Raw genomic sequence first — 72,089 nt, 5'->3', positions numbered from 1 at the left:
TTTACCTACTGTCATTTGTGAGAGGAACACCTATCTCCATTTTCCTCTATTATCTGAGGGAGCGCTACACTCGGGAATGGGTTGTTCAGGAGCAGAAAGGAACATTCAGTGTTTCTGGAGAAAACTGCTTGATTTTGCACGGAATAATTCAATATTCATTGAATTGGGCAATAGAGGGAGAGGCTTATTTGACTGGGAGAGAAATCTATGAAGCTTCTGCGCCACAGAGTGCCTCATGGGGAAAGCATAAATGTGTCTGGGGCAGACACTGGAAGCCTGGTCTTTGTTTTCCTGGAATGCTGTGCTTTTGCCACTTCCCTGCAACAGCAGGCAGGGCACATACTCCGTGGTGAGCCCCCTCACCTGAGGGTGGGCAGTGCAAGTTCAGACCTGCACAAGGGCTTTGCAAAAGCTGTGATAAAACTTCTCTGGGTGCCCCTGAGTGAGGGGGTGTGAGGTGCTGCAGTGCCAGGGGCTGCTAGTCCTGACCTGCTTGCCTGGGGTACCTGAGCTGGGCCACATCAAGTGATCCTTGGCCACCACACACCATGTCCCTGACACCTGCCTGCCTCTGGCATGACTGTGAAGGGGGTGTGCACCTAATTCCCCTCAAGGGGCTGGGCAAATGCTTGTTTATCCTTCTCAGTGCATCTGTTCACTCTGGTAGTAAGCTGTTTGTAACATTTCAAACGCTTTTCGGGGATTAATTTCCTTCAAGGGGCTGTTCTTCTCCCCTGATGCTTTGATAGGTGGAGGTAAACATGTTTTTGTCTGCTAGTAGCTTGAGGGAGAGAATTGTTCTTACAATGTAAGAGCAGAGGCTGGTTTTAAAACACTGTCCCATCAGATGTGAACTGGTGTCTGCAGGAAAAATCCTGCTACACTGGGGATTATCACTCAAACCTTACACCTGTGATGTGCTAAACACAGTTCAAGCATTCGGTGTGTGTGGAATCAAATACAGTTTGTTTTCATTTGCAGGATGCTTTGCATCAGCTGTACCCTTGCATTTGGAGAAAAGAAAATTGAGTTTGCAAAGCATCCTCTTTTCTGCTGTTGTACAGAACAGGGTTTTGTCTTTCTAGGGTTTACTCAGTGAGTGCTTTCTGCATTGTCTCAGTCCTTGTAAAGCCAGTGTCTAAAACTGAAACACAGGATATGGTCAAAGCACAGTGTGATCCCATCAACCCAAGATGATCAATCCGTGTTTTCCCATTATGAAGGAAGAAGTGGGAGAAGGATTGAGCTCCACTTTGTAGGTGGAGAGTAGCATCAATGTCTCTCTGAGAAGGGAGGTGATTGGTGCAAGGTATTTAGGAGATGCTAGAATCTGAAACCTCATTTTCAGTTTTTAACTTAGATAACAGTGCCTTAGTGCAAGCACATTGTCAAAATTGCTGAGGTTCCTGATAGTTCCTTTCCCTAATTAAAACACTGATCTACTGCTACTGTATATGCTTGGGAAAGGGATGAATTTCACCAGCCTTCCTCTGACACTTCAATGTCAGGCAGCTGGGTAGGGTAGCATAGCCTTCAATTTAGATGCAAAAGTTTCCATTAAAATTCCAGCACATAGCCTAAAGATTTCTGGCTCCTGTTGAGTGGTTGACTGGCTGGGCAGGGGTGTGCTGAATTCTCCATTAGTCTCAAACTCACTCCCCAGCTGGAGGCAGCAGGAGCAGCTCAGGGCTTCTCCCAAGACCCACAACCCCAGAGAGCTGAACCTCGAGGTGTGGGAGGAGTGCAAGAAGCTCCCAGCAGATGTCTCTGCCATGCAGCATTCCTTCTCCAGATTGCTTTTTGTGTCTGACAGATACCTGCAGATTCATATAAAGCATATTAACCTTTAGCAGTAGTTATCCAAAGTCTTGTAAAGGCATAAGTCATGAAAACAGTGCCACATTTTCATTACAGTTTCTTTAATTGCTTTAACATACCCCTTTCACCAAACCCTCATGAAATAATTTTGAGGTTAACAATGAAATTACTATTTCCCCTTTCATGAATACAGTTGCAGTGATACCACTATAATGGAACCCAGTAGGTGTCTAGGAAAAACAATTTGTAAGAGAAAAGAGATTTTCACAGATTTTTTTATCGGTCCCATTTTCTTCTTGAATTTCACTTGGTCTGAATGCTGATGCAGCTTTCTGTGGTGTGAAAAATAAAAACCAGAGTCATTATATTGATGAGGGAAAGAAGTTTGGCACTTTCTAGTCTGGTAACTGAGAGTTTCTCTTCCTGCTTGACCATGGTGGAGTGGGCCGGTGTTGTAAGGCCAAAAGGCAGCTGTGAACTTGGCTGAATACTCCCCAGCCACAGCAGCCCGGGGTAGTGTGCCTGAATCGTGGCTTGGCTTGGATTTGTGCTGGTGCCTGGAATGCATCATGCACCTTCTGCTCAGCTTGGGTGTCCTGTGTGGGAGCAGGGAGAGAGGGGCTGCACGGGGTGACAGGATTTGCAGCACCTCACTGTATGAAGGGCTGCAGAGCTCAAGGATGGGATGGCTGGGAGGCTCATCATCTGCACCAATCATCATGGTGATAATGATAATGAATAAGAGTTCCAATAGTCTCCCAAGAGGCCACTTTACCACATTCATGTTATTGCTGTGTATATGAAATCCATACAGATGTCAGTCAGGCTTGTCAATTCAGTCTATTGTAAATGACAACAAAAGGATAAACACAACAATGCACTCAAATATAACTGCCTGAACAGTGAGGTCTCCAGGCAGAGGAGAAGTTTTGCATTATGTGTGGATAGAGAAAAGTTCTAATATGTTTTTGTTTGTTTGTTTGTTTGTTTTTTGTTTTGGGGTTTTTTTGGGGTTTTTTTGAGTACTAACACAGAAGTATCAGAGTATCTGTTTTACATTTGTTCTCTTCCTGCAGGTATCACCTACAGTACCTCAGTGGGTTTGTATACTGGATAGGAACTTTTGGGCCTTTACTGTGAATCTTTTGACTGGCACAGAAGATCTGTTTAAGTCATCTCTTAGGAGTGGTGTTATGGTACTCCAGGGGCAACCATGCTCTGCCTGTTTTCCTAGAAGACCTATCTCCCTGGCCCATATTGTTTCCAATCCAGGAAGAAATAATAGGTAAGAGAATATATTCCTTTTTACACTGTGTGAAGCAAAGGAACGCTGAAGGTCAGTGACTCAAGAATAAATAACAAGCCTGGAAGGCAAATACAATTTGAGAAAAGGTGTCTCAAACACTCCAGAGATCTTACAACAGCGTCAACCTTCTTCCATTATTTTTAGGAATCTCTGTTAAGCAGTATCATCAAAGATTTGATGGGATTGCTCATTGGGCAAGGTGGTAGTGGCATTTCCTAATGATCTTTATAGTACATAGCTGTCCTGCAGGTACCAGAGTTGCCATTATTGTGTAAATGCCCAGCATACTTCAGTTTAGTGGATACATGGTTCAGATACAACTGAGATGTGAGCAAGCCCATCCAGTATTACGTAAACTCTGTTTGGTGTCATTCCTGAGTACCATATGTAAAACCAATAGCACTTGACAGCACAGCCCACCATGCTTCTTTCATACTCCAGACCCTCTGAAATAGGGAAAGAAATGTTGAGAACACAGAAGATGAAAACCGTGTCATCAGCCTAAGTCAAGGTCCTTAGTGTTGCTTTGTACCTTCCCAGAACCTCTGGTCAATTGGCAACCACTTTGCATTAGTTGTTCCCTGTGCCAAGGCTTGCAACCTACCTGGAGGGCTCTTAAACCTGTTTCTGACAGTATTGATGGAATCGTTCCGACGTTACTCAGATTACTCTTACAAGACAAGCAAAGATGTCAGCCACACCATGTCTTCTTTTTTCAGCATCACCCCCCCCCATTCACTGTCGTGTGAGGAGCAAGTGTCTGTTTAGCCTGGAGAGAAGTTTGTTGGAAGCAGATCCTGTAAGTTAGAGCCATTCCAGAATAAGTGTGTACAGCTAGGGAAAACGATCCCTCCACAGAAGCAGAGATTAGCCTTTCTGTTCAATCACAATAAAATAAAAGTCCTATGCCAGTTTCCTCTCTCTTTCTTGAATGATTGCACTGTGTGTAGGTCTGCTGGACTGTGTCAACACCTTCGTGCAGCCCATAATTCATTTCCATGCTTTTGGCTTGGTCCTGCAGCTAAGATATGAAATGTTTGAGAAATCAGCTGCTGCTTATGCACACTCAAGCACAGGCAGAGACTTTACAAGATATGCAAAATCTGTGTGCCAGCATATTTGTGGGCGCTGAGCCCTTAAGCTTCAGAATATTTTTACCAAATACAAAATACTGATAAAAATGCAACAGCATGTTTATGTCATGGTTCTAAGGAAAATTTCTGACTATGTGCAAACAGTTTCATTGGGCTAGACTGCCTTTTTTTTTCTTTCTGTTTGCAGTACGTAGCTGAGAGGGCTCTGTGTCTGTGATCACACTGAGGTGTTCCCACAGCACTCACAGCTGCAATTAAACAGTGTGAGGGAGGGATATCACAAGCTTAGGAAGAGGTAGTAAAAGTATATCAATTTCTGCTGAATTGTTGGGACAGAGAATGCCTCTCTTCTTATGGTCTGGAGAAGTCCCAAATGTTTCCCATCTCAGGATAATGCTCTTCGCCTGCTGTCAGTCAGTCCCAAAGTGAGCAGAGCTGACACATGTCGATTCTTCCAGATTTTCCCTTTCCTAAGGACCTTGACAGCTTCAGCTGCTGAACAACAAACTTACTCTTTTTTTTTCTCCTTACCTGTTTACTCCCACTCTAGCTGTCCTCTCTCTCATGAGGAGATGTAGATTCAGTTCACATCATGCAACATCAATACTTTGCACTCACTTTGCTGAAAAGGATCCAAGGAACAATCCAACAAACTACCTGTCCTTTTCTGTCTGCTGTTTATTGCAGTCACCATTGTCTGTGCTTTCATTTCAGAAGCAGTTAGGTATGACAGAAGCACTTTAGGATAGGCACAGATATACAATGCTGTGCCAATCAAAAAAAAAAAAAAAAAAAAAAAAAAGACAGTTAAAAAAACCTGCAGTATACTTATCAGCAAAATAGAACAAATGGAAAAAAAGGTGTTGCAATTTCAGTGGTAATGAATAATGCAAATTGCAAGACCTGTCTGTATCCTTGTCACTACTACATTAATTGAAAGCAAAACAATAGTTATATATCATGCTCTGTATGGTCACAGCTACTAATGCACAGCTTTTTGAAGTTGGATTACACATTCTGGGTCAATATATGGAAAATATGGCATGTCTGGATAGTTCAAAGTGTATGGGATTGGCAGCCAAATAGTTAAAACTCTTTGGTAATTTTATTTTGTACAGGGGATCTCCCATAAAATAATATTGAGTTGTCTGTTATCTGCAGTCACCGAGAGTTGGTAATTCACTGCCATTTTGTTTCTTCTTTCTGGTTATAGTGTGGGTAAGAATTCTTCTGGTAAGCCTCTTTCTGTGTGAGTTTTACATACTTTAGTTTTGAATTCTGTGGCCCTAAAATCTAAGCAGAGCAAGAGAAGATTTTTTTTTAATTAGGCAAAAAGCTCTACTAGCTAAAAACTTTTCCCAATTCTCAGAACTCCTTTTTTTTTTTTTTTTTTACTACAAATTGATAGATTTTATTTCAAGTTTGTGATAAATCTTCCTGTAAAAGACAGTCCTGAGAAAATGCAACTTTGTCTGCAGCCTGTGAAAATGAGGTAACTCACGGAAGACCTGTCAGGAAAAGCAGCTTGCCATCTCTATGCCATTTTTAAACAGTGTGTATTATCAACTTTTTTTTCCCTCTATGTTTTACAGAAATACTAAGCTTTCTCTATATTACAATGAAGGATGTCAACAGAAATGGGGAAAAAAAAAAGAACTTTTCTTTTTAAATACAAACATTTTAATCAACCTGGGGACGTGATTTCTCTTGGGTAATGGATCCACCTCTCTGCTCCTCCTGCTGCTGATCCCCATCCAGCTGGGTGCTTTGCAGCCTCCCTTGTACTGACATCGTGTGGCACCACTGGCTTTTCCAGCTGGTGGAGCATCAGCAGTGCCCCAGACGTGAACACAGGGACTCACACTCCTGCCCCTCTGGGGGGAGTGCAAAGCCCAGTAATGCTGTCTGCTAGCAGTCTTCAGGTCTCCTTTTCAGCAGTTAACTCTAAAGTCCATTGCAAACCCATCTATGCAACAATATTTGGTGCTAAAAAAAACTGAGAAAGTCAGGACTGGGGAGAAAAGTGTTCATGATAGAAGAAAAAGCCTGCATTTGATGGGTAGTGCTTTAAAGCAGTGGAACTGTCTGGTTCAAGCTGCTCTCTCTGCTGTTAGGCCTTTTCCACATCTATTTTCCAGCTCTTATTTTTTTAATATAGAATAAACGTTTTGTCTGTAATTACATTTGAGTTATTCTATGAGATTATGACATTCTGCTTTCCTGTCTGAGCAGGGTCTGTTCTATCTGAATTGCAAAATGGATATAAGATTGCAGTAGTTAGTGGAGGAAAAGCTGTATTAGACCCGAGTCCATCATACTGTATGGGTGTGATATAACACTGTGACAGAGGCCATATCAGATATTAAATTGCTATAATACAGAAGTGTTTTACACTTTCTTAAATTATAATGAGAAAGAGCAGCGCAGGAGTGGATTTCTTATCAGTGCAAGAGCTGGGTTACCATAAGAGCAAGAGGTAATGCACAGATTATTAAAAGAAGCAGTCTGCCACGTTGGTTCACAAGCCTAAACCTTCTCCAGCCTGAGCCTGAACATTTGGGACCATAAGGTCCTGGGTGACCTGCTCTCATACTTCCAAGCAGAAGAGCCTGGTTCTATTCTTGGGCCTTGAAATAAAATCTGTGAAAACCCAGTGGGTCTTTGCCTGTTGGTTTGGAGCAAAGCAATTCCCTGCTCTGCACTTCCCAGAGGCAGGAGGGACTCTGTGCCATGGTACATCACTCTGTTTCCAGGCAGCCTCATGCCCTCACAGGAGGCACTGGGCAGCTGGAGGTGCTGGGTTTGTGCTTAGCACCTGAAGGCAACTTTGTCTTGCTGGCAGGATAAAAATCTCATGCCATGTTTGCACAGAAAGAGTTATAAACCTTTTGGCATCCTTACTGGTCCCAAAATTCAGTGGCTCAATTCTGTTTAATTTTTCCTGCATTTTAATTGATGCAGCTGTAAGTGGTGCCTTGTTTCTCCCAGAGTGAAGCAGAATTTGAAACAGCACTTTAAATGTATATACACTCCTCTCCATCCCCCCAAATGCTAACTAATACAGCCTTTTAACATTTCTTGTTAACTGGTACTGCAAATTAATGCAGTTGTGGAAACTGACACTTTACAAATATCCTCTTTCATAACTGTTGTCTGTATATTTGTTTTCAGGAGAATATAAAACCATGGGATATAAATGCATTTATAGTTTTCTGCTTCTGGATGTATTATTGAGAGACAAGGAATATTTTTAGTGCAGAGCTTTAAACTCTCACAACAGTTGTTTTTTTTTCTCTCTCAAAACACTTGTAACAAAAATACATTGCACCAGGTGCCCTGGTTTCATTTCTGCATGCTCCCTTCTCAGAGGTTTCACATAACTCAGAAATGGAAAGTCAGACTACACAGTGTGTGTGTATTTGCTGCTGATGGGCATATACACAGGGGCAGACTAATAAAAATACTGTATTTTTTCTCAATACAGTGTATGTTTCCACTGCTGAGTAAATACTAAATGCAATGGCTGAAAGATCCTGTTACTAAGGCAACCAACTCCCATGTTATCCTTAAATATATATACATAGTCTGTCTGCTACTTGCAAAGAAAAATTCTTGTCAAGATTTGCTGAACTGAATTCTTGATGAGGTCTGTCTTACAAAAGGCTACATGTTGTGGGTGTTTCAGGCTGGACTTTCAGGTTGATAATAAGAGCAGGAACAGAAGCTGATGGAAAGGATAATGATTTTCAAGTTGCAGAGTTATGACCAACTTGTACAAAATGGTGGTAGGACAAAACTTTTCTAAGGCCTATGCATGCCATAGTGACTCCAGAGAATTAATGTATGTAAATATTTCATAGCACCTTCTTCTAAGAGGGCTTTTGCAACTTGCTGTGTTAGGCAGACCAGTGTATTTCTATGGCAATTCCTGTAAGGAATAAGCCTAAGCAAAGCAATGCCCAGTGGCATGGAGGTGGTACGCAGCCTATACATTTTACTGTTACTATTTATTTACAAATACATATTTTTGATATTAGAGCACATCATATTCCACAGCTGGAAAGAGGTCATAATTAAGTGCTGCTCCAAAAGATTGAAGACTATAGTTGAGGCACCACATGCACAGTAGATCTTTCCCAGCTTTCTCAGCTATGACTGACTTCTTTTTTTTTTTTTTTTCCTTTGGCATAAATGTTGATTTTGTGTGCCACTCAGCTGTAGTTTTCCCCCGTTGTAAAGAGTCCCCTCACTGAAAGTTTAGTTCTTATGCAGGAGCAGTGTCAATTTACTTCAGGACTGAAAATTAACTCACCAGCAACACCTCAGCAGAGATGGAGGCTGACAGCCCAAAAACTTCATGGCCATCCTTGGAGGCAATCTTTGCTTTCAGGGCAGGTGGCCTGTGGAGTACAAATGTTTTGGTGGACCTTAGACTGGACAAGTTTGCAGCTTCTTGACCTCATCATGCTTTCACTGAAGCACTACAGGTGTAAATAAGTCTGTATTCAGGCTTTAGGAGTTACCTTAAAATATATATATTTAAATAGCTCCAGCTTAGTGCCTTATCCCAGTAGCTTGGGACACTAAATGAAGCTATCTGTGATGGTGTTAATCACCCCCTGTGTCTCTGAAGAGCAGGGATAAAAGCAGATATAAAAAGGGTCACAGAATAACCTTGAGAAACAGTGAAATGGTATTAGGTGAGACTTTCCCCTCCAATAATGAGGTCTTAACCCCAGTCTGTCTCTCAGAGACATAAGTACTGAGGCAATCCACAAATACTTTTTCCATATTCTGTGTTAAGTCTAAGAATTTTTTGTCCAGAACCAGGGAAATTCACCTGTGGAGCACAAAGATCTCTCACTGCTTTGCTTTCCTTTTTTCATCACTGAGAGAAGTGTCTGTGCCTTCTCTCAAATCATGTAATAAGGCTAGGAGGTCCTTATCCCTGTCCCTCAGTTGGGTTGCTCTCTCTCCGTGGCTTGAGTCCAAGTACTTTCAGCTCTTTTCAACATCTCAGAAGTGACACCATTCTGTTCCCATTTTTAGAAAAACCAGGGATATGCTGAGGCTGAGAAAAATCCTTGCTCCTAAATAAGCTGTTCTGGATAAAACTTTCCTAGTCTCATTTCTGAGTCTTTTCAGAGGCTTCCCTAGTGTGGTCTTAAAGGCGGTGCTTGTAATTAGGGAAACTCATCGTTCCAAGCACAATTGATACAGTGCTTTTGTCAGTTATCCCCCAGTAGGGATAATAGTATTTTATCCTTAAATCCAGAGGTTAAATGCGTTTTAACCAAAGTCCCTAAACCCGATGCTTAACTGCAATGTGTATGAGGTCTGTCCCATACAGTCTTCCTGGATCACCAGCTGATGCTTGAGGAATGCACCCCTCCCCTTGGAGACCTCCATCCATCTGGAGTTCCCTTAGGCTGCACTTCTCCCTTTTCATCAACAATAAGCTCCTTGCTCTCAAAACCTTCAGGGAATATGGATTACACAGGCATGGAAATGGGATTTTTAGTAACAAGTAGCCAAATGTTCAGACATCTCGTCTAAAGACATTTGTGTTTCTAGTGAAAAAAGGAGCCTGATACCAATAAGGAGTCTATTTCTAAATTAATAATATTTTTAGACCCCCTAAAGTCTGAGATACATTAAAATACAAGGTGACATTTGAATATGTGCTGTGGGTCAGATTCTGATGCTCTAAGGCACACAGAGTACTGTTTTACTTGCAAGTAGTTCCATTAATTTCAGTGACCCAGTTATGGAGTAAGACACCACTCAGCAAGAGATGTTAAAAATCTGTCCACAATATTTGATGATAATTTGATTTCTCTACTGCCTTCCAGACCCAGTTGCCCCATTCTGCTTTCACCATAGTGCAGCATCTCTTTCATAGATGCTGACATCTCTAGACGGCTGTCAGCCTTTGTGATGAAGAGTATCAGAATAACATTGCAGCTGTGTCAATAAAGCAGATATGCATCCATTCATGAAGAGGGTATTTTTGAGCAATTCTTGTAAAATTCCATGGTTTTTTCTCATCTAAGTTGATATTCAGGTTTCTGTGACTATGGTAACTTCTGTACATTTGCATATTGTAGGCTGTGCAGCCGCAAAAGGAGATAATTGATTTTCTCCCCAAAGTAATTTGGTGCTCTTCACTTCAGAGATCATCCTTTGGATTATCGACTCCTTATTATTAGTCATTTGGAAAATTATTGCTATAGCTATGAGGTTCATAGCCCTGTCAGACTTTTGGCTTCTTTTCCTCTGGGTTTTCTTCCTGACCAGGAAGGTTTTAATCCTCTTGTACTTGAGAAAAAGAAAAAAAAAAAAAAAGCCAGCCAGCTGTACTGGCACCCTCCTCCCATAAGGCTGACATTTCAAATCAGTTCTTTATCAGCACATGCTTCTTGCTTGCCTTTACGATAGCCTCAAAAAAATGTTGCAAAGAGCTTGGTCAGTGGTGATAACCTCTCCAAAGCAGTGACCTACAGCAAGGAGAGGAGTGTTTCTGAGCAGCTATAGTATAACAGCAAATAACTAGTTTGTATTTGGCTACACTGTCACTCTTCTCTGTGTTCACATTTGGACTAACACTGCGCCTATGCCCACTTTTTTTTTTTTCCGTTTCAAATATATTTAGAAAACTTCAGCATAAACCCTCACTCCAGGTTAAATGGTATGTCAAAATTAATCATATTATTTAGTCCAAGATTTTCAAAATTCTCAGATTAGCTTTTGAAGACTCAGAGTGGACCTAGTGTGGAAGCCTTTTTAGTTTGGTCTGGACATTCTTTTAATGACAAAATGTGAAGTTAATGTTTTAGGAAAAAAGAAAAAACAAAACAAATGTATTGCTAGCACAGTGCTTACTTGCAAGTGTAATTTTCAAATCTTTTAGGACTTTACAGAAGTGATAGGGATAATATGAATTCAAGGTAATATTTGAGCTTCAGACACAGCTATTTCTCTGCACTCTGTATTCATAGTGGCATTTCTCAGGCTTAGCACTGTTCTAAAACTGCAGGTAGCAGTGGAAGTGACTCAGTGCTTCCATTTCCATCTGTGGTTCCCCTCCTGTGCCTTTGTTGATTTCTGGCTTGTAGTTAAGGTAACCATTGAGTACAAAGGGGCTGGTGGTGTGCAGTTGTATCTGAACAAGGCACAGTGGTGGAATGATGGAGCTGTCACAGTAAGCCTTCATGGAAGTAGCATGGTTGGCCATTCATGGCACTTGCACATTTTGTGTTATTTTGGTTGTAAATCAAGCTCTATGAGCTTCCTGCCAAACTCAACATCCTGTGGGACAAATAATGTAGAACTGGAACCCAAATATGTATGTACAGTTTTACTGATGTCCTAGTCATGACTTCCCTAGTGTTGGCGAAAGACTGATGTGGAGAGATGGTGTTTTGGACAAAACATGGAATAACAATAAGGGTTGTGGCTACTGATAGCATTTCTTTTGTTGTATAGTGTTAGTTACAGCAGTATTCATAAACATGCATTCATGTGCATATACACAAACCCCTCATTTTCTTTTCTGTTTATTAGGAGCTATCCTTGTCTGCCTGTGAAGGCTCTGCAGAGGAGAAGAGCTCTGTATGTCCTTAGTCTTAGCCTAGCCCTGACAGACAGGTGTCTTATCTCAGCCACATATTTCTCTAGTAAAGGTGATTCCGCAAACTTTACTGTAAACTTGTTCTGTAACCTAACTTTTCCAATAGTTATAACGTTTGCCTATTATTTAAACTAAATTCCCCCTTGCTGAATCTTAAACCCATTGCTTCTTGTTCTGTTCTTGTTCTCTAATGAGAATAATTGGTCTATGTCATCTCTGTAACAGCCCTTTGCATATCTGTAGACAGTAATGCTTCCCCTCAGTCCTCTTTCCTCCAGACTGAGCAGCCCCTGCTCTCATAACCTTTTCTCAGAGGTCTTATTTACTAACTCTTAAATCATTTTTGTTGCTCTCATCTGAACTCTCTGCAGTGTCTCTGTCTGTTTTAAAATGCAGTGCCCCAAAATGAGCGTTGTTCTCCGAATGAGGCCTAGCTGGTGCTAAATAGAGCAGAATAATTATCCTGCTTGTTTAACATGAGGTATTCCTCAGCATGGCTCTTGCCTCAGCTGACAGGGCTCTGTCCCCTGGCCTCCCCACCCATTTGTTATCCTCTGCAACCCTGCAGAAAGCAGGAGCTTTCTAACACAATGGCTTTAAGACAATAATACAGATATTAAATCCTGATGTCTTAATTATTCCCCATTCCAAAGGAGATGTGCTCCCCTCTTCATCTGCTCACAGCATGGAGGGGCTGGCAGCATCTCTGCTGTCTCCCTGCAGTTCCATGTTGGCTCTCAGATAAACCCAAGTGCTGAGCCTGGCCCATGGCACAGAGCTGTGTGTGAGCAGTGCTGACCCAGGGATCACCTTTGGCTGAGATGCACCCCATCATTTTTAGTGTGGGTGCACTATTAATCTCTTGGCCAAGCCTTGTGACTCAGCCATTGCATTTTCCCAGCCCACTATAGCTCTGGAGGCCTGCACAGGAGCCTTGTGTAGGTGGCAAGGAGAGGTCTGGGGAGTGGGGGTGGCCACCACCAGAAATAGCAGAGTCAGAGGAGGAAGAACACGTTAATTTTTTCAGTCTCATTCTGTGAGTGGAGGATAACTTAAAAAAAGTTATTGAAGCAAGAGGTTTTGTTTCATTTTCGTGCTCATAGCAGGAACAATTTGCTGGAGCATCATTTCTGATATTTGTTAGGCACTTGGTGTTTAAAGCTTGAGAGGGTGAAGCTGTCCAGCAGCATGGGAACTGCAGGGGCAGCATGGCCTCACAGGGATGGCTCAGTGCTGGTGACAGGCAGAAACTGATTCAAAGCTCCCTTGCAGATGGAAACTAAGGTTATTTCCAATTCTGTGCTGGCTCACACCTGTGAGAGCTGAGGTGCTGATACCCTCAGAGGTACATCATCCAGGGAGAACATGGACAAACATGGGATATCACTCTTATTATCGGCCACCACCACTTTGTAGGAGCCTGTAGCAAAACATGTGTCACTTTATGTTACAATTTACACCCAAAACACAGGGACAGCGATAACTTCCAATGAGTGCCATGTGACACTTAAAATGTTTGACAGGCTTTAGAGCTAAATCCAGAGCCTTCTCTTTCAAACATCTCCTTTGACTTTGCAGAGCTTGGAGTTGACCCTGGAGACCCTCTGACTGGAAGTGCTGCTGAAGATGATTACTTCTTTCAGAGACCAAGACGGTACCTGCTGACAAATTGTTTTGCCTGCAAAGAATTAAAAACTCAGCAAATGAATTCTGCATAAATGTTCCAGTCAGACTTCAAGAGAGAATGTGAGTGGTAAAAATACACCCACATCTCAGGCTCCGTGTTCAGCAAAGGCGCTGGGCCAGAGCTTCAGCTTTGCTGAGTCCATGTTTGTTGAAGCAGAGTGAGGAACTGGTTATGATTTCCTAACTCTGTGTCTGTCAGAATCTGAGGTATTGATGATCCCGAGATTGTAGAAAGTCTCTGTCTTTCAGCCCCGCTGCCAAAGCAGAAGCCATAATTGGTCTGTGCTGGTTCCAAGGTTGTTTATTCTGTTTATCTCTCACATGTTCTGCTGCCCTGCCACAGCTCTGTCCTGCAGGGCAGCGTGTGGGGCTCTGCCCTCAGTGGGATGTTACAAACATTAAATACCAGAAACTCCCTGGGCTGGATTTACAATAACGTGCCAATATCTGTCACCTACTTTGAACAGTGTGTCCCCAGCCTAAACCAACAGAAAAATGCCAACACCACAGTGAAACATGGAGGGCATGAAGAAGGAGAAAAAGGACAAGACACACTCAATTTCCTCCATCTTGTTCCCTTTGGACCCCTTATCTAAAATCCTAACATTTTACTTTTGCACCCATGCCACACTTAATTATTACTCATATCAAACACTCAGAGCTGGTAATTCATCTTGTAAGACTGAAAACTCTTTTCCATGGACAGAGATCACAGACAGTGTCTCTGGGGGCTCTGTCCAGGGGGTTCCTGACCCCTGCCAGGGTCCCAGACCTTCCAGGGCAGCCAGAGGGAAGCCCTGGATTCCCACGTGTCTGGCTGCCAGCCCACACCAGGCTGGGGAAGCCATGGAGTTTCTCCTGTGGAGCATCTAACAGCATGTCCCAGGCCTTAGTCCCAGTGTGTTACAGGTGATATAACCTGGGCACATCCCCTTGCCCTTCCTTCCCTTTCTTGTCTCTGCCTCCCCTGCTGACATAGGCCTTGGAATAAAGGTGGCAAAAGAGCAGCAGTGCAGCGTGAGGGAACATTTCAGTGCTGGCAATCAATCATGTATGCAGGTAGCACAACTTTTTTCTTTTACCTCAGCACCTCTTAGGCGATGCAGAGAATGTGCCCAGGATTTACGAGGCTCGTGCTGAATGCAGCCAGCATCACTGCCTGCTACATTTTTCCACCTCGGTGCACCAGTATGCTGCTTAATAGACCTCTGGCATAATGTGCAACAGTACCCAGCTCTGTACCTTCGAGCTAAAAATGAGGAGACAGGAAGAGATAAACAGCATAGCTGTTTTTCGTGCCGCATGAAGGGAAATTACACAGGAAGTAAGTCACCTCCTGAAGAGACTAGACACAAGAGAAGTTATCTTTCTCTGTTAAATTAAAAAGAATGATTAAATGCCAGATAGTTCAAGCACCTTGGGCAGATACTGCACAAGCACATTTCTTGCTAAGACTGTAACCACGTAAGTTACTGACTGACTTTAAAACTACTGAGAAACTGTAGTTGTGAAAAATCACTATTGCTAATTTATCTTCTGGCAGGTGGAGGAACCAGTTTTGGCTCCGAGTAGCACTTCATGCAGTACTGCAATACTGCAGCTTGCAAAGAGTACCTGAACATGTGAGGACAGGGTGTCTGGGCTGCTCCATGCTTGATTGCTGAACTTGAATGGCCCTCACAAAAGCTTCACATATTGAGTAAAGAACTGTGAAACCCAGCCCCAGCTGAATGCACAGTCTGCTGTCTCTTTGGGCTTTGCTAAGGTATGCAACACTGCATTCACATAAACTGACTGAAGCTGGGGACACTGGAGCAAGGTATCCTTGAATGTCTTATCACATCCAGCATCTCTTTGGCATTCCTTGTTAGCTAGGTCAATCCACCTGCCAGAGGAAATCCTTTTCTCTTGCTGCCTCAACACTGACCCTCTTCTGTCTGATTCACAGCAGGTAAACTGGGGTCCCTCCATAGTTTACCTCCAGAATGGTCCCTCCAGAGTGTTAGAGTGTTTTCAGCACAGACTACATAGCAAAAATCTCCCAATCAAATCTTGTACCCAAGGAAAGATTGTTTTTTTTCATCTTTCTATTTTTGTCCCTTTTACTTCTCACCAGCTAGCAAATTAGTCATACTTAAAGGAAAAGTACAGTTCATTCTAAAGACTGTGCCATCCCAGTCTCTATGAAAACCTTTCAATTTCTCTCAGCAGATGTTAGCATGTCGTAAACCTGATTGCTAAAGGACAAATCCATAGGGAAAAAGATTCATCCCATCTCTAAGCTCTCTGATTCTGGGGTTTAGCAATGTTCTTTTAGTGAAGATTTGCCTCCACCAAGAAATATGTGCAAGGGGTTTGTAACTGGGGTTTAATTGGAACTGATCTGTACAAAAACTTCTCCTAAAACCCTAGTTTCCTCATAAAGAGGGAAAAATTGCTACAGCTGTATAAAATTGTCTTCACAGAGACCTGGCACAGTATTGCTACCCCACATTTGCCATTTCATACAATCAAGATTTAGGTAACACCTACAGGCCTTTCAGCTTCCCCCGCAGCAGGAAAATTAGAGGAATGTCCACGCAATTTCCTGCTCTTTCAAACTCCCAGCATTACCAAAAAAAGTCTCTGAGTCAGTGGAACTGTAGTAAAAGTAAAGTAGTGGTGTGTGAACTTATCTCTCTGGTGTCCCAGGCTGGGGAGAGAAGCTGAAAAACTTTGTTATTCAGAGCAACTTCTTGTTTTTGGTTACTGCTCTGACTACAGTCCGAGGGCAGTAGGGGAAGGAGAACAGCACAACCTATCATTTGCAGCTCATCTCAAAAGCTGACCAAGCCAAAGCAACCTCTTTCTCCCCAGTCTTATAAATGATAGTGATAACTTTTATGGGATAGGATAGGAAGGGATCAAACTGTTGTTATTATACCTTGCTCCTTTGAAATATATACTCCTAGTTGCTCATATATGCTTTGCTACTCAGGTCCTAACAACATGATGGGCTATCTATAACCCTTTATAAAAATAATCTTTGAAGGATGAGTGGGACAGAAACCCCCCATATCTTTTAGAGAGCGGCCCTAAAAGAAGATTCTTTCTAAATCCATCTATTCCAGTTAATAGGGCTTGGCACAGCCACTATGTCTACTATTCCAGACCTTAAAAGATAATTTATAACAGAACTTTGAATGTTTCCTGGCTCAATGCATTTTTTAATATACTGGATCATTTGCATTAGTGTCTCTGTTCACCTTATATTTCATGAGTAAGTAAATTGTGAAAGGTTAACCTCTTCTATAAAAAAATAGGACTTTATGTGGAAGTCAATATTGGCACAGTATGGAGAAGAACTCTGTCTCAGCTGTCAGGGTGAATGTTTTGTCTGGCCTTCATTGCAATTCTTTTAGTTTTACTCAGTCTTCCTTTCCTTTTACTTTTTTTTTTTTTTTCCAAAAGCTAAAAAAAAAATAAATTTAATAAACTAACATTAGCATCAAATTCTCTAAATTGCCAAGTCATACTCTGGCTAGCTTTTCCCCCATGCTGTGCACCACAGTGAACATTTATGCTTACACCACGTCCCTTCTTGAGTAATTTATAGCATTTAAAAGCTTAGTTGATCTTGTGGGCTGCTCGGTTCCTTGGTGCTTAAGTGGACTCCTGGCTCTGAGGCAGTGGCTCCAGGTCTAGCAGGCAGCAGTGCCCCCTCAGGGTTTGATTGCTCCCCTACTCATCCTAGGACATAAGCAGCAGTATGAAAGATTTCTCCCCAGGCTGATGCACACAATTAACTGAATTACTCCAACAGGGTGTAGATAGGATAGATTTAAAGTGGAACCTGTTACTGTGCTAGTGACTGAATGAGGATCCCGCTGTGCCATCACAGAGGAAGAAAATCCTTCTCTGCCAGTTCTCAGTGAAGAAGTTCTTGCTGTGACAGCAGATCCAGCTCACATGCTTGATATAATGCCCTCAATTACCATATCTTTGTAATTATCATCCCTGTCTGATAAGTCTTGTGGAAACTATCAGATATTGAGTAGAGGATCTAGGAGACTTGTAAGAATATAATGTCTTGAATTGATCTGTCTGTTTAATGTTTCATCACTCTGCCACCAGTTGATGATTATTTGAATAAAATGATAGCATAGCTGTATGCCAACACTTGTGATTCATTTTCACTTAGCTAATCAAAATGTTGTTTCACAAGACCCTGATGATGTTTAGGATGCCTTTTAGGAGGTATTACCTTACACCAAGCTGGCTGACTCAGATGGTCTTTTTCTTATAATGTTACTAGACCAAGCCCCATGATTTATGAGGCATGCTTTCCTCTAGCAAGTTCCTACGAAGGTGCAGAACAGTTTGATTTAAAAGTTTATCAGCTAGAGAGAAATCATAGTAAATATGATTTTTTTTTTTAGTTGAAGGAACTGCAACATCCCCACATATCAATAACAGAACATTTTCTCTTTGTACATGAAACTTAAGGATTATCTGAAGATTTCTGCCAGGTCTGTACAGATCACCCATTCATCTTTAGCTAGACAAGCCAAGCATCTGTTTTCACTCTATCTCATGCTGAAACCATAATGCTAAGATTCAGAAACTGACTTGTTTTTAGGAGGGTTTATTTTATCAATGTGAAAAAATGCAAAGAAAACTTCTTGCTGCTTCTTTAGTCATGAACTGTGTTCATGTTTGTAGCTGAGCTTTGAAAGCATGCACCCTTCAGCCAGGGAATTGACTCTTACTTTTTTATGAATGCTAGTTGTTCTTTTTACTGCTGTAATCCTGATGAGCTAACCAGTGTAGTGCAGTTTGATGTTTGCTGTAGCAATGAAAGGGGTAAGTAAAAATCACCTCTAGGAAGAATTAAGCACTGAAGTAGAATGAAGCAGTGAGTCAGGACACTCTAAAGTAGTTAAGAGACTGTCGTTTTCAGACTACAATTGTAGGCAAGTATTGCATAGGCCTTAGGGACACAGGTGAATTTTACCCAGAAAACAAAGCTTTTTCCCACAGGTTTATGTCTGGTATAATTATGTTCTAAAGTTACAGGGTGTTTTTTTGTTGTTTTTTTTTTTGTTGGGGTTTTTTTTTTTTGTTTTTTAGTATTCTCTGAGCCTCAGTAGCAGTCGCACTGGAAAAATTACTCTATGACACTGAACAATGTCTGCCTACAGCAAAGACAAAGTTCATAAAGGACACAGAAAGCACAGAGCCCCTGTTAACCTTCTGAGAAGGAAGGTGTGTTTGTATGCACCGAGAAAGCAATCTTTTTTTGCCTTAGGTCTTTGTACAGTCTCCTATGATTTCTTCTAAAGAGAGAAGACACCACTGTAGTCATTTTGTAAGTATCATCAGCTTTAAAAAGACTGTAGAAGCATCTGGCGGGGCTAGAATTGTGATTCATCATTCAGCCACCACCTTGCCCATTATTTTTTAAGAATTGAGTTAAACAGCCTCTCAAACACTGACAGGTTGGATAGAAGCCTAACTCAATGGCTGGTGGCTGGAACAGCCACTGAAGAATGGCCTGCAAAGTGATCAATAATCCATATCAGTTTTTTTGGGTTTGGTTTGGGGTTTATTTTTCTGTGTGCTGTTTTTCAGGTTTGTTTGCTTTGTTTTGTCTATTTTTTGTTTGTTTGTTTGTTTTAACAGTGTAATTATTAACTTTGAGAAAACCAGCATTTCTCTAAATCCAGGGATTAATATGTAATTTCAAGTGTGATTTCAAATATTTAATGCCTCTTTTACAGACCAATATGTCAGACTTCTAACCACTTGCCTTTGCCTTCTACAACATTGATGGTCCTTTGAGTTAGTGATGCTTGTGCAATTCCAAATGAGAGCTCCCAGTGCTCACATGGTACCTCTTCTTCCTGATTAAGCAGAACAAGTGAGCACCTGATTGACTTTTGCCATAAATGCTGACATTCTGCAGCCAAAGGGGAGAGTGGGGGGGGGGGGGGGGGGGGGAAGAACTCCTTTTGATAGTCTTTAAAGCACACAGGCCATTTTCAGCAAGGATTTCCATTTCAAGAGATTTGTTAGTGTAGTCTTGGATTAGTGTATGCATCGAAAGCTTTACTTAGGAAGATTTTCATCCTTTGAGGCACACACATACCAAAGCTCTTTGTTGTTTTGAATCCATGATTATGTGCTGAATAATGAATATTTTTAAAAGCCTTATGCAGCCACACTGTGATACCTTGACAATTTCAGCCAATCTCACTCTTTTTTTTTTTTTTTTGACATTTGCTAACATAAAACTTTTTGCAAAGACTTTTAGCAATTTAGAAGTTCTTCAGTGCCAGGCAACCGAATTGCTGAGATGCTGATTAAAAAAAAATAAAAGGTATCTTATGTTGATTTTGTTTTAGAACAAGCTGACTAGCTGCAATTGAGGTTAATTGACCTTTATAATGGATACACAGGACAGTGCTAAAGCTGTATACATAAACTGCAAGTTTATTTGATAGCAAATTGTGTTAATTGACATTCATTGTGCATCTTTCTGTTGTTTATTGCTAGTTGCTCATGTGAATAGTTTGTTGATATTATAGATAGGACAAACATTTGTTTCAGATAAATAGGATTTTCAGTTGAATAGGTTTTAATTAAATGATCCCCTGTATTCAATTTTGAAAGTATGAAGTACTGTACAGTATGTACCTGAATCTCTTATCTAGGGTCTTATATTGTTGAATCGTGTCTCACACAAATTTGTTTATTTTTTTGTCAAATAATGCCTATTTTTTCTGCTAGTTGGGCAAGATTTAAGTCTTTTGCCAGAGGAAACAACAAAATCACAGTGTTGAAGAGACTGAATTTATGCAAGAATTATAGGTGACCTGGTCTGCTTATGCTCATGCACAGCTCCTGTTCCGCTGGACACTCAGCCATTGTTTTCCATTCACGGACCTCACTAAACAGCTGTAGGGCTGACCCACTTAGCTACAGTCTTCATGCTTTTTACAACATACAAAATTACTCATACCTTAACTAAGTGTTAAATATATCTACAAATTCAGTCCAAACCAGTCAATTTTCCCTTTTTTTTTTTTCTTTTAACAAAATGAAACTGTAGCTGACAAAGTCACTGGTCACATAGCCCCTTCCACTGATGATGGTTTTCCCTCCACTCTGCAAGCAAAATGAAAAAACAGCCCCTCCAAAGCCTTTTCTAGGTCACAAAGCATGCTTTTCTTAACCAAGTTAAAATAAGATAAAAAAAGACTGCTATTACATTTTGGCTGAAAAGTACAGTAGAACTAAGACAGGAGGATGTCCTGCAGGCACGTACATACAGCTGAGTGGCTCACAGCTATTAGCTGGCTGTTATGATCTTTTAGCTCCTTCTGATATTTCAGCATCTTTAAATATCCTTGTAGTTCAAGACATCAATAAGGAAGTATTTGCTGTATATTTTTACCAAAGAGACATTTAAAGAGAAATAACTGTTCTTGAGTAAGTTACATTTTATTTTAATATGCTCAGGTAAATAATGATAGTCATTCACCTCTTATGTTGGAGATGAGAGCAAACTAAGGAGGCAGAGTAGTTAGGTAATAATATACAGAGAGATTTCTTTAAAAGAGTGCAAGTTCCTCGGGTTTGCTGTGTTCATTTTTCTCTAAAGTGTTTTTTCCCCACATGAGTGGCTTTCTATTTCCACTTCTTTTACATCTGCACTCTCTAAAGTCTAAGGTTATTGCCAACAGTATTTTGAGAAGTGCCTTCCCTGGAGGATTTTTTTTTTTTTTTAATAGGCAGCAAGGGACTGCTCTCAAATATGATGGTAAACATTTTGGAGAGATTTGTGATATAATGTGCATCACAGGCCTAAAGACCTTGTTTCTTTTCAAAGAAAAGTGGCAAAAGGCTGGGCCTGATGTTCAGCTCTGGCTGAGTGAACTAGCTGCAGGAGCAGTCACTGAGAGCTGCACTGGGTGCTGGGCATCAGAGCAAACAGGTCAGTAGTGTCTGGATGATGCTTCAGGAGATGGGAATAGAAGCAGCACAGGCTGCCTGTCCTGGTGGCAGAGTATACACTGCATGCAAACTGCACCCCAAGTCACCGAGGAACCCACAACATCTTTATGTTTGTGTTCAGGGTATCTACAATTCACACAGTTTGGTTCCTTCTGCAGGAAAGCTGAGCCTTGGGAATGATTCAGGTTGAAGCTCTCCCATGCCCTCCCTCCCTCAGCTATATGGACATGACTGGTAGCCAAAAGGTGTCAGCCACCTTGGACACAGTCTGCCAAAATTGCCTGATGGCCCTGCACAGTCCTGACCTCTCTCCGTGCTGAGTTGCACTACATGGATACACTTTTGATGTTCCACCTTAAAAACCAGTGGCACATGGCATGAGAGGTCCTCCAGAGAAATATTCTGGATTTGCATGGGGAAAGGGCCTTAGGATCTGAGGACATGTGTGCTTTTCCCAAAAAACATGCACTTTTGGGATGCTGGTGAGGCTTAAATGAAGCAGCCAAGGTATGTGAACTGTTAAGGAACAGCACTTGCCCTCCAGCCCTCTTGTCCCTCATTTGTGTATGACGTGGCACTGGCAGATTTTCTGTGCTCTTGCTGTCAGCAGAACGTTCTCATGCCTAGCAGAGATTTCTGAGCATGTCAGACCTAATTCTGCCTCACCACAAAAAAATAAAATTACTCTCTCAGACCCTCCAAGCTTATCATGGCCCTCCTCCCACCTTCTAGTAGTGTCTTCCTTCTAGAGAATACATATTTCCCTGAATACATAATTCATGTTCATTATAATGACTGCTGTATATGCATACATGATGCAAATCTGTAGATTTAACATCTGTCTGTAGTGGCCAGGGGAAAATAGAAGGTTTGAAACCACTTTTATTGGTTTTGCAGTGACCAGACCAGCCCTTCCTCTAGGATCACTTAATTGTCGAATCACATAATTATAGAACCATAGAATGCTTTGGGTTGAAAGGAGCCTTACAAATCATCTATTCCAACCCTCTACCCTGGGAAGAGACACCTTTCAGAGGACCAGGTTGCTCAGAACTCCATCCAACCTGGATTTAAATACTTCCAGGGATGGGGCATCCTCAATTTCTCTGATCAACCTGTTTCAGTGCCTCACCACCCTCACTGCAAAGTTTTTCCTAAGCTCTGATCTACACTTGCTTTCTGTCAGTTTGAAACCATTCACCCTTCACCTGTCACTCCAAGCCCTTCTAAATAGTCTCTCTCTATCTTTCCTGTGGGCTCTCTTCAGGTACTGAAAGGCCACAATTAGACCACCCCAAAGCTTTCTCTTCTCCAGGCTTTTTCCATCCCTCTGACCACCTTGGTGCCTCCTCTGGACTGGCTTCAACAGGTCGCTGTCCTTCCTGTGCTGGGAGCCCAGAGCTGAGCTCCATTTAAGGGTTGTCAACCTGCAGCAAGGATTCCAGGCTGTGCCTGTAGCAAGGATTCCTGCCTGTGTCAGTCCACTGGCCAATCCTCAGGAAATCACAGGCAGATGAGGAGCTGCAGGGGCTGGTGGGTTCATCAAGTAATACTGGGTACATATCAACTGAATGCTCCATACAGCCATATTATAGCCTCCTCCACGTTCTCAGTTGTAGGCAAAGATCTGCTCATTGCCTGCCAGGAACCAAGGATCAGGGACACAAGTGAACATCTCATGCAGGAACTCTTAAACCAAAGGGATACATTTGTACCATCCTATGTCACCTTTTCCTGGACCAGCACAGAGTGTCATTGCACAAAGCAGTACTACAACATACACAGCCCGCAGACAGAGCATGATACCAATAACCCATTCAAAAGCTAATATAGCCCAAAACCTCATTTTTGAGCTCTATAAAAGGCAGAGTGTTTGCCATGCTGTTACTAGTCACGTTGAGACTGCTTCTCTCTGAAATGACAAAAGGCTCAGGCTTCTGTGGCACTGTGACTCAGCTGCACGACTGCCATCAAAGATGTCTCAGGACAGATACCAAACTGCCATTGTGACCCAAGGCACTGGGTCAGTCTGTGGCACACAGATCTGTGCAAGTTTGTGTGGGCAGAAAGAACTGTGCTCGGCTTGACTTGATGGAAAAACTGATTTCCAGGCAAGGGGCAGGTTGCACTCATCCTGTGAACGCTGTGACATCTACAAACTGGCCTGTCTGTTTCACAGCACCCATTTATTCTTTCAGTATTGCCTTGTTATCTGTGCACCAGCCTTCTTTACAAATTGGTCTACCAGTGTGATGCAGCTCTGTGACAATGCCAGAAATTATTTCAATTGCCACTACGTGGGAGAAAGTGCTATGGTACAAAGGCACCCTTTATATCACAGCTGATGAGCTGTGGGCTTCTGCACTTCACACACCAGACACTCAGGAGTGGAATTGGTGAGGTATGGGATGGAAGACTGAGTGGTAAGGTGGGTGGAAAATTGGCTAGGCCAATTGGCAGGGTTGTATGAGTGCTATGAAGTCCAACTGGCAGCCTGTATTTAGTTCAGTCCCTCAGAGATGAATCTTCTCTAGAATTTCCACAGAACTGCCCAAATTGTTCTTTGTGCTTCTTGTGCTTTTGGACATCTCAGCAAAATGAAAGCAAACCCTTCCTTGCTGGTAGCCCCTACTCTGCTGCATTCATTCACTCTGACTTTCAGAGGTGTTGTTACAAATTCTGGAGAGCAGGATGCTGCCTCCCAGGATCTGCAGGCCATCCACATGGATCATGTGTGGTGTGGCACTCAGCTCCTCTCTTTGGTGATAGAGCAGCCCTCCTTTAATGTGATGCCAGCTGTGGATGGCAGTCACATGGGGCTGAGCACGGGGCAGCACTGTTAAACACTGCTAACTTTGACCAGAGATGGTTTTGCTTTGGGAAGGAGTCCTGCCACCACCTGCATTTTTGTGGGGGTCACCCAGGTCTTTCTGAGTTGTGGCTTTTGGCTGTGGGCAGCAGCAGCACATGTGCCAGGAGTCAGCTCTGGGGGAGCCTGCTGCACCTGCACCACAGCCCTGTGCAGCAGGAAATCCCCACTGCCTCAAGGCTTTGCCTCTGCTGTTACTGACTGCTTTTGCATCTCCCAAATAAGAGACTTGCAAATGTTTTAATCCCCCTTAAATGTAGAGGAAGGTTAATAAAAATGAAAAGGGACATGACACTCGAGCAAGTGACAGAGAGGAACAAAACCTCTACTGCTTTCTTCTCTGTCTCAGGGACATTTTAAGGATTACTTGAAAGTCATTCAGACAGCCTTTCTCCAGGAGTTCCTAGAATAACCTTTTATTCAGATTACCTAGTACTTAAACCAGCTGGAGAAATGCTTCTGCTATTCCAAACAGTTTAATCCATGATCAATGTGATTAATGAGACCACCAAGAGAAGAACACAAGTTGGGTCTGCTGCTTGTAGGAAATACAATTTTTGCTTTGTGGCACAAAATTTCCTCATTCTTTTTCTCAGAACAGTGTGAAAGAGCGGAAGTGTCCCAGTTTGAGATCTAATCTGCTCTGCCTTTGCAGGAAGCTACAAAAGTCTCAAACAAGCTTTCAGTTGATATATTTTTCTAAATAAGAAGCCCTTTGGACAAAGCCTAACTGATTAGGGATCAGAGCAGTTACAACTCATGCCCTTCATTCCCAGCCACTTAACCTTACATCTGTATCCCCTTGCCATCAGCCCAATAGGCAGAGTTTAATTCCTGTAAAATATAGCAGCCGTTGGGTATTTTGCTCTGTTGAAAGCTTTGCCTGTCTTCCTGCAACTGGTTAGGGAGGCCTATTTTCATTTGCAAACCTGTGCAAATTAACATTTCTCAGAATATTTGTATTAGGGCACAGCTCTGGTCTTGGTGGCTGTTAATGACCCAGCTAACTTAACTGCTTCTTGACAGTCACAATCATATTTAAGCTCACCTCAACATACTTTTATAGGTTCAGCAATTTTGCAGATGTCTTCAGAACCCGAAGACTAAGTGCATCTGCCATAAAAGCCAAAAGATAAGCCCCTGTGAGAGGAATTCAGGCTGAATTTAGTCCTTCTCTAGAATGAAGAGATGATAGAAGCCAATTCAAATCCATTATTTCAGAAGTTAAGTCATATTAAGTAATGTCAGTACTGCATGTCATGATGCACTAGTGGCTGGAAAAGCATTACAAAACAAATATAGCTGCTTGATGCATGCTCTAACATTCTTCATCCCAACAAGGGTTCTGCATCCCCACCACACCTGGCAGTATGGGGTCATTGCTGCTAAATGATGACATTTGTTGCTGGTATGAAAAATAAGTTAAAACCAGAAACAAATCATAGTAACTCCCTTTCTGGTGTTTTTTTTTTTTCTAAGCAGAGTTTATTTACTCCAAATCTTTGAAATATTGTTAATGCAATTTTCTAAAATTGTGATTTTATACTACAGCCTTCAAAGCAGGCTTATGTGATAGAAGTCTGACAGCAGTAGTCTTTTAAGAAGTCATGAAAATACAGAAAGCACTTGCATTGGGGAAAAGAAAAAGAAAGGGAGAAAAAGCTTTCCATTTGTTTATAGCTTCTTCAGAAATACTCTTTTTGGGGTGGAACTTTTTGTGTTTCATCTCTTGGGAAGGTGATTTTCTTTCAAGCTGTCAGCAATTTGTGGAAACCCTTTAACATAAATGCAAAATTCCTTAAATTATGATTATTTTGTGACTAATGACTGAGCAAAAAGTCCCGCTATTGACTTGATACACAGATTCTTATGCATGCTAAAAATGCTCAGTGGAATTAATATTTACTGTGTTAGTCTTAGAAGAGAGCAGTGTTTGAAATGTAATGACCACATTAAAAATCAAATATTTTTAAAGGGCTTAAACACATGATTCTGTTTATTATTGAAGGAAGTACTCTAAAAGAAGACAGGCAGTTAAAATGTGTATTCCATTGTGAAACATACTGGGAAAAGACAATAAAATCTTATATGAAAGACAGTCTTGTACAATAACCATGTTAGCTTCCCGAGTTTTGTATACAAATACAGACCCTATTAACAAACTTCACACCACACACAAAAGGCAACATCTTCACCAAACGTTGTCATAAAAGCACAGTATTGATCCTGATGGCTTATTCCTCTGAGCTTGAATTCTCTGTATAATGCTTGGGACAAATGAGAACAGGTGTGAAAAGAACCATATAAAATTGCCACTGCATAAGCCATTTGGATGGCTCTGTTCTTCCACAAGAGAAGGACAACAGAAAACCAAATTGAGATTCATCCCAGTTCTCTCATGCCTCCAGGAAAAAGTACAGGAATGACAGTCTACTTTAGAGCTCATTTTGGAGAAAAGTGGTGTGAAACTACTTTAATATTAGTGAGAATTGGCTTGGTACTTTTCAAAGTAGGGTGTGACTGTATCCACCTTTTTATTATGATGATATATCAATGAAAATACATTCTGTACACAAATCAGCAAAACACAGCTGAAAATAGGGACAGTGTGATTAATCCATATATTTTTAAAAATAAATATGTACAATATTTACATTTTGGACAGTTCCAGAAATTAACATCTCCAGATTATAAACCAATACCTAAAAAAATTCTCTACTATTATAGAAAATGCATTTGCTGTACAAATATTTATAAATACTTCTGTATAAACCTTTTCAGGGAAATACCTGTGAATTCATTAAAAAGAAAAACATGAGAAATTCTTATTATTAACTAACATTTACCTATCAAGTGCCCACATATGAAACAGCTTAGAGCATCATGAATCAGAAAAAATTAGATTTTCAGTGTTGAGAATATTTTGTGTTCTGCTTCTGTGCCATCATACTGCCAAATGTGATTGTCTTTTCTGAAAATCTGCAGAAAAGCAGCAGGACCAAATCAGTTTGACTCACTGATTGTTATTGACTGCACCATGTCAGACAGGGCTTCTGGGTCTGCTTCTTCTTTACCATTATCTGAATTTTCCGATGAGATGTAACAGCCAGAATCTCTCGGACAGTCATTTAACTGTGATTTGTCAGAACTCTGGTGAGGGTTTAAGTTCTGTGTCTCCTGACCACCCTCAATTTTCTGCTGTTCTTCAACTAGAAATAACAGAAAAAGAAAAAAAGAATTGTCAATACAATACCTTGGGAAAGAGCTGAGATAGCAACATGACTGATCTTGAAGAACTTTGGAAACAGACTGGTTATCTACACATGACTACATCAATATATTTTGTCCAGCAGAAACAGAAACCTGAGCATCAGAGAATTAAAAGTATGGTTACATGAGTGCAACAACATCTGAGTTGCCAATTAGGTTGGTCTTTTTCCTTCTGGGTGTTTCCCAGAGATGAATGCTGGGGGCTTTGGCTTGATCCTTTATGCTGAGGTCCTTCAGGCTGTGCAGAGTGCGTGGTCACCATGCCCACAGCAGAGATGGAGCCTTTCCCCCTCCCAAACTTGTACATCATAGAGTGGGATACTGAATTAACCCCAGGGCCCACTGTCCTTGTTTATGACACACTTTTGAGTGCAGCCCCCACCACCTGATGAGCTCTCTGCAGGAGGAGAATGCGCTGCCCTTCAGAAGTGCTCGGCACAAAGACGCCGTAACCAGCTTTTCTAAAGCACCGAGCTTTTCAGCAGCAGCGGGTGGCTCATGGAAACTTCCATCAAGCTTAGCTTGACATCCAGAAGGTTATTTTCCAAAACACAGAAACCTCAGAGGAAGCTGAGATGCCTAATTTCTGCTGTATGGTTTTTGAACACTGTTTCAAATCTAAGCAGAAGCAAATTGTCTTGCAAATAAGTTGCCGCTGTTTAGCTGCTGTATGACTAATCTGTTCAAATTCAAAAATCTGGAACTCAATGGCAGTATCAACAGACCTCTTAAGAAAAGTTCAGCAAGAGAGGACATACAAGTATATAATGACTCCTGTATGTATTGGTTTTAAATTTCCTCTTCCTGTTCTCTATCTGTGAAACACATGTTTACTCAAAGTAAATTTCTTAAGAAAATAAGCTATAAAATATAAATCTTTCTGTTTCCTGCTTTTTTCTTCTGTTGTTACCAACCACCTGTAGTTGTAGTTTTACTTCAAACTGTATTTGGCTGAACAAAGTATAGGGAGCCCATCTCAGAGGAAAGAGATAGCTTTGTTCCAGATTTTCAGCCCTTCAGGAAAATGGTACCTTTTTGCTTTTGCAAAGGAAGTTCCCTTCTTTCACTTGATTTGTTACTCCTTGGTTAAATCGTCAGTTCTGGATCTTTAATCATATTCAAACTATCTCAATTCAAGTTCGGGCAGAATGGAAGTCCAAAAATATGAAGGATTTAATGCTGTGTCAAAATCTTAATCTATTTTAGTTCCTAGAATTTTAAAATTTCCACAAAGAACATTCATACTGACTTTTATTTCAGTTGTTGGAAATTATAAGATGTGGTAAAATGGGAAAGATTTTAATTATTTTTTCTATTTTGTATTGAATAACACAGACTAAATTAGAAATGAAAGACTGAAATTTTTCACTACTTTACATTGAAATTGAACAGCGGGAGAGTTTCTTTAGAGATGTTTTTCATTGTCTGAGATTTCAACAAGCTTATTTCACAAAGCATTTTGATTTATTGAGAAGCATTTTGAGGTCTTGACGGAAGTCTTGGAGATTTGTTTGGTCTGATTAAATCTGCCTAATACCTTCTAACTTCCAATTGACAATAAATTGAAAAACTAAGCTGATTTTTTTAAAGAAACCAAAGGTTTAAATTTGTTATTTTTTCAATAAAGTCTGAGGGTATTGGCATAACCAGATGTATTTCAAAGAATAATAAAAAAAATTACTTTAGATATTTTCCAAGGAATAAAAGCTCCACCTTGTTCCCAAATAAATTAGTTGTTAATTGCACTTGCGTGAAAGAGCACACGTCGCAGCAGATTTAATTGATATCTGTAACAGTTTGATCTCCTTCTCACTTTACAGAACCCTGTTTGTCATGTCAAATGTTATCTCTCCCTTTGCAGGGAAAATATTTGATCATGTAGGGTCCAATTGATTTCTGATTGAAGTCAGGAAGGAATTCCAAAGGCATGGCACCGGTGAAGGTATCCCCGCCGCTCTTGGGAGTAGTTCAGCACAAATACCAGCGATGCCCCGGCAAAGCCTTGTCCCCAGCGAGTGCTCAGCTGCCCCAGCACCATCCCCGTGGGCAAAGCCAAGGTTTTGCAGCACTGGGAGCCCCCCTGCCCTGCTGCCTCCCCCTCCTCCCCTCCTGCTGCTCCAGATCCTCCGTGCCCTGGCAAGCGCTGACCTAAAAAGTGCTAATCCTGTTTACATTTTCAAGGTCAGAGAGGAGCCTCCATCCACTCTGTTTGTTTTACAATGGAAAGAAGACCCAGTGACCAGTGGATTAAAAGGAAAATGCAGTCTCAGTGACTGTATTAGTGCCTTGTAACTGGTTGTCTGTATAATCTGAGCAGTTCCTATGTGAACAACAGATCCTAATTTTTTTTATCAATGTCTCCCTAGTGTGTTTCAGGGAAAAATTCACAGGCAAGCCCGGAACTGAGATATCTTTTTTTTTTTTTTACTGAATTTAGGTAAATTAGGAAAATTAGAGATTTCTATTTAGAAGACATTCATATATGTAAAACTTCCTGTAAAACTAGATGAATTTTCTTACATGAAAAAACTGCAAACCTAAAACTATCAGGTGTTTGAGACAATAAAAATGTTTATATATTCTATTTTTCATTCTAAGAAGAAAAAGTTGGAAGAACACCTCTCCCCCAACATTTTTATGAAGAAAAGACTGAAAGCAAACTTTGGTGCCTTTTTTTCTCTTTAAAGCAGTCTTAAATATTATGCAGTAACTACTAAACCACTTGAACAGGATCATGAGTATTATAAAAATACACAGCATGCAATTTTAGAAGTTGCTTTATAAGAAGCGCAAAGCAACTTTTGCTCTTTTTTTTAAAAATTTTTATCTTTTCTATTCCATTCTACTTAAGTCCTTTCTCTAACATGTTCACGCTCAAGTTCTACATTAGGAAAGGCAGGTTTGCTGTCTTAATCTTTTGGACATCAGAAGAAAACCATGCTGCACAGAAAACAGGAAATGATAAAATTAAACTGCCGTTAGATGTTGCGGAATCATCAGAAATAACTATCTTATCAACAAATGGAAGTCCTATCATTTTTCTACAGTAAAGCAGTTTCACATAAGATAAATGGCTCTCAGTCACTGTTGTCTATGATATGGCCAGAAGAGCCCAAGATATGCATCATTTTGACACATATATTCCAGTACTCTTTTAGACAGTAGGATTATATTCAGACTTCTGAAAAAAATGTGAGGCCTTTAGCCTTGGTAAGAGCTGTGTGATGCATCCCTTATCTTCCTCACTACTACTTAGACCTTTAAAATTAGTTTTTGTTATTCAATGACTTAGATGTGCACGACACGTGCAAGGATAGATTTCTTTTTTCCTTCACCAGCACTTTTCCCCTTTCTAATGAGGTTAAAGTCCTGATTAGGGAAGCACTTTAAGCTTGGGTTTAAGGGAATTCAACTCAAGAATGCACAGAGGTCACTCTGACTCCTGTGCAGTTATGTCAGTGTAAACCAGATGAGTGTCAGGAGGCTTGGATTTTGTCTTGGGCAAAAAGAAGGACACCCAAGAGCAAACCAAACTTCATGAGTGTGGTCTCTGAGAGTTTTCCTTTGTGAGTTTTGTCAGCTGGGCTAGGAGCACTGTGCTTTAGGCTGAGTCACTCACTTCCCCTCCTCACAGGTGCAGCAGTGCTGTACCGAGCAGCACCTTTCAATAACTAAAGGCTCAAAATCACAGAATCACAGAATACTTGGAACAGACCTCTGGAGATTATCCAGAGGTCACCCCCCTGCCAAGGCAGGGTCACCTGGAGCAGGTGACACAGGAATGTGTCCAGGTGCGTTTGGGGTGTCTGCAGAGAGGGAGCTGCTCCAGTGCTCTGCCTTCCTCAGTGTAAAGAAGTTCTTCATGTTGATGTGGAACTTCTTGTGTTTTAGTTTATGGCCATTGCCCTTGCCCTGTCACTGGGCCCCACTGAACAAAGTGAGTTTTGGAGGAAGCCAGACCTTCTATATTTGTACACAGGCCATGTGTCACCTTGTACCAGTTAGACCATCTAAGTATGAAAATGAGAGGAGAACTCACAATGCATCAAACTCAGAAAATATCATTTTGAAGCAGTAAAGGGCAGTAATTCTTGGAAAAGATGCATAGAAACCTGAAGTGGTTTGTGCAATAGTTTGGGCATTCAAAAGACTAAATATTTTGTGGATATTTACTGATATGCAATTTAAAATATTGCATTCACTGAAAGCAGTGGCACAGCTTCTGTGGGAGTAAAAATTTATTGAACTGATGTGAGAACTTGTGGTGAAAACAGAAATGAGAAGCTTCTTTAAAATCTGGAAGCAAACAGATGTGCCTGAAAAAAAAAAAAAAAAAGGTGAAAAATACTAATACTCATGCAAGGATGAGCTTCCTTGGGAAATCTGGAATTATTATGTTCAGGCCAATGTGCTGTACCAAAGTACAGAAGGGGAAATTGGCTTTGAGCACTATTTGACCTTGACAAGATTCTGTATGATCCCATGTGTTGAAAAGCACTGCCCAGTGTAAAATGGAACTCTTGTTCTCTGATTCTCACGTAAGGGATGTGTCTGAGAACTGAAAGTTGTGCCTTATCTACCTCCTATCTTACTGTCCAAGAACAATAAATAAAGAGTAAGCCTTATTTGATATTAATGGTGGAATTTAAAGTATGATCTGCACTTAAATATGAAAAGTAAGCTAAGGAAATGCATTTGGGGAGATAAGTGTAAAATATTATCCCCCAAATTGCACACATTCACCTTTTTGGGGCTTTTCCATAAAATGACCTCTATGCACATATCCAATGAAGTCTAATTTTTCTTTAGCTCAGAATAGCTTTGGACTAGTGTAACCCAGTGGATTTCAGGGATGAAGCTCTTGATTTAAATCATCTATGTGAGAAGGAAATCAAGCCTATTTTGCACAGACAAAAACGTGTGTCCTGGGAAGCGGTCAAGAAAAGAAGTTCCAAACTTCTTTTATTACTTTATTCATTAACCATCCAGCAACTGCTTCACTTTAAAAATAGCATCCTACAAAAGCACAGACATCCATCTCCTGTCTAGAAGCCATCTGGGAGAAGAATGGAAAGCTATTAAGAAATACTTTATGAAAAAGCTTTTTTTTTTCCCCTCACAGCCATGAATTCAGGAAACCAAGACTTTTGCCCCAAATATATAGGTCTGACCAACTTATGGAAAATCTAAAAAAATGTCTGAGAAGGGGAGAAGGTCATGAGGAGCTTACAGATCCTTGCAATTCCAGGATAGCCTTTCTATATGAAGTATTTGAAGATGATGAATTTGGTCCAGGACTCCCAGGGAAGGGAGAAAGAAGATAGTGCAGTAATAGAAAGAAAAAATCTGCTTTAAAAACACTGTGTGGCAGCAATTGCTAAATAAACCTTACTTTTTTTAAATTTGTGGCATAAGACGGGTAAAATTTATCCTTTCAAATTCATTCAGGTCTAAATCAAATGTAAGTTTAAAAAATGTCACTGCCAAAAATCCTATATTTTGCATGGCTTTAAGTAGCATATAATGTGGAAACTACTGCTGCAGGTCTTTTGGTTAGAAAACTCAATAAATGCTTATTCTATGAGATGAATTATACACCACGAGTATGTGTCATGAAGAAATTACTTAGCATAACATACAATAAATGTCAAGAAAAAGCCAAGGAATGACAAAGAAATTAAAAGCCTTGTGAAAACTTCTGGACATCTCACAAGATCAGATTTCACATTAAAAAAAAAAAAAAAAAATCTTGTTTTGCTACATTTATAGGAGAGTCTAGTAAAATGAGGTTATGTTCCAGCACACTTGGTTGTTTTGAATAATAGCAGTGTCACAAAAACTCAGCAACCCTTGTATTTCAAGTCTGGGCCATACCTGCCTCTCCATCCATTAATCAACCATGTGCTTCATGGAAGCACGAATGGAATGCAGAGACATGGAAGTCTTCCAAGCTCTGTGAGAAGGATGGTCCTAGAACAGTAAATACAGTCTATGGCCTTAGATTACTTTTTCATAAAGCTTATTTTTAAAAAGTGAACATTTTACCTGGAAAGTGCTGAAATTCTATTTAGAATTATCTTGGCCTGTAAACAGATTACGTTGTAGCTGTGGGTAATTATGCAGCTCACTTCTAAGCAATGCACAAAATCAATTTTAATTAAAAAATCATTTATGCTGGACTGAGCCATGCCCATTTAGGAAAAAAAAAAAAAAATATTGACCCAGGAGAGTTCAGTCCAGATGCAGAATTCACTTTCACAGTAGCACCCAGCTCTTTCAACCCAATTTTCCAATCTGATTGACAGAACGACAAAGAGGTCAAATGATTTGTACAACGTCAGACTCGCACGGATCTTATCCCCAAGATCATCTTGACGCCCTGTCTTTTGTTATAACAACTTAACAGATAGCTTCTATCCATTTTGGTCTTTAGTATCCTCCTTTCTGGAACAGGTTGTTCAGTTCTGTCCCCACCATCATGTGACAAATACTCTGACCCCTTTGCAATCAGATGCAGCAAGGATTCAAGAATCAAACTAGGACAGAATTTAGTCATGGCTTACTTAAAACATACACTAGTCTTACCAAATTTAACTAGACTTAAATGAATGCTTATTGCTGGTACGACAAAAAAAGATGATGTGGTTCTGGTCCCTGTGAGCATTCATAAGTTATGAGGAAATCATTTGATTGAATTTGAATACTAGAAAGATTTGCTATACCTATCTAAAGTGCGTGTGAAACAAATATTCATTTCATCTCTTAAATAAGACTACAGTGTCATCACTGAAGCATGGACCCCTTTATAAGATTTAATGTTATTATTCCCAGAGCTGTTACAAGAATTTGAACTATTAAACCATGCAGATAACATCAGGGACACTGTTTTGCCTGGAGAAGTGACTTAGTCCTATGCTGCCAACATAGAAAGAACTCAATTTGGATAATAAGGGTGAATATATTAATTTTCAGAATATGGGACATGTAAGGACTTTGTTAGGTTTGGTTCTTGAACAGGTGCATGTAGAACATTAAGTATTAAGACACATTCAGTATCGAAAGCTGCTTGCTCTGCTTTCTGTTACCCAGCAAATCCAAATAGCAAACCATACTCTCACCACTACAGAAAAGTTCAACACTCGTGTGGTCTGTTAGAAACCATTATGTTTCATTTTGGCTTTCACACTGATGCAAAACTGCAAAAATACAATCTAGCATTTTTCTTTGCTATTTTTCTGGTGTTAAATGTAGAAAAACATTCACAGTAATAGATGCAGAAAGAACAGCAAGGCTGGTTCCCACAACAAAGACACTATGCACAGTATATACATTTTCAGTTTACTTCCTAGCAGATCCCTGCAATAAAACTTGTGCAAAATGTAACCTTTTTTTTTTTTTCTAGATTCACTCTTTCAATCGTTGCTTCTACATAGACAGCCCTTCAAGAGTTCTTTTCAAAAGTGTCATCTCACAGAGCTATAGACCAGAAAGAACTTCTGAACCTGGAGGGCAAACAAAACCTTTCGAATGGCACTCCAAGATATTTGTAAGAGCCTTTCACTGGAAGCTGAATAAGAACGGGAACAACTTAATGTACAAATAGGGTTCTTAAAAAAAGCCCAAACATTCAGAAAAAAAATGCAAAGCTGCCTACATACTGAGGAGATAGTCAGTGGATGCCTGACAAAAATCGATATTAAGCTATCCCAGGGAGACATTGTTTAGCCATCTCTCTCTTTCCTACGTTTCTCAGTTGGAAGTGCATATTTGATGCCATGACTGTTCAGCATAAAGGGAGTATGCACAAATATTAATGAAGATGAAACCACTCCTGTTTTGTCTGAGTGTCTAATTAAGTAGATGCTTAGCTGTAGTTTCTACAAAATTGACATAAATTATTTACAATTCGAAGTCAGACTGGAAATATCATTAAAATATAATGAGAAGAGATTTCCTGTTCCATATCCTAGCTTTTCCACTCCCCACAAAAGGAACAAGTGTAGAAAACAAAATGGTGACCAATACACGTGCATATATACACCCCATATGTTCACTCTTGGAAGCTCACCAGAAACACAAGTTAGATTAATTTTGAGAGAAGAATGAAAATCAGATATTAGTGTATATTTTCATTTTTTAAAAAAAATACTTTCCTACAAAGAAAAAGCTAATTTGGATAAGGATTTAAGTGTGCAATGAAGCAACGGAGGAAAAGAATTGTAATTATCGGCAGAATGTTGTTTAAAAAATTAAAATAAATTCTTTACTGGAGATTTTTGACCTAAGTTTTGCTTAAGATAATATTTAACATACTTTTGGCAAATCTTAAACACTTACTGTCACAGTCCTGGAGATTTTCAATTGCTGATAAAAATCTTGCCCTGTCTTCTGGGTTCGAAATATTTAATTCAATAAGGTGGCTTTCCTGTAGATCCTTCAAGTCCTCTAGAGTTTCATAGCCATTCAGCAGGAGGGTTGAGGCATATTCCTACAAAAGGAAACAAGCAAATCCTCCCATGGAAACAAGCACTATGTTTAGTAGAGGAATAGGCACAGTTGCGCTTTTTCTTTTTGGCCAGGTTGAAATGGGCTCTGTTCTCCAGTGCAATTGACTTAACTTTGGTAGAGGTGGAGAGCAAGAGGGAGCAGAGGCAGAGATGCCTGGGAGTCCTCCTGGCCATGCCAGCATCTGTGCCTGAACTCCCTAGCACAGCCCAGCAGCACACAGGACCAGGGCAGAGCTCTGTCAGAAATTATTTAATCTGCTGAGTGTTTGGACTTTTGTGGGTCACTCCATGAGTGTCTCCACGCTGAGCAGAGGAGGGTCTCTGAGGGAAGGAGTGCTCTTCCTTTTCACAGGAGGAGCCCCTCGATACAAGCAAGGGGAGAAGCAGAGGGAGCCCTTGGCCCTGCTGTGTCACACAAGGTCTTTCTTGAGCTGTGTGTTGACTCAGTACAAAACTCTGTGCGTGCTCCAGGGAAAGGAGTGTTTGCATCAGCAGCAAAGCAATTACCCTTATTAAAAATGTTACTTGTAAATCATGACCTCATTACACTTTGACACTCAGTCAAGATCTAGGGTTGCAGAGAGGGAGAGAGGTGCAACATGAGCACAGTGCAAAAATACTATTGCTCCCTAAAGATCACTAGAAATTAAAACCACAAATTCTCAGTTTTGTCTGGAGTCAGACTGCAGCCCAGTCCCTGAAATGTCCACAGCCACAGATCTCTACTCAGGGACACAACTGCAGTCAGGCTGACCTGACAAGTCACCAGCCTCCTCTCTGAGTGGAGTTTCCTAACCCAGCCACATGATGAGGTAAAATGTAGTTCTATAAGCTGCTCATGATGCCTTTCCTGGTCTTAAAAACTGGGAGCCAGACATAGTTAAGGGATAAGGGGTTTTTACCTTGGTATTTAAAAAGGATCCTTCTTGGTGCACCACTTTGCCAAGGTGGAATGTGCCACAATGCACACACACCGTTGATTGTGTAAACAATTTACAGACCTTACAAACTAGCATATCTAACAAGGATGCCCCTGTGAGAGCCCTGGATGAATGGTGTGATATTCCCCCTGAATGGGCCAAATCTCTAGTTTACAGGATATGTTCTAGAGAGACCTTGGTTTCCCAAAATAGCATAGGGTTTTCTGGCCTCCTACTGCGAGGTCTTTAAGATGTTTGGTCCCCTGGCCTAACAGAATACCATGACTCTGCTAAGTTATTAGACTTAAGGAATTACAATTATGCATGCTAAGAATACTGAGGTTACATAGAAGTTATATAAAAGGTATATAAAAGAAAAGGGAAAAAATCATCTTGCTATCACTCACATCAGATAAAAGACAGACACGAGATTGCTTTGCTTTGCTGACATCAAAACTGCTGAAACCTGCCTTTCTCCTCCTGCCTGTAAATGACATTCAAACCCGAGCGCACAGAAAGGGAACGTTTCAAACAGAGCTGGGAAATGCCTTGGCTGACCTGCAGGTGGACACATTCCAGGAGCTCTTGCAATGTTTTAGGCTTGGTCCTTTTGCTTCCTCTGTGTGGGTTTATCTTTCTGGGTGCTGCTTCTTCTTCCAAAATAACATCCACGTAAATGAACTTGAAATTTCCTACTTTGTTGTTCAGCATGCCTGTCCATATGCCCATGGGAGTTTTGCAGATGATATCTATGATGTCTCCTTTCTAGAACAATAAAAAAAAAAACACACCAATGCTTACACCTCTGGTTTGTTATATGTAGCTCTTCCTCTATGGACCAAAACCAGCACTAGTCAGTGTGAAGTAACTTTTTTTAATTACCTAAATATAGTTAGTGCCTTTGCTTTTATAAAATCCCAGGAAAAGAATTTCAGAAAGTGGAGATAGTCCTTATCTCCAAACCTTTGTGAAGGAGAGGTGAGCATAAGCAGCCCCTCTCACTACTTTTGTGCTCCACTTGGTCCCTGAAAAGGACCAAGGGTTACATCAGCAATTAATTTTGTCATGGGCAGTGGACACAGTTTTGTCAAAAAAAGCAAGGGATTACTGTAAGGTTATTTTCAAAGTATGTGTCATAGCATTTACAAAATAATCTTATTATCTAACCTCTCAAGGGTCTTAAAAAACAGATAGCTGATCTATATGAAAGGTGGACTCCTACCCATTTTACAGGAATAATCAGTGTCTGCATTTCTCAAAGATAATAAAGAACTTTTAACTCCCTTAACAAATATGAGTGCTTTAAAGAGTGACAACACAACTATTTCAAGAGGGCTTTTTGGTAAAGATGTTCAGAGCCACACGGTGGGAACTAAGGCTCAGGAAAACAGTCATTCTGTGTAACTCCCATAGTAAAAAGGCTCTTACAAAGTCATGCACCCTGCACAGTTATCTCCCAAGGACCTCAAACTGAGCCTTCTCTTCTTGGCATGTATCACAGAAAAATGTTGAAGAGTTATCCAACAAATACCTGCTTCATTTGGGATTCTGTTACAAAGTTAGAAATCAAACTCAGTTTGTTAGGATGTGTCCACAGCTCCATGAGGTCCATCTTTTCTGGTTTGGTCAAGGAACAACAAGTGAAGTGGTCACACACTTGTAGTTTTGGTACAAACCCAGGTGCAGAATTGACTGTGAGCTGGTGACCTGGTTTAGTTAGAACATGGGGCTCAGAGCTGTGAGCACATTTGAAATGGAAACTAAACAAACATTTCTTTACAGCTCTATAAGCACATTATTCTACAAACTCGTGCAGGCTCGGGAGCTTTAGATGTGGTTGCAGGTCAGGATTTGGCAGTGGCTCCAAGCCAAGCTGCAGATGCACTTTGAATTCAGATTCAGGGTACTGAAATTTTATGTGATAAATATAGGAGATTTCAACCCTAAGTATTAACTTATACTTCCAAAATACATCCCCCTAATGACTAAAAAAGGAACCTCTATGAGCCAGCAGATATATGCCATTTCATGACCAGTTAAATAGTTAAAAATACTAAACTGTATTCAAAGAAATGCCCTAGGTGGGTGGAAGTGGAGGGCAAGTGCTGAAGACTACAAGTACCAGCAGAGCACCAGCTCTCAGAGAGGAGGAGAGGGAGTCTCTGAGATAGAGGATTTGCCAAAATGAAGAAGATGTGAAGAGGAAAAGAGTCTGAAGGACTGGGTTTTTTAAGTAATGTTCAACTGGGCCCCTCTTTGTTGCTCTTCCTCACTCATGCAGCCCAGACACTCCTTGTCATGCCTGGGCTGAAAAATGTTCACAGCTCAAACATAGGCTTAAAGAAAATTTTAATGTAAAGGCAAACTGGTTTTATTAAAGGTAATGGGTGCCACTGAGCTTTGGATATATCCTAGTTGTGACTGGGAAAGCTTGGGGAGACAACTTCACATCCCATGAGACTTTACTCTTCCTTACTCCAGACCATGTAAGTGGGAGAGGAAGGCTGGGGTGGGTAGGGAGATACCATGAAGAGGTTCATCCCTGGAATTTGTGCCTTAAAAGGACTTTAGCAGTACTTGGCTTTGCAGCCTTGTCTGAACTAAGTCCTTATGGAAGCATTGCAAAACAGATCAGCCTTGCTTTTACAGGGCTCCACATGCTTGAGCAGCTAAAAATTCATTATTAAGTGTATTATTTACATGCAAAAAATGGTCCCCCTGGCATTGCTCGTGGGAGAGAAGGAATCCTGGTGGTTGCCTTACCTTGATTTTCAGCGAGTCGGTGTCGTAAGGACTGGGAGTGAAGTCGGTGTGGACCTTGGCTCGGCCGCAGAAGGGGCCGCTGTAGGGGACCTCGTCGTCAAAGCGGAGGCTGTCCCTGTTGCTCGTGCCATCCGAGCAGCTGGTCACCCCACCTGGGAGAGAGGCAGCTTCAGACACCCCTGCACCAAATGCCCAGACATGCAACTCTGCACAGCAGCCCAAAGGAAAGTGTTCAAAACCACAGAGTCAGGGACAGAGCGTATTCTGTGCGGGTTTGACACGTTCCAGGATAACTACGTTCAATAAAAATCATGCTACAAGAGACAGAACAAAATGGGTAGGAGATCTTTCATTAATATCTTCCCTAAAGTAATGTTTTTTTGGTGATGATAGTAATAGACTATGCATTTTATTTACAGGCTTTTTGAAGTATTACCTCTGCAGATTAATAAAATGCACCCTGAAAGTGCAATTTGGGGAATTAATTCTGCTGAACTTCTCCTGTTTATTCAGAGAAATGAAAACAAGTACTGTAAAAGTTATTTTATTTCATTCCAGAGCTAGCTGAAACATCAAAGGAACCTGCATTGCAGAGGGAAATTTTAATCTTATCAACATTTCTGCCTGTCATTTTATCCAAGTTGAGCAATAAAATATCAGCAGAGTAATTCAAGCAAATTTGAGCAAGCTCTGCAATATCCCATCCAAATATGTTTTTAGATAAGAGCAGCAAGTGTATTGGAAGTAAACTCCCATATACGATTTTCACAAATCACGTCACAGAAAATGATCATAAAAATGGTTCTGTTTGAGGTGATTGCTTAAGTGCACAGCTCCATCTGAGGGCCAGATTAACTCTAAGTGCAAATGGTCTGGACTGCAGCTCCAGTCTGCACTCAGGGCTTGGGCAGTGCCTGCAAAGGGGCACAACATGTAACCAGGGATAGCTGTGGTCTGCCACCCAGCAGATACCCACAGCAGGGCAACACAGAGAGAGATGGAGGCACATTTCTCATCAGAGACTCCTCTGCACTCCAACCAAAACTACCCTGATGGGGGAGGGTTTTCAGTGGATTTCAGGTGGGCTGTGTCTCTCTGCATCATGTCCCAAAGCTGCCAGGCCAGACCCACATCTCCCACCAAATCAGAGAGACTTTGTCTGCCTCCCATCTCCAGGGCAGAGGATGAACTCACAGCCAGTCCCCCAGGAGAGGACGCTTGTGTGGCTGCACCCAGTGATTGCAAAACCAGCACTAAGGCAGTGATAACCCCCAAAAAAATGTATGGCATACATACCAGCACTATGCTTTATAATTCATATAATTTTTTTTCTTCAATTAGTATTCCCACTCTTAAATACATGCCACTTATTTCTGGATAGATGTATATCTACCCTAGCTGCTACCCATTTAACCAAATTACACTTTTGTCTGCCAGAATGAAGAGCTCTACACCATCACATTTTTGATCACCAGCTCTGATTCCACAGACATAAGCAATAACTATATTGATCCAGTGACTGAATGAGAAGTATAGGTGTCTTGTACTTACTAGATGAGCTCTGGCCACTGTTCAGACTATAGAGACTTTCCAAAGAGTCACTGGTTTTTAGGGAGACCTTCTCAGTTTGTGCTCCACCACCAGGATCACCGTCATCTTTTCCCTCTTCATTCTTTAACACAAAAATCAAATATTAGCCTCCAAGAAATGTATTTTAGAGATTTTTTGTTTGTTTGTTTTAAAGCACCAATGGAGATCAGCTCATTGTTGCACTTTATTAAGAACTCCTTTGTGAGAGAAGGTATTTTAGAAGCCTGGTACTAACCATGCCCAACAATCACCCCTAGTATTTTATGATCCTAGAGAAATTCCCTCTTGTTTCTGCCCCACTCACTTCATCCCCTCTGCTCAAACAGCTAAGCTAGGAACATTACAACATGCCATGGCAGAGCTAAGCTTGCAATGGGAAATTTGTGGTCAGCCTGATAAGATTTTGCCTGCTTGTCTCAGAGAAGGAAATATAAAGCTCAGTTCTGAAAGCAGGTGGTGAAGAGCTGCTGACACAGCTGTGTTTTACACTGAACTTCTGAAGATGGTGGCTGCTTGGTGGCAGGCTGGGGACAGCTTGCACACACGTAGGGCACTGGTGTGTTCTAGCACCGTGCTCAGCACACTGCCCAGCATTCACCCTGCCCTCGAAATCCAGGGCAGTTCAGAATTAACAAGTACATGTTTCTCTCACAAAGTCTAATGGTGTATGAAATTGGCCCCTTGAGTTTATCCCAGTAAATCACACCTCAGGAATCACAGCCTGTTCAAAACAATAAGATCCATATTTCAGTCACAGTTAAGTTAGAGACAATGTAACTGATAAATGAAATAGATCTTTCAAAGGGAGGGATTTTTCAGTAGAATTCATCATGTTACCAGTGCATGTGATATCCTGATGCAACTGGAACTTCCTTCAGCACATTGTATTTGGGGAAAAATTATTCACTTGTTAGGTGATGAAGCAAAGATGACAGTGCATGTGTGAAGCAGAGATCCATACAGGCACATGTCAGGCAGAGCACTGAAATGAAGAACTATAATGGTTTTCAACAAGAATTGTGCTTGTTACACCAGCCAGCAGCATAACAGGTTAATCAGCATGCTGGTATTGATTGCCATCATCTCCTGCAGGAAGGAAGATCATGCTACATGTGTGTCCAACCAGATAATCCATTGAATTTCTGTCATGGGAATTGTTGCTTTAAGTGTGCAGAAAGGAAATATAAAAATGTAATATAAAGATCATTGATTGCACTTTAGAAAAAAAAAATAAAAGAAAACTAAATTAATGAAATACAGGCCCTTGTCTTGGTCCTCCAAAAGGTATTTAAAGGTATCCTGTGAAAAATTATTTTCTACTTGTGACGTTCCTCATTGATTTTCCTTACTTACTTGATATTGACACATGAGATGATAGGATGCAGACTAGCTAGATTTTTTAGGATTGTTAAGTGTGACAAGTTTTTTTCTTTATGCTTTTAAATTTTGGAATTTACTGATACAAAGTACTGAGAAAACAGGGTTCGCAGTATGCGCAAGATTATGTTTTTTATGTTTAATAAAGATAGTTTCACTAAGATTAGATAAGGTAAAAGGAGATAAGGTGTCTGAGTTGGAATTCTTTAGGATGCTGGCTGATCTTTACAAAGTGGACTTCAGAAATAATTCTTGTATTGGGAAATAAATTCTTCTAATGAAGCTTTTTGTACAAACTGAGCATCAGATTGATGATTGGGTTTGACCAATACTCCCTTGTGTCCACATGAGGATGGTTTTTGTGCTCATACACACTTGCTCATACTAATGGTCCTTGATGAAAAAGCAAAATTAAATGAAGCAAAAGTCTTATGACTCTCTTGGGCCCTTACTGTGTGATTTGCATGTGCACTAAAATGCACATGAAAGAACAGGTACATACCAAAAGCTGGCTTAATTCAGTATGTGCTGTTACCCTGGTTTTATGGTTTGTCACAGCTGAGGGCAGTTGAAACATGAACAGAAAAAATGCATGTAATGTTTTTACTTCACATGTATTTCCAACAAACACAAGGCTCTTAGGCCATATTTACCATCTCCTCAGAGAGTGCCTTGATGTATTTTTTACCCATCTTTTTCTTCATGGTAAGTGAAATGGCTCTCATTTTCTTACTCAGACTTCCTCCATTGTTTGCTGCTTTGATTTGTACTGCTTCCCCAATGTCACTTATAGTCTCCAGCTCAGATATCTGTTTTGAAATCAAAAAGTAAGCAATAACTCAGCACGAAAATAAAACACAGCAAGGTGAAACAGAAATTATGGGGAAATATTAAGGGCACTAACACAGTTAGCATGACAATATTCAGTCATGGGCATTTTCCTTGGAAACTGTGTACCTAAATAGGTTTGCAGCACAATACTCTATGTATAAATGACAGAAAGAAAATATATTTTGTGGTAGGTAATGTTATTTCCCATTATTTGTTGTCCCTAAGATCAGTAAGAATTGAGGGAATTTTCACAGGGGTCTTGAAAACAAAAGTGACACATATGTGGGTTACTTGAAAAGTGCTGGGTACTTTGGGCATGCACCAATGTGAAGTGCACTTTTTTTATTAATTGTTTCTATTTTCACATCAAAGTGCCAAAGTTTAGCACTTTAGTTTAGGTGTGATTCTCTTGGCTGTTTTGTCAAGGCCTCAATCTGAACAGATGCAGGTACACAAGTTCTCAGCACTGCAAAATTTTCACAATAGCTTTCCAATGTTTTTGCATAACTGTCATGGGAAGTGAACTGCAGAAATTCAAACTTTGTGTCCTACAGACCTCAGCTGAATCATCTGTCTTTGATATTGAGTGATGCCTGAAACGGTCAAAGCTCCCAAAGCTGCTCGTGCGCTGAAAAAGAAGAGAAGACAAACCTTGACTCATTGGTGCTCTTTTGCTTTGTTGTGTTATTAAGACTTAAAAAAAAACTGTCAAGCCACCTGTTGGTGTTAAAAATCCCTCCCATATCAGTGGATCATGAACTGCTGCATCCAGCTAGAAACAAAATATGAGGTGACTGTAGGGGAAAAAACTTATGACTGTACAGGCAGAAGTAGAAAAATAAGAGAAACAATACTGCTTCAAATACTAATTAGGTAATGGATATGATTATGAGTTCTTCTACATCCATTTCACATTATTTATGTATGTAAATAAACATGCATTATTTGCAGGTAAGAAAGACTTATTTATGAGTTTCAAAAAAAAAAAGGTGTCATCATAAATATGATACAAGCAATAGACTTGGTTTTGGTGGTGTAAATTGTGGCAATTTATACAACGTATTTTTTCGGCTGGGAAGACAATTTATGGTTCTTTATCATCAGGAATGAGCCAGGACTCAGGATTATGAATGAGGATTATGAATACATCTTATCCAAAATGCACACATTGCAGAGGGAGTAAGTAACAGAATAATCAGGCAGGCCTTGTGCTTTTCTTCTCAATTTCCCAATTAAAAATCCAAATATTTGAACATAAATGGGTACAATTTTCTGCCATACAACAGCTTTACTTGACAAAGCTGCATCACCTGAGCTGCTTATTAAGAGATGGTGAATGGATTGCTCTGACTTCCTCCTAGTTTGTACTCTTTCTGCATGTGGATAAATGGCATGGAAAGGAGGGAAGTGGCACAGCAGATTTGGAGGAGTGGGGTCATACAGAAATACCTGTCAGACATGCCAGGCAGAGCTGCCCGACACTGCGCTGCCCACGGGGGCAAAATGCATAAAATTGGCATGGATGCCAAGTTGGGAGTCCCTTTAAGTGTGGCCCTAGAAACAGCCAGAATTTGGACATCTATCCACTCTATAGTGTTTTTAAAAGCTTGCTTTTATGTCTTCACCAATACTCACAGCTAGCTCTAGAATGACTTCAGGTTTTTTAAGTACTTCCCTCTTCCATACTAAATGAAAATCTTTAATGCAGTATGAGAGCTCTTGAACAGGGTTCACTATTATACATGAGGCAATAAAATCTCATTTGATTTTTGAGTATTCAAAATCCCCTCTGGAGGAAAAAAACACTGAACTAAAATAGCAAACCACAAAATAAATACATTCTGTCTGATTTAATAAGTGATTTCAGAGTATCTGGGCTACAGCTTTTCCTGTAGTTATTCATCCTTTTACCTTGCCCATATCCACTTTGTAAAGATGTGATTTCAGCCAAACTAGTTCCTTGTTCCATTGCTTTCTTCCCCCACCCCCAGCCACATGAGTCACATTTTCATCTCCCCCAGATTTCTAAAGCACCCACTGTGCACTCTTCACCTGGCATCTCCAGCTCCCTCCTTTTGCTGTCAATCCAGGCACTTCACAAGACTCAAAAGGCTTGTGACCTCCCAGCTTTCCTATTGCAGAGTTCAAATCTTCTCCACCAGGCAAGAATTGTCATGAAGCAGCCCCAGAAGCAACAGAGGTAGAACATCCTTTGGGCAACAAAGGAGGAGGAGCAAAGGACTGGTTTGGGAGCCAGTGCCTCTGCCTGCCTTCACACTGCAGGCACGCTTAATGCTGGCATGGACCAGCTTCCAGAGAAGTTAAGGAGAAATCTCTCCTTGATGTGTTTCCCTGTTTCCCCAAACTTATTTATTAACCAGTTCTGCTACCTCCCCCAAAAATGAATGTGGACATAGCAGTGGGAGCCTGAGCAGAGTCAGCTGGAAAAGTCTACACATTGTTCCATATTCCCATATTCTAAGCAGTGCAGCTTAAAGGAATAACATCCTCTTTTACCCACTAGCCCCACCCTATATTTCTGGGCACATCTAACCTGAAAAATATTTCCAGCCAAAGGTTATTTGAAGAAACTGACCCAGATTTGTGAATATTTTTGGACAATTATAATGACATTTACTATTCACTGAGGGGAAAAAAAAAGAAAATATAAAAATCACACAGCTCTCCTCCTAACTGATTGTAAAATCTCTGTTGTCTAAACATTGTGGTTTATTTGTTTGGTTTTACATTGTGAAACTGAACATTACAATTTGTATTGCACATTTTATTTTATCTAAAATTCCCATAAAGATCTTTGCTATTAAGTAGATGAAGAACATCCTGTGACAAGGGGTTAGCTCAATAGTATGATATAAAAACACAGCCCTGAGGATTATGGTTCTATTAGACAGGATTAACACCTTTGACTAGCTTGTCAGCCCAGCCAAATGTGCCCTGCAGCATAGAGCAGGAGGGAGAAGGGAGCCTGGGATTCACAGCAGTACTGGGAAAGGAAAGTATAAAATTGTCTCAGCAATCTCTAAACACACTCTGACCTTTCTGTTGCATTCCAACACTTCAATATGTCTAGTAGGAATAAGTGTATATTAAAGTGCAGATGTGCTGGAAATAGTTTAAAAGGAACAAGAGGGAAAACACTGTTTAGCATTGGTCTTACTTATAAACAGCTTGAGCAGTTATTCTTTTTTGACCCTCGAAACAACCTTATATCCTACATGTGCAGGAGCCTGGGGCTATTTGGTAGTGTACTTCAGTGTTGCTTCATCCTTATTAAATATTAATAAGGGTTACAGGATGATTTCCACTGTTCTAGATAATGGTGCTGCTGCACTGGAGAGCACTGAATAGGGCTGCTTCAGCAGTTCTCTATACTAACTTTTTCCATTAAGTAATCAATAGGCACCACCTTTTAAAAATGTATCCAACCCCATTATACTGATAACGCAAAGCAGATTTAGGAGCTCCTGGCTGCAAAGGGAATGGGACTATTACTTTCAGTAGTGTCAGTCACTGCATTAGTGTCAGGGAACACCTACTTTGTGAAGATATGGACAGGCCTTATTTCCAGGTGAAGAGAAGCTTTTAAAGTAAATGCAAAGCTACTAAGAGAAAATATGCTATTGACTTTTGATACCAGGATTCAGCATCCTATAAAGTTAAGTGGTTTTTCTGGCTCAATTCATGCAAGAGCTACCCAGGGATATGTTAAGCAAATACGAATTTGCTCAGTAAAATCTAATGGAGGCATGGGCAGAGGGAGAAACAACTGTTTTCCCGCACAAGGACTGATCAAATAATTTCTATAAATCAACACATTAACTTTCATCTCTTTCCATTCAGTATTCCAAACCAACATAATAGAAAATATAAAAGATACTTTTAAGTATTTGAAAACATTCGTCCTTCTCCTATATCATTTATTCCCTGAAATCCAGGAACTTTAAAACATCCTTTTAAAGGGATAAGTGCAATGTAATTGTTGTTTATTTTAATTTGGACAGTCTGCAGTTGATTGTCTGGTTTAGGCTGTAAATAGCCTATCATTTTCCCTAGAAAATAATATGGTATGGTATGCAAATAATAAGACAACAACAACTTCTGCAATCCATGTCTTTCTCTTATGAAACCTCCTTTCCTTGTAGGACATATCATAGGAGAAGTTCTTGTCTGTGCAAGCTAGTCAGAGCTTCCCTGTGTCTATAAAGCAACCTTTGAGCCAAAACTGACTGCAGTTATCCTGATAAATAATCATGATGGGACATATTCATCCCATATTTTTCTTTGGACAATTCACACTGCTCAGCAATGTGCTTGCCTGCTGTCATAAATTCTGGCCCATTATATTTTGCTTCAAGTCCTATTCAAAATATCTTTTTAAGTCCTGCATGTGTCAAAGGCTTTGTACTGGCCCTCTCACACATATAAATCTCTTCAAATTCCTCCATGAATTTTAATTTTTACCTTCCATTCATGCTTAGACTACCTAAACCATGTAAGCTGTATAGGGGCAAACGTGGACACTAGAAGTAATAAAAAGGGAGCTCAGCATGTTGCTCAATTTCCTTGCCTGCCACAGACACTTGTCTTCTTCCCTCTTTTTTGAAAGCAGACACAGCAGCCCTCAAGAGATTAGCCTGTTCTTGCTGCTCTGATTGATGGAGATAAGTGGAGATGAGGATTTGATTCATTTGTTCTATTCCCTGATGGTTCCAGTCCCTTCAGAAGGAGGAGACCACTCTGAGAATGAAAGAGTTACCAAGCAGGGATGAATATTTCCATTCTGCTAGCTTATCTTCTTGCATAGATAATCAAAGGAATTGTCTCCTACTTTCCCAGATGGCAAGATAGCAATTTATAGCTTTTTGGATGTTCTGTGGGAAAAAAACCATAAACCACACCACCAAAAAAAATCCTCACTTCTGTAGAAAAAATGAGAATTTGTGTAAAAGATTAAGTGACTCTCCAAAGGGTAAGGGAAGCAACAAAAGAGAAAACATCATGACCTCTGTACCACAGGGAATTTTTCCTATTTACACATTAGTTACACATACAGAACTTCTGACCACTAACCAGCACATTAATATAACTTTATAGCCCACATGAAACACGGCCTAAACCTTGCACTTCACCAGTCAAAAGCAATAAAAAAGATACAGCTTGTTCCTGCTAACTCAAATAGAGCAATCTACTAAAATGGCATTTTTAACTGGCTTAAAAATGACTCTATAAAAGACTGGTTGTTATCATGGCCTGGTGTTCAGTAGCTGTATGGAGGTGGGGGAGAGAGGGAAGCGAACTGGACTTTGAACAGAACTGCCACCATCAGATCAAGCACCCTAATTTTAACAGAGGAAAAGGAGTGGAAAAGCAAAGCTGAATGTAAAAAATGAGCTAATCATAACTAACACTCCTCCAGGTGAATAAACTGCACTCTCCAAAGTAAACACTGAGCAGCTGTTTTATCAGGGCCTATAAGTGGTGCCAGCCTCGGTCTCTCAGCCCTAAATCCCCTCTGCCACGAGGCACGTAATTCCCAATAACCCAGTTGGAGTCACCACCAGAAACCCTGTCCCCAGTGCTTTCCAGGGCCACCTTGCCCTGGGCAGGCACTGGGGCAACTGAGAGGAGGGCAGAACTGCTGTTCCTGAAGTTAAACCAGGGTGGGATTTTTTGCAAGGTCTGGAAGTCTTCTTCTGGAAGGGGCAGCCATGTAGGACATCTGAGCAAAGAGGCAGTTTGGTCTGGCAAAAAAAAAAAAAAATGTGCTGTGTTCATTAAACAGCTTTGTGAGGGACTAAATAAGGAAGCAATTTAAGAAATGCAGTCTTAAGACTCGGAAAGTTTTGTGCAAGTGAGTATTGCAAAATGTGCAAGGAGGGGAAGGGACCTGACTCCACTTTCTTTAAATGCACATTGACCCTGAATTTTGAGCACCATCCTTCCTGCCCAGTTGCTGCAGAGTACTCTCAGTTGCCAGTGAAAAAAGTCACTCCTAGTGCTCTTCTGGCAGTCTGTCCAGTTCTGGGAGTGTGCACACAGGTATTTGCAATAATTATGTAATTAAGACTTTATTATTTATACGACATTTAATTAAAAGTGACTTTCAGTGGCACACAAAACCATGAAAAGAAAATGACTTTAAAAGAAGGTTAAGGATGTGTGACAAGCTCAGAGGAGCTATGAAAATGACAGTTAAGGATTTGGCATGATGTGCGCTTCCACCTCCCCACTATCCTTTTTCTACCCTTCATTTACACATGGGCAGAAACAACGAGGGATGAGCCTTGAAATCCACCCTCCACAAAACCATCACTGTAGTAGAGGGGAGCACTGCCTGGGTAAAGGCTGGTTAAACACTACATAAGCATTGCAGGCTTTGATCTTTAATCCCTTAAATACCAACTTCTTTCCTCTCCTGAAACTTCCTCCTCTTCAAACCCGCTGAATTCACAGACAAATTCTCACATTTTAAAACCAAAGCACCTAGCAGCTTCAATTAAAGTCCTTTCCTGCTTACTTAAACAGCATGATTTTAATAATGCTGCGTGTTATCTACGTCCTGACCTTGCAGGGTTTTGCTGGATTTCCTGTGTGAAATTACTCACAAACAAGTTTGCCTTAAGTGATGACAAAAATACAAACCAGAAGAGGAGATGAGAAGAATCCATCCCCAAAGGTTCAGTTTTACAGGGACCCCCATGCCTGGCCAGCACACCCACAAATGGGGCAACCAGTGTGGTCTGACAGAGGAGGTGGGAATGTGGCTGCTCAGTGGAAGGTGTTCCTTCAAACGACTTTCCAGATAATAACAAGATTAAAAAAATAACCTCTAAGCCACGGTCAAGTCTGACCGTCCCAAAAGCTCGCTTGTTCTTTTTCTGAAGAGTAAGCAAACTTCAGAAAGCCCTTACACGAGTTTCACTGCCCTACTGCAGCCTTACCCTTGACAACAGGTAATGACCAACAATAAGCTAATTCTAAGAAACTTGGGGGAGGGGGTCAGAAAGAGAGTTTTTATTACTTTTAAATGAGTGTTTGATACATCATCTTGGTTCCTCTGATTAATGTTCGCAGCAAACTCAGCCATTGGAGTTGTAATGTTTCTGCAAGCTTCCCTACAGCAAAGCCTAGCCATTAATTCAGTGGCATATGTCAGCTCAGCAGAGCAAGGTCACTCTTCTCTTTCAAGGGGAACCTTTTTAGAAATAATAAAACTGACAGAAAGTTCTTTTTTGCATGCTTTATGTCACCTGAGGTTGAGTGCTGCAGTTAATATCACAGAGCTTATAAACATTCCCATCTTCAGCAGTCTCCAAACCCACTGGGCTCTTAGAACCTCAACTATTTTTTTTTTTTTTTAAGTAATATAGTGACAGCTTTATGTGGGGCAGATATACAGTATGTAATTCTAAATGAGTAAAAAGTAAGTAAAAAATGAACAAATCTTTTCTTGGGCATTTTAGAGGAGAAATTTTGGAAGACACTAAGGACTGCTGACACTGCAGGATGTTAGTGCTTAGAGAAAAAGATGTGGGATTAGGGACTTTATCTCCATGGATGCTTGCATCTTTGGATAAAGGGAGGAAATTTTAAAATGCACAGGTCCACCTTGTTTCCATTTCACTGTTAACTGATACTGTATAGGCATGTGATGTAAAGAGAGCACAAAATGAATTGATCTATTTATGGAATGATTTTGAATTTGTAAGTAAAGATGTCCTAGTCATCTGTTATGGTAACTAATTGAAACTGGAACTTATTTATCAGGGTAAAAATATTATGGAACATGATAAACAAAATAACTAGCTGAAGAATAAGATCCAAACAATAGGCCATTGTTCCCCCTCATTATCTCTCTTCAGACATCCTGACTACACTTGATTAATGAATCCATAGTGAGATTAACTGAAATTGCCTTAATGGAGATTCACTACAGTAGAGAAGCAAAATTCAGTGCAGTATCTATCATCAGTCACTGTGAATTTGAGTGCTTCATCAGATCTATCTGTCCATTTATTTAAATCACATTTTTATTGGAAAACAAAGCAAAAAAAAAAAAAAAACAACAAAGAAATAAAATATCATGTTCATTACAGTGAGTTAACTTTTGACTCCTTTGAGATGTAGACTAGGTCACCATTTTTGCTCTTTCTTGTGTCCTCCCTTGTCAAATGGTTGTGTTCCAGCATTGGCTTATTGTCATCCACAGGCCAAAGTTATCCTTATTGTCCAGTTGAAGAAAACACACGTGGCACTTCATTGCACCTTCTCAGGCTTCAAAAACTGGACATGCTCACATAATTTATGCCTGGGAATCCTAAATATGCTCCTGGGAATTTTGAACTCATAAGTTCAGCAAATTTTTGGTTTTGTGTGGAAGCTGAAAGAAGGTTGCCCCCTCAGGGTTTCCATATGATTTGGAAGTGTTCAGGTCACTCCAGAAAAGGAATTAATACAATTAATGGCTCATGGAGGTACCAGTAAGGTACCCAGTAATTAATTCCCCTCTCTCAATTTGAATATCTCTGTGGTATGGGTTGTTATGATCACGCTCAGTGGAAAACTACGCCTTCATTTCATGAAAAACAAGTGTACCAAGTGTCTGAAGTGTGTTTTCATTCTGAGACATGAGAAGAGTGAGACTGAGCATTTTCCCCCTTCCCTGCTCCTGCAGCCTCCACAGGAACCACACGTAGTGGAGAGATGCTCACCAGTGAGGTGCTGCCCCTGAGGTAGTGACAGCAGCGAGGGCTTTGGGGTGTTCTTTGAGCCCCATATTTGTGGACATACTCCAAATCCTACTGAAATCAGCCCTATCACTGCAAAGGGAACTCTACCAGCTACCTCCTTTCAAGCTGTCATGAAGGGGTAGGAAGATGTTGCCTCTTCCCATTCCTCCAGATACTGGCTAAAATCACAGACACAAAGATATTTTTAAACATTTTACCACAATTACCAATATATATTAATCAGGCAAATGTAAACTCCATTATAGAGAACAGGAAGAAAATAATGCAAACATGCCAATAACCAGCATCAGCATAGCCCTAGCACATGCTTGTGCTAGAGCTGAATGCCTGCTCTACCATCATCAGTCATTTCATGCACCCTCTCCACAGGTTCTGAGCTGTTAACCATCAATGAACCATGTCCCCTTTCCAGTTTTTTGAAGTGGTTCTTGAACATTCCATCTGATCTTAAAGAAGGAGGTAGAGAGGCAGAAGTGCAAGAGCAAAAAGCACAGCTGTGGCCAGTGAAACCGTTCAGGAGTGCTGGAGCCGAGCGTCCCCTTTGCACAGGTGCAGGCAGCAGAGAAGCCACGTGAGCTCACTCAGCTGGCTTGGCCACTGTGTTGTCCCCTCTTTACACATCTGTTTTGGGCTGTGCTGTTACTAAGTGAAGCTGATTTCTTTATCTCATGGCTGCAGCCTGTCAGTGACACATCCCCATCTCTGTCTCAAACATAATGGTGGAGGAATGAAACTGCAGCATGTTTTCTGGTTGAGCAGAGCTCCTCTGGTGTTTATCCCCTCCCTGGAAAAGCCATGAGGAACACTGGAGAAAAACCTAAAGCCAAGTACTCAAGTATTTAGGGACTCATGTACCATTTGTCCTTCAATATACCTGGAAGAACAGCAAACCTACCACACTTCTGATGAGGTCAGCATGGACAAGTAGAGGAACTCAATTCTTACAGTTCTCGAGGAAGTGACCATTCAGCACCTCATAGAAATCAAGTTCAGCAGTGTTAGATTACATGGCTGTTCTTGTGAAGGTGATAAAAGAGATGAAGACATAGAAGGGTAGAAAAGGGCTAAAATTCTTCCCAAAAGACATAATGGTGCAAACCAGCAGGTCACTAGAACTTCTTGCCAGAGAACACTAGTCATCTTTAGTGCTGGGTGATGAGATGGAAGATCCTTTGCTCTTGACATTCAGCTTTCCAGAAAGGGGACAGAAGATGTTATGAGTGGCAATTAAGCAGCCTGAAGACTCTGTGGAGAAGTCATTATACAGAATTTTGTGTATTCATGGAATAAACTAAAGAAAGTAATGGAGAGGAAAAGTGGCAGGAAGGTATATATTGTGCATAGTCAAAGAAGAAGCTTCCCTGAAGAAGTCTCCAAACTTTTCCACAGGCTGGAACTTCATCTCAGGTTTAAGAAGAAAAATAGTAAGAACATGCTCTTGGGTGCACTGTAAGTGGAATAATATTTCAAAAAAAAAAGCTACAAGTGTTAGAGTAATCATGAATACAAAAGAGATTTCACTTAGAAAAAAGATAAGCGATCATTCATCTACATTGGAATAACAATATGCATGCAACACACCTCTGATTGATGAAACAGTTTTCCATTAGGATGGTTTAAAGGATATATGATATGCTAAATATTCAGAGCATATATAATCTGTAGCCTGGTGCCAAGCAACAAATATTGAGCAAAACCACTGACACTGCCAATGTGTGGAACAGAGTATAACTGTTTCTAACAACTGGAGTAACTCTGCTGTCTTTGTTGCAGCCTTTCAGAGGAGAAAGCATAAAGGATATTGCAATTATAGAGGCCCAGAAGACTTTTTTCCCCTTCTCAGGAGTGGATATTCACAGCAGGTTCTACCCACATAGCAAGAGGTTGATTCTTCTGGCTGAAGTGTTTGTAGCCACCCAGAAGGTGCTTTTACAGCTGCCAAGTGATGGTTTTATAACAGCATTTGTCTGAATTTATGCTGTGACATAGATTACTAGATGAATATTGAAGTACAGGAAACTGCAGGCCACATCCTCTGCCAGTCTTGCCCATACATTGTTACTGCTTTTTTCCCAGCAATGACAGGTATCCTAACCAATGTTTACTTTGAGGTATTTTGGTTTTCCTAGAAACTCAGTAAGTCAACTGCTCTTAAACAACTCTTAAGAATTAGGAGGCAACTAATGCTGATTTATGTCACCTTGGTAGTTGTGCTATGGTGTTTATCAGAGAGCACAGTTATAAATGCTGTGGCTGATAGTCTGGTTTCTAAAAATGCCTGGATGAGGTGATTCAGGCAGACTTCTTGAAATCTTCCTACTTGCTTAAGAAAACAAACAAAACCCTGGATTTGTTACTGTAAGCAAAATTAATATTAATGTGTAAATATTCTCTTTAGAAGGTTGCTCTCATTTATTTAAAATATTCTGCTGTTAAGGACTTGAGCCTGGCTAGTAAAGGAAATCAAGCTAGAGAAGAAGCGAGAAATTAAATGAGTATTGTGCAAAGTTGACAAAAATGTCAAAAGGTGCTTTAATCAAGGGAACACACAAATTACATCACTACTGGAACAGGCCACAGATATAATTTTTCCTTTGTAACAAAAGCTAGCCATGAGTTGTGAGAGTCCTCAATGAGACTATGTCTTGATGTGAACATCAAAATGGAGAGTCTGGTCATCCTAATCAGCCTCCTGCCCAGGGCCAGATGAGAGATGACTGTTCTTTCCCCTCACTCTGGACCTTTACTTCCTGCTGAGAAAACAAAATTCCTCAAATCTCAATAGCTTTCTAGATGAATATGTTAACATATATATTAAGACACAACTTTCTGAAGCTGCTCATGAAAATAAAGAATAAATAGCCAATGACCGAGAAGCATGATGATAATATAAATTAAAAAAAAAAAAAAAGCAGAAGTAAAAGAAACAGTAATACGAGTGTAGAACCGCCCACTCACACAAGGAAAATAACCCAAAGTTCACTCTAACCTTGTTCCAGTATTTTATGAAGCCTAGGGGAGACAGAAAACACCTTCTGAAGTGTCACCTGCAATCCCTCCTTTCCCCATCTACACACACATGGTTTATACAAGTATCATTATTTTTCTCTGATCCCCCCCACTAAAGGCCCACAGGTATTTACACCATAAACCAGGTTCTTAAAAATACTTCCCAGATGTTGTCATCTGTTCCTGCTTATTTACCAGAGTTCAAATGGATTTTGACAAACAGTCTTTGCTCAAGAGGCAATGCAGTGAAGCCCTTTAATGACAGAGCTATGTGTCATCTTTGCCTATAAGCATAAATTTGCACAGCGGGCAGTGCGGTGAAAACAGCTTATCATCAGCTCATCACCTCGCATCATTGTTAGAATGAAATGCAAATGGAAACCAACATCACTTCAGTCATGGTTGTGAAAATTAGCATCTGTGACATTAGCAGTGCCTCATTTATTATGCACTCAAAATTTCAGGGGGAAAGAAAAGAATATAAAACTTCATAACTCTATCAGTCTTTACCTTTTCCCACTCAAGGATAAATCCTAGTTAATATTCATTAACACCAAGCAATCTCTTCACTGCAAATCTTGTCCTACAGAAGTTCTAATTATGTCTCAAATTATTTTTGGTGTTTAGGTTTGCTGTACCTATTTTCTATTTTCTTTTCTTTAATAAGTATTCCCTATTGGAGAGGCACAAGCCAACATCTGAGAAAAATGCGGCTCCAAAAAACTTACTTATAGCTTCTGCCTGCATTACAGGCTCCAAACACCTAGGCAAGCAATAAATTTTACTCAGATAATCCCGCTGAAATCAATGAGATAACAGCTAATTTATTCATTTAAATCAGAATCAGGATCAGGCCTTCTGTGGAGAAAATTTAAAAAGGTGAAAATCTGGCCTTAAGTATATGGTAAAAATGTGCATTGATTTCTGCAATGTCAGGGTTTCATTTAAGCTTATAAAAAGTAAAATTACTGGTATGAAATTGTACTGGGGAACAAATTTGCATATTAAAATATTTCCTCCCATTGGATTTGCCAGTCTTTTCTCATAACGCTGAAAACAAATAATGGTTTATCACCTAAGGAAGCGAATATTGATTTAATTAGAAGCTTGGACATCTTTTTGCCTAAACAAAATCAGAGGCATTGACCCTGAATTGTCTTACACACCAGAAGTAAACTGAGTTTAAAGCACCAAGTGCATTTGGAAGCAGAATAAGGAAACAAAAACGTCTCAAACCTTTAGCATAAACATAGATCAACTGTCATGTAGAATAATGACACAAGACTTTCTTCAGTCAAGCCAGAAAAAATGGCACAAAGTCGTCTTTGCTTCATGTTGAAGTAAAGCCAAGAATCATCAGGCAGTTCTCAAGTTTGCTGTGTCCGGAGGAATGGGGAAGAGAGAGACAGAAAGGAGTAGGTTCTGCCCAGCACATTACATGTGCTGGCAAGTGGGCAAGACAATGCAGGGATGTTTTACAGATTATTTGCACCTGGACAAATGTGTAAAACAGTGTGAAGAAGAGCTGTGAAGTGCTTTAATGGGGTTTTATCTGTATGGTGCTGCCTGAAGGGTGTACAAAAGAGAAGACTAGAACCTGCATAATTTCTTAGAGTGTTTTTTTCTTACTATCATTTTAAATCTGCTGCATTCTGCTCCCCAGATACACTGACATCTGTAACATCATAAGGCTCAGAGAGGCTGAAATCCAGATGACTTCAGGGCTCTTTCCTTCATCCTCCAAATCAACTGCCCTCCTCCTCCCCAGCTCTCTGAGGGGTGGTGGGACAGACTGCACAGACCCATAGCTGAAGCACATTTAGGACACATTTCCTTTCCCACTTGCTTTCCCTCTCTGCCGTGCTCCAGGAGTGCAGGAGCCCCACGCTGTCCCTGCAGTGAGCCACTCCAGCCATCGGCGTGACCATGGACCTCAGGGCTTTGTGCAAGACCTACTTTGTCTGACCTCACCTGCCCACAAATAATTCTGCAGCTCTGAGCAGCTACACTGTGAAAACCAAGCCATGTCTCATCTGGCAGAAATGAAAGGAGGGCAGGTAAGGACTCCCTGAAGGGAAGGATGGGAGATGCACACGTTCTGTTGTGATAGAAAGTCACTTAAGGTCCTGGGTAGACAGATAGGTTTGATTAGATAGGCTTGGAACAGAGAGCTTAGCTCTTCAATTGGTAGAATTTCTTCAACATTAAGCAGGGTATTTTTAACCCTTAAGACTTTTCCTTTATAATTCAGCTTCCTAAGCTGTTATACAAGGTATAAATGTGCACTACTATGAACAGCTACAATGATAAACATTTTCAAAGGATCAGAATCCTTCCAGTATCTCTTTTGAATACATTTCTACCTCATTTCTCTCCCAGTTTTCTCTGGAATGACACCTGTTTTAGATGTCTTTTTGCCTGACAATGAACGTTTATTTATATAAATAAATTCAGTAGTTATATGCATATCCATGAATACACAAGAGCTGCTAGACATTCAAAGAAGTTATTATCATGGCTTTAGCACTACTGAAATTTTGCTGCATGGCAAAAAACTCCTGCAAAAATATTCTTTTGTGGCATAGATTAACTTTTTCATAGTCTACACTGAGAGCATTAAAATAGATTTTTGTCTATGCAGCATCTAACACATCTGCAGAAGTCCCTTAAGCACCACAATAGCAAATAAAGTAAATGTATTGCACACAGTGAACAGCGAGATACTGAACCTCTATTACTCTTGCATTGGTCATTGAACTGCCCACCTCCATGAGGGGTTTTATACAGGGACAACAAGTTGCCTTGAGAAAGGCTTTAACACCAGCCCTCTGTGATACTCATTCATCTTTATCAAAAGGCATCAATTCATGCCAGTATTCTTCACATTAGAAAGTAATAAAACCAAAAGGGCTAAAAAGAAAATATTGGTGAAACACTCTAATAACACACAGAAATACATACAGTTTTGATAAAGACAAGTGGTCACCATGGTTAAGATTCAATTACCTAAAAAGATCTTTTTGGTGTCCTCCTTGAGGGTCTAAGGCTGCAAACCTGATTTTAAAATGAAAACCATTTAAAATGAAAAACAGGCCTTATGGCTCTCTCACAGGTCTGTGTGGATGTTTTGGAGACACTGGGATGTCTAAGTGGCCTAAAGGCAAGGTGAGGTAGCCCAAGACCTGTCCAGTGGCAATGGTATCATGCCACGTGAGCATGAGGAGGTACCAAATGTGGCCAGCACGGAGCAGGGCCGGCCAGGACATGACCTACAGAGGTCACTTGTGAAATCCTGTAACTTCTCCAAGAGGTGAGGACTTGTGTCCCATCTTACCCAACTCAACATTAAGCAACTTGAGTATTTACGTTGCTTCCCTGGGACAAGTTTTGAAACATGCTACAACAAGCCAAGATTCCTATTCTATGCAACGTGGGGCTGTCTGCTTCCCTGCCCTGATTGTGAGCAGCTCATTCAGCAAAGGCATTCTCCTTGTGGAAAGTTTACACAGTTCTGTACGAAAAGGGCCTTTAAAAGTAAAAATCAGACAATTGTTAAGGAATGCCTTTTTTTGGAAGAAGAGAGTGGCCAAATCTGGTTTTTGAAAATATTTTACAGACAGGGAAAACAAAACCCATCCCCAGAAACTTTCATGGTCATTTATTGTTTAATCGATAATGTAATTAGGTATTAATTCTAATTCTTCCCTGCCATTAAAACACAGTATAATAAATGAGCAGAAAAAATGCATGCCAAACCAACCAGTGCAATGTTTAAAAAAAATGTAAAATGTGGGGGAAAACGGTATCAAAATCAGTTCAAATCCATGGAAAAAGCTGTTAATTTCAACTGTTAATGATTCATGGTCTAAACTTGCAAGCACAATTTGCAAAAGCCAATGCTGTGTAAATCAGGCCTCCTTGCTGAAACAGTGTCTGCAGTAATCTCTCAGGACACAGAAGTCACTAAAGGATGTCTATTCCCAAACAATGAGAAGGTGGATCTATAATTTGGGAAACACCAGTTATTGAGAGCAGAGAAGTGCTAAAAGGCTTTTCTAATCTCTTTGTTAAATTGTCAGCACTGATAAACTGAGGCAGAAATGGAGAGTGAAGTACTCAGGTTGAGCAGTAGCTGTTGCACTGCAGCCTTGCAATACTCTACAATACTTGTACAATACAATGCATACAGGTCATTTTGCACTCAGTCCAAGGACTGAAAATAAATTTTGAGCATCAGATGCATCCTCATGCATCCTACAAAACTCTCAGTTCTTTTCTTACAGTTCCAGATTCTGGAAAATGTCCAGTGTAGTGCATAGTCAATTTGCTTACAGTATTTCTTTCAGGCTGATATTTTAATGATTCCCAGAGAAATTAAAATGACAAGCACTGATTACCAAGTACCCTCTTCTCCTGTGGTTATGGTGATGCAAAAGCAAATTTATTAAAATAAGGAACAAATTTAATAGCTTTACTAATTCTTCACTGATTCTCATACTCCTTTCTGGGACATCATTGGTTTTGTCATAGATGAAATGGAGAAAGGGAATTTTGTTTGCCCATCTCCTAAAAGACTGATGCAGAGCATAAAAAAACAAAGTCCTGCAGCAGAATTCTTTAGCACAGCTTCACAATGAGGATTCCTTGAATTGGATCTTTACTATTATAAAGTGAGTATATGCAACAGATTCCTGAGCTTATAGCACCAAGGTACTTGCAAGCACATATGAAAATCCTGAAGCTAGGATTTAAGAGGAAATCCTTGTATTAAAAATTGTTAAGAATTCCTGTTATTATTATTCACTGGTAATTAATATTAATTGGTAATTAATTGGTAATTAATTCTTACCTTTGGCTTTTGACTTTTCTCCTTATCAGATGCATTAGATGGTTTTCTCTTCAGCATGTTTAGCTCAGGTTAATCCACTGGACGTGCAACTGCTGTGAATTTGTAACCAAACTAAGTGCAAGGGAGGGCACTCCGGACGTGTGCATGGGTTATGCAGTTCCTTATTCTATCAGGATGTGACTTCACACGGCTGCCTTGTGGCATGGGGGAGCAAACTGAATTCTTCCTTTGGGTAGGGGGTGAGGAAGGAAGGGAGGAAGTGACGGGGACAAGAAAGAGAGAGGTGCTCCAAGGAGATGAGTTGAAAATTAGGGCAAGGGTCAAAGCAGAAATGCTTTAAAACTTTGCTGCTGTGTCACCATCAGGCCTTAGTAAGATTTTGGACAACCTTAAGAAAATAATTATCTTTTCCTCTCTCAATTTTTTCCTCTCAGCCTTATGGGACTAAGTGCACCTTTATTTCCACCTGTGCTGGGACTTGTGTGTGAAGAAGGTGTGCTGATATTCAGAGGGCCAAGAAATATTATTGATATCAGATGTGAGCTACACTGTGGGTGTAATTGGCCCCAAACTCCTCCAATCCTCTCTTGGCTCTCCAGCAATGTAATAAAAGCAATGAGATTAAGGGTTGCTGTTTGGTAGAGAAGGGAATTATCTAAAGTCATCCTTTTCTTTTGCATGGCGGAATAATTTTTTTGCCATTTATCACAGAACTGGGACTCCCTGAAAGAGCACTTTTCAACCCTCCATTTTCCTTGATTTGCTGAAAAAGTCACTGGGAGAAAAGGCAAGTCTTACAGAAGACTGTAAACAAAGAGGCTGAGGAAAATGGCAGAGGTCTTCTGCCTCTGAAAACCATTGAAAACCATTCTAAAAGCTAAAAGAAAGTGGAGCTATTAAAAGAGCTTAAATTCCTGCTTCATTTTGCTTGAAGTTTTTGGTCTTGGAGAAAAAACAAAAGTTTTCAGCATCCTAAGTAAAATTTATTTGTTGTGAATCATGGGCCACAAACCTTGAAACTTGGAAATATTCCCAAAATTTGCTGAGCAATGGAGGCAAATTCTCAGTTTCAACCCCCAAATTTTCAGGCTTCTCACAGAGCTTCAATTAAATCTTAACTGAAGGCTACTACATATGTAAAAGAAATATCTTAGTAAGTTGAAATAAAAAGATTCAGGAGTAAAACTGTCAAGAAAAAAAAAAAGGGAATTTTTTTTCAAAATTTTGTGATTTTTTCAAAATTATTTTTTTCTAAGCAGCCTTAGCTCATAATTTTGGCATGAACAAAAGCTCTTTTAAAATACACTTCTTTCTCTTCTGCCATATGTCTATTCCAAGGAGGGGTAAGACATGCTCATCAAATGGATTCTAATGGATGGGCAGCTGGATGGACTGCAAATGACTGATGAAGGAATAATTGTTATGCATTAATTGCATTATGAGGTTTTCCTTTCCAGGCCTTCTAAGATGGGTGTTGGTAAGAAGGGGAGGAGGAACTGGGGTTAAGGTACCAAAATTCTGTCAAATGCAGACTCAAAACTCTCTGGGTTAGTGGGCTGCAGTGGACTGTTTTGAACCTCAGCCCATGAAACTTCACATTTTAATCAGAACAACACTAATTTAAACCAAAGTTGAATGTGAAGGTTTTATTATTGAAATAAGATATCCATTAGAGTTCCTAATTATAGAGATTATTAATAATTAATTAATTAATAATAATGGTTAACTCAGAGATATTTTTTCCCTATATTTGAAAAGACCACCTGAAACATCAGTTTAAGTTTCTAAGCAGAAGGGGGTTTTACCATGGATATTTAATCATCCTTAGTAATTCAGTAGAGTCATAAGTTTTTACAAAAGCTGCATATATGTTTAACAGTAATTAAACTTGATTATTATCTCCATAGATTTACATTGCAGTATATTGGTTTTCTTTTTAATCTGATCCAAATGTGAGGATTAAATCAGACTCTGCTGATCATTAGACTGTGATTTCCTGTCTCAGGCCACTGTTAAAATCTTCATGATTAATAAAATGGGAACTCAGCTGAAGAGTAATATATGAGCTTTTCTGTAGAATATTTATTGTTAAACAGGAAGAAAGAGGCTATTTCAAGAGATATAGTACCCACCCATATCTATTTCCTTTCCTCATCCACATATCAGAAAAATTATAGCAGCTTGAAGGCTGACCTGATTATGTTCTTGCCCTTGGAAGGTTGACCCACCAGTTTTAAAAAGTAACAAAGTGAAGAAAATCACACATATATAACATTAAGTTCATTTAAATTAGTTAACCATTAAGTTTCGAAAGGACCCCTTTTGAATTAAAAATTAATAATAAGCTCTGTGCTTATATCCTCTGTATTTGAAGCTAATTTTTCAAAGGGGAATGAGTACCTGTGTAAAATTTAAAGAAAAATTCTTATACTTAGTATTCTGTTGGACCGGACTGCATGTAAGTTATTCCATTTCCTTGCTGGACTTTGAATCTGATCCAAATCCCAGTGAAATCAATAGAAGTTTTTCAGGTAATTTTTATGGGGCTTGGACTGACTCCTCTATCCTGAAACAACCAGGCAATGTCACTCTTTTATCTGGAAAGTCGTACAGGCAAAAAGGCTATCCACTTAAAAATAATTAAGATGACCCCATGAGAATGATTCTCACTGTCATTATATTTATAAAAGGCAACATCCCTTACAGCTTATTATTATCATTACTCACTTTTAATGAATGGACCGTGATGAATGGTCCTGGATGTTCAAGTGCTTTATGTGCCTCCCTCCCACATGGTATCATATTCCCTCAGGGGCTCCATCCAGTTGCCTTCCCTGAGAGGAGAGATCACTTCCAGACTAAACTGCAAGAGTAAACTTATCCTTTCAATGCTTGATTATTCTGATAAAACTAGAAAGTAGGGAGTGAAGTAGATTGAAGTGTTTAACACACTGGCCACCTGTCAAAAAGCAAATGAAATGAGACTTTCTCTGTATTAGCAAATCGTTTTTCATTGTCTGTCAGACAAAACTGGTCCAAGTTTAACTGGAGACTCAAAGATACCTTGGGGCTCTACATTGCTTTCCCTAATACTAAACAAGCCCAGAGTGTCTTAGTCTGTTTATTTTAATTAAAAGAAGACATATCTTGAACAAGAAAGGACTCTTGCTTTCAGCCTGTGATTTTATGGCTGTGTGTCTCCCTGTGCCATCTAACTCACTTAGATATTGCAGAAATCTCAGAATAGCAAGTGAAGCTGAGTGAATAATTTGCAGTGAATAATTTACTCAACAAATTTAATCTTTATTTCCTCCAGGAATGTTCGTGAGCAGAACACAATTTCCTCAAATGTATTAATTATGGGCCAGAATTTAGCTAGATACTTCCCTCTCCTGGTCTGATTTGAGCCAGCCACAGCTACAGTCACTGCTAATCCTCAGCAGAGCTCTCTCCATAAACTACCACAGCAAAGACTCTTCAGAAACTAGAAGGAAAAACTGTGGAAAGTTGAAATCAAGCCCTCTTTCCACTGACAACCCATGAAAGAAGACAGAGGTTGAGGGCTGGGCTGTAACTATTTAAACAACATATTAACTTTAATTTTAATGACAAAGATCAAAGCTGTGATTTTCCACTGGGTTGCTGGGGAATGGAACTGGATGTGTAAAGTCCCATTTTTAAGACTCCTACATGCTCTGAAAACTCCTCATCCAGAACTTAGTATTGAAAATGGTTCCAAAATATTTTGGGACTTCCCACAACAAGGTGCATGATTTCCTGTTGAATAGTCTCCCATGTGCTTTTCTCATCAGGAAAAGAAAATGGAGAATCTACAGAACCACAGAGTCTTGGAGAGACAGAACATGATTAAAGAATATTTTAAGCTTACAGTTTAGATTTGTGGCTGTGTTGATCCTAAAGAAGACTCTTATCCCATACAAAGTAGAATAGTTATGAAACCTGGCTATGTAGCCAAGGGAATAACTAACATCTAAACTGTGCTTCAAAACCTTAATTTTTGTAAATCATTTACATTGGGTGGATCTTTAATGGCATACATAAAATGTAAAGGCATAAGACACCACAAAGAGTGGGAGTCAAAGCTTTTTTAAGCAACCATGAGGGTGCAGAGCAGCAGGAATACGCTCATCATGCTGGGTCCCAGGAAATGGGATTTTGGCCTCTCAGACTATTGGGCTTCCTTCTCTTCCTGAAAAAAAAAAATGTTACTGTGATTCTTTCTTCTTTTATGCTAACCTTTTGCCTTTAAGGTCAATGGAGTCATGAAGAATTATGGCAGGGACAGGCTATAGAACACCACTACCAGAGTTTAAAGAGGTGTCTGGTCCAAAAGAGTGGTTGATGCTCTGTGAGTAAGAAAAAGTGGCTCATTGCCAGGCCCTCAGACTGTCCTTGGCATGTTCCCAATGCCACCTGGCCTAAAGGGAAATTGAAGTACCAGGGACTTATCTCAAGCTTTGATCCCAACACATTCCCTTGCATTAGCAGCAGATGAACAGATCAGTCATGCCTACACTACGTCAGGTTAGCCCTAACACTAATAAAAATCTATACTACTGTGACATAAGGATTCTCAAGGAGATTGGCTTTCACCTATTGAACAAATCCCTTTCTTATTAGCTCAAAGACTACGAGCCAAAGTTGTGTCTAAATCTTCTAGGTGTTCCTCTTGAGAAAACTCAAAGTCAGCAAGGTTGATGTCTTGTAAAGCAGAAGCCACAGACTTATCCATCATCTGTGTAAAATTTGCTACAGAGATGTGCGTCACTGGTGGTTTTCCTGTACAATTCCTGTACTCTGCAAGCAGAGTGCACTTTGCAGTTTGTGATGAGCAGCAGAAAGCAAGTGGCAGGATGCTGCTGCTGTGATTTCAGACGTGCAGGGGAGCAGCCACACTGTTTCTCTGAGTGAATGTTAAAATCAGTGTTAAAATACACTGCAGCGTTCATACCTAGAACATCTCAGTGGATTCCATTAGTGAACGCCGTGATTACTAATCAGTTACAAGGACATTTTATCCCATGGAATTTGCAGGTTTGGATGACTTGTTTTATAGCCATCCAGCTGAAGCTCAGCCTCCCAGAAATGCATTTACACATAAATAGTGACAGTTGCCTTGTACATCTATTTAAAAAGCTCAGATATGAGATTTTCAATACAGGAAACCGATATAAAAATAAATTTAGGCTCTCTGTTTTAATCTCATACACAAAACATGACATGCTTCATTTGGTATTTAGAAGTCCAGCTTAACACAGGAGCACTGACAGTGCAGCAGGGGATTTTTTCAAGGTATGTACATGATGTCTGCCAACCTGTCTCTGATTAGAATCAAGATCAACAGAAGTAAATTCTGATTAACTCTAATGCCAGCCTGCTGTCAGAACACGCTGCAGTTGGAACCATCTTTTCCCAGTAAACATCTCCTGCTGAATTTCTTCACTGGTGTCAGAGTGTCACATTGCTGTGCCATCACGGTGTTAGGACTGCTATGCAAAGGCTAACAGGAGAAAGAATAACACAGCACACTGCACATCCATCCACTGAGAGGGCTTGGATTTCATACTGATTCTAGAGGAAAATGTTGTTCTTTCTCTTTTAACATGTTTTAAAGTGGGTGAAAATTGTAATTTGGAAGTGACAGAGAGGGACGACAGAGAGGGAAGGGGCAGTTTTATTTGTAATTGGTTTTAAAAATCTATTTCTACTTATTTATATGATGTGATAGCTGACTGATAGGCAGCAGAAACACAAAGAGGCTTCATCATTGAGAAAAGGTGATCATTTGCAACCTTCATCTTCCCTTCCTCTCCTCTCCACGCTCTGTACTACAGCTGTAGGCTTACTGTAGCAAAACTTAATTCAGGTGCTAGCATTAATGGCAACTCCTTCAAAATCTAGCAGGATGTGGGTCTAAATATCTCCATCATCAGACCTGCCAAATCACACACACTGGGAATGAGACTTGAGAGGCTGATTTTCTCTTATGTCCAAGTCTGAACGTCAGTGTAGGGTGGTCTGGCTCATGCTCTGTGCTTGCCTGGCAGGTGTAGGAAGTCACCTGGATCCCTCAGCTGCTTGTTCCAGGGCAGGAGTGAGGGAGGGTGGCAAGCTATAGCCATGCTGAGCTCCCTGACAAAGAAAGGAGATGCTTTTCCTGCTGGATTTTGGCACCAAGGACTGGCAAGGTGATTGCTGCACCCTGTGCTGGTCATGGCCAGTGCTCCTCGTGCCTCACTCAGGATTTCAGGGATGCCTCAGGCTGTGGCTGAATGGTCACAGCTGGCTGAGCTGCCCCAGGTTAGCTGAGCATCACCAACAGGGTGGGGACTTGCTCTTAGCCCATCAACAAGATGAAGTGAAGCACAGGCACATAAATTTATTTCATTAAGGGTTTTAGATAGCATGCTTTATCTCAGGCTGTAGGCTAAAGACACTCACAGGGACAGTCACAGTGCTCAGTATGTTTAAGGCAATTACTTATGTGTCAGTAACTTGTCTTTGGGGAGACAAGGGAATGGAAATGGAATGCTGTGTCCAAAGCTGTGCTTTGTAGAATGAGAGTAATGCTTTGCCTCTTCACAAACATCCCCCTTTTCTTCCATATTCCTTCCACCAATCTTTACCTTTTTCCATTCTATGATCCAACTCCTTCCCCTCTCACTTCCCACAGTGTATGAGGTTTTGACTCACACCTAGCATACCTCTTCTCTAGAGAACTTTTTTTACCATTTATTCTCATTTATGTGATACTTTTTTCTTCTATCACATATGTTATTTTGTGTGGTTTCTGTTTCCTTGCCTTCCTGCAGTTACAGAAAGTGGAAGTTGATGAAAAGGCAAGAAAACCTTTCCTGAAAACAGCTCCATGGTCTGCTAAATGTTCTACTGAACTACAGAGAGTGAACTGGAGAGAGTGAACTCATTCTATGAGGAAACTCTGAAAGCTAGATTTAAGCCTTCTAATTTGAAAGTTTTTTGAGTTTTTTTTATATATATGTAGAAACTGGTGGACAGAAACATTGATATTATGCTCCTCTGGTTTGTGAGGGGAAGTTCACAAGAACCTTTGAAATATCTTTGGGTTCAAACACCCCTACAGGTGGAAAGAATAATACCTAAACCCCTAAAAAATCTGCACCCTTATGTACAACACACACCCAAACTCATTAGAGAAAGAAAACAAACTTTTGAAGCCAAGGAAAGGCAGAATTATTGCTATCTGTGACACCTGATTCCCACCCCTACACACGTGTGTTTCATGGGGCAGTTTTAATAAGACAGTTTTAACATCTACCACATTTTCTCTACTGAGTGTCTGTCTAATTTAGTGCAAACTATGAATCTGAATGACAGTGTCAGAACCTGCAAATAAAGTGTTTGAACTGCTGCCCTTCTGGGGCACAGGCTGGAATGTGTATCCTTGCTCAAACCATCCCCGTTTTGCAAATGAAGCCCGAGGCAGACAAGTGAAGAGATTTGTCTAATTTCACACAAGAGGTCTGAGTAGTGCAGGGAGTTGAATCTGCATTATCTACAGCCTTAATCACTGGATCATGATTCATTGGTTTAAATAACCTATGCTGCTATAAGGAAGTGGAGTTAGGATTTATTTTGGCCTTCTAATTCAGGGGAGCAGTAAGAAATTGTGTTAAAAGTTATTTACTTTGCAATTGATCATTGACTGCATGTAATTCTCAGGGTGTGACCCTGTGGTTAGGTGTACAGAAAATTTGAGCAAATATAGCTGCAAGCAAAGTTGGGGGAATTTTATTTCAGTCTTTCAGACTGGAAAATCTGAATACTATCCTGCCATAATTCTTAGGGGAATTATGTTAAGGCATAAATGTGAAGAAGGAAATCTAGGTATTAAAACACTTACACAACTAGAACTAAATATAGAAACCCTCGAGATATCTGCAAAAGTTTCTGTCTCATGATCTTAAAGTATCTGAACTCTTGATTTTCCTACTTCCCACACACTGTTTGTCATCATTTCTTGTGCTATGCTATCAAAGGTAAGTTGTAAGTAGAAGCAAATGAGAAGTTTCACGTCATTTAACCTAATTAATTTGGTTCTTCTGCAAAAATTATTCAGCCAGATTTTTTTCAAATGGATTGGAGTGTAAGCACTTCCAGCAAGAATTATGTTATGTTCAAGTTTTCAATTTGCTTTCCTTATGTATTAGGGAAGGTGAACTTCTTCAATCAATTAAATGTCTACAGAAATTTCATTATCATAGGTGAATTCTTTTCAAAATAAAAGTGAATACTCAGATACAAATAATTGTCCATTTCTTTCTGGAAACCCTTGGCCTTTGACTTCCAATGGTCTGTCCATATACCTGAGAGCATTTAAATAGCAGAATTACAGATGTGTCCATTCTGTGTTCATTGTTTCATTTCCAGTCTTATTTTTCAGGCTCTGTTCTTGTTCATTTCACCCACAAGTATTTTTTCCAAGTTGGATGAACACACAGTTTTCACATTAAATTTTCAGTTTCTAAAAACAAGTTTGGAATTATGCAAGACACGCCTTGCTTTTGGAGAATGTCACAAGAGAAGTGCTTCTTTTAAAGGGCTTTGAAACACATTCATTATACTAATGCTGCAGCCCTGGAAACCTTAGTACCTTTCTGGCACTGAAAATCCTCACTCTTCCATTTGTGCCATTGCTGAGCACTGATATCATGTGACTTTCCCTTCAATTCTGTGTGAGGGAGATGTAAACAGAACTAATTTCTTCTGATTTATGAAAGGCTTATTTCACACATAGGCTTTAGGGAGCATTTTAAAGTATACAAATGTGACTTACCAAAGAGAATAACGAGCTTAATCTACACTCACAAAAGAAGCAAGCAAACAAAAACAGGTTCTGAGGCACCTCAGAACTTCAAGAAAATTGATGTCCCCAAAAATTTTAAAATAAAAAAAAACCAAGAAGGATGTCTTTTATACTGGACTGATAGCAAATCCACATAAGGATGGTACATCACAAAGTAGGTTAATAAAGCAGCAGACAGGCAATGCAATCTATTCCTTCAGTATGCAAAAAGTGCATCATTTTGGCAATTCTAAAGTAGGCAAGCAGGAAGTCATCTTTTCACTAGACAGTTTGTTACCAACAACTTCACTTAGCTTAATTATATTTTGACTCTTAATCACATTTCATGAAGCAGGTAGCACTCCTCTTTTTCTATTGAGAAGTCATATGCCATTTACAAAGAGTGAGTCTAGGAAATGCACAGTTTTCCTTGCAGTTTCAACGATCACATTGCCCTTCATACTACATTCACAACCGTAATCCAAAATCTTTCATTTCTCTCTCTAGCTGTAGCTCTGCAGGACCTAGCAGCTATGTCAGAAGCAAACCCATGAAATCTGCTGAGGTGAATTGCAATGTTCTTCTGCAGTTATCTGTAATGATATTAAAAATGTTGTGGTACTCTAAAATATCTTTTAGTGCAAATAAATTCACTTCATTATCGTTCTGCCTCATATATACTAGCAAGTACTAGCAATCCAACTTCACAAAACAGCCCAGAAATTTGTGGGAGAAAAAGTTTGAGAAGCTTTTTGGTATTGCTAGTTATACATGCCTTTAAAATTAATGGAAAGTATTATATCATTCCCTATAGAGGTATGAAAATTCTAGTCAGGTATTAAAAATAAAAAATAGGACAAGTGTTACCATAGTGAAGAATAACAGCATCAATTTTTTCACATTTTTTAAAACTTGCTTTAAGACTGCATGGTCAAAGACATCACAGATGAGGACATCAAATTTTTCACATTACTATGCAAGAAATAGCAAAAATCACTGTAGGAACTGTTTCTTGAATAAAGGTCCCTGTGACAGTAGAAAAAGTAAAACTCTACAGACTTGGAAGCACCAAGAAAATGAGTTCTTAAGTTCACTAGTATTTGTGTCTTTTATTTCTGAGTCCATATTTTTCTTCAAATTTCCAAGGAAAGTAAACACTGAAAATTTAGTTGTGTGGCTCTTGGCTTTTCATCAGTTTAGAAAACAAAGCAATTCAAATGGCACCAGCACTTTACTACAATAGATTTGCATAAATCTCAATCCCTACCCACTCACAAATCTTAAAATTCAAAGTAAGTTTTCACAAGGTTCTGGAACGGGGTTTGAACTGGGGAAAGATGAGTGCCTTTGTAGCACTGTTCCTTTTTGTCTGTCAGTTCTTGTATACTCATGTCTGTAGTCTGGGGAGCATGGGGGTGTCCAGCTGTCTCTTTACCTTGCAAGAGGGGTGCTGAATGCAGAGGGAGATGGGCTGAGCTGGCAGACTAATGGGGAGAACACAAAAATTACCTAGAATGTTATAAAAAGCAACAGGAAACCTGCTGAGGGCCTTGTAAATGAAGATATGATAAGATGAAAGAGAAGCAGCTGGGGACAGTTTCATATCTTAGGAAACAAATCCTGTTTTTGTGTCTTAGCCACAGCTTGTCACCTGAACATGCATCTCATGGTCTTTTTGGTTTTGTTTACTGCCTTTCAGCTGCTCTTTATCTCTTCCCCAGGCAAAGACTTTGGGCTTCAGCTGGGCTACAGCTGAGCAGGACTCTCTAACACCCACAGAAAATAGATTTATACTTGGTGAGGATCTGGCTTCCTACCTTGTCACTGAAATAGGAACAAGAGACACAGCTTTTAAAAGGATCACTTATTACTGACAGTGAAGCAGCCAGAGTGACCGGAGCAGCTGAAAATTGGTGTCTCAGAAAAGCAATTTGGGGATTTCCAGGCATTCTTTTTAGTGCTATATTTGTGCCAAATGAGGATTCAAAATGCAATTGTGAAAGCTCTTCTAAGGCATGTTCAGGTGTCTCTCAACAAAAAGACATTAGCTGAAGAAAGGAAAAACTGCAGAAAACAGTCAAATTGCTTAAGAAAATTGGGCAGTCAGAAAGTCCATTAAAGCCCACAGCATTCTGGTGTGCAGCAGAAACTGCTGGCTGAAATGGAGCAGAAATCTTCCCACAGCAATTCTCTGGGCACTGCAAATACAAACTTCAGCTTTGGAGCACATTTTGCTAGAGAAGAACACTCTGCCCCCTTTGTTCATTATTGACTGTCTGTGCCCTTCCTCCCCACTCCTCTCCAGGGAGCTGTGGTCTGTCCCTGGCATCACTGACACCTGCAAAAACCTCCAGGCAACATGCAGCAGGTTTTTGAGGACCAAAAAGGAGCAGCAGGGAGGTGCAGAGAGCAGGGTAAGAGCAACCACAGAGAGGAGGCAAAGCTGTGATGGGGCAACCAGTAACCAAATCCTATTATGCATAATGTGTCAGGAAAAGTTGGAGTAAAGAAATGTACAAAACCAGGGTTAATTAGAGTGTTTCTTCATCAAAAGTGCCAAACTGGCCATTCTCCTAGGGGCCAAAGGGAGATACTGAGAAATGGCTTGTCTGATTAGGAAGCAGCCAGACCAGGAAAGGAAAAAGCCACAAGGTCATTGAAATGGAAGAGAACCATGGCAAGTAACAGCAGGGCAAAAATAATTGTGATAAGACCACAACACTTTCCTGAGAGGAATATGGAGAGAATGAACACAGGAATTGGCATAGTCTTTTGCAGTTTCCCCAAACTTATTGTTCATTCCACCACAATGCAATACATTCATATCAGATAGAAATCTTTTGAAGCTTTCTAATCTCCTCTTAGACTGAAAACGGGAGAGAAAATGTATCTTCCTCTGCAGTACCTTTAGATTTTTTTCTTTCTCCTCATCAAATCCCAGGTCTTTTTAGTCTTGGGA

The 72,089-nt window shown here is 40.2% G+C and overlaps 1 protein-coding gene across 1 annotated transcript; it reads right to left on the bottom strand.

The window, feature by feature from the left end:
* Positions 1–27,339: 27,339 nt before the first annotated feature.
* SAMSN1 (SAM domain, SH3 domain and nuclear localization signals 1) lies at positions 27,340–60,419 on the bottom strand. Its single transcript, XM_021532461.2, has 8 exons — positions 60,286–60,419; positions 44,213–44,284; positions 43,479–43,634; positions 41,410–41,530; positions 39,859–40,010; positions 37,654–37,860; positions 36,006–36,156; positions 27,340–27,607 (listed from the first exon to the last, which is right to left on the bottom strand). The coding sequence occupies exons 1-8, from the start codon at positions 60,340–60,342 to the stop codon at positions 27,402–27,404; spliced, it is 1,122 nt and encodes a 373-aa protein (XP_021388136.2). The 5' UTR covers positions 60,343–60,419; the 3' UTR covers positions 27,340–27,401.
* Positions 60,420–72,089: the final 11,670 nt, after the last annotated feature.

Source organism: Lonchura striata, chromosome 2 (genome assembly GCF_046129695.1).
Source record: "Lonchura striata isolate bLonStr1 chromosome 2, bLonStr1.mat, whole genome shotgun sequence".
Classification (NCBI taxonomy): Eukaryota; Metazoa; Chordata; class Aves; order Passeriformes; family Estrildidae; genus Lonchura; species Lonchura striata.
This window is presented reverse-complemented; position numbering and strand designations above follow the sequence as displayed.

What these genes read in the sequence shown, in the direction of transcription:
- SAMSN1 (XM_021532461.2), bottom strand. Translation starts at nt 60,342, where the DNA reads ATGCTGAAGAGAAAACCATCTAATGCATCTGATAAGGAGAAAAGTCAA. An exon ending in CAGTGGCCAGAGCTCATCTA is followed by an intron (nt 40,011 to 41,409) that starts GTAAGTACAAGA and finishes CCTCTCTCCCAG; the next exon opens with GTGGGGTGACCAGCTGCTCG. An exon ending in CCGACTCGCTGAAAATCAAG is followed by an intron (nt 37,861 to 39,858) that starts GTAAGGCAACCA and finishes TTATTGTTCTAG; the next exon opens with AAAGGAGACATCATAGATAT.